This window comes from Ostrinia furnacalis, unplaced genomic scaffold (genome assembly GCF_004193835.3).
Source record: "Ostrinia furnacalis isolate ACB-3 unplaced genomic scaffold, ASM419383v2 OfSCF0965, whole genome shotgun sequence".
Taxonomy (NCBI): domain Eukaryota; kingdom Metazoa; phylum Arthropoda; class Insecta; order Lepidoptera; family Crambidae; genus Ostrinia; species Ostrinia furnacalis.
In genome coordinates this window covers 1-72,089 of record NW_021131204.1, presented here as the reverse complement: position 1 = coordinate 72,089, position 72,089 = coordinate 1, and the positions used below count along the sequence as shown (strand labels likewise).

The following is a 72,089-nucleotide window of genomic DNA, read 5'->3' as shown; positions in this document are numbered from 1 at the left end:
CCATTTTTTTGTAGCTGACTGTAGTACAGCACTGCTGATGTTTATGTTGTCTTTGCTCTAGTATTATATTGACAGAAAATTTTCATATCCTTTATTGTGTTTGATTCATACAAACATTATAATACAAGCGGCCGCCCGCGACTTCGTACGCGTGGACCTTGTTTTACCCCCGTTAGATATCGTGTTGATAGATGGCGACGTCCAGACATCCAAACTTTCGCCTTTATAATATAGTAGGATATGTTAATCTGGGTTATAAACAATAATACTGTAAAGTTTCTACAAAATCCTTTCAGTAGTTTTTGCGTGAAAGAGTAACAAACATCCAGACATCCAAACTTTCGCCTTTATAATATTAGTAGGATCTGCAGTTGTTTGGCTTGTATATGATGCGTATCGGATAATGACGACATTTCAAAACTCTACCTCACATTCCCAGCACATAAACAGTGAAAATTAAACAGATAGAGAACCATAACATGCAATACCAAAATAACTCTTTTTACATAACATCCGTGGCACATAAATGACTCCAATCACACAGAAAAGTGTTTCTTAAACCTTTGCTTTAAGGTTTAAATCGTTTAAACGACGACTCTACATGTGCAGGAAACTACAAAATGGCTAAGGGAAACCGAATGGGCCAATATTTGCATAGAATCTGTTTGCTAGAGCTATGTGTTAACTGTTGTTTTAAACTATCGTTTTTGGCGTGTGGGTGTAAGTTTAAAGTAAAGCTCATATTATATTTTACACTTTGGAAATTATAGTGTGTGCTTTACCGTATCTTCAGCCATTGCGTAGGTGTGGGACATTATGACCCGCCATAGGCGTCTGACAAGGCTCAATCAGACCAACTTAACCCTTACAGGCCTTGGTTAAATAGAGCCCACATCAATTTGAACTTGCTGTGAAGATACGGTTGAAAACCAGTGACTATTTGAGCCTGGTTAAGGGTTAAAATCTTCTGTAGCACGAAATAATTTTCTGTTATGTTTTGATCACACTCCATGACTAGAAACATGGAAATATATTACTACGCAATTATAAAGTGTACTGTCACTTTTGTACCTAATTACCCCGATTGATCTCTAAGGAAAAATTGCGATAAAATCTTTATTTTGATTCTCTTTCGTTTTAAAATTTAACATGAACTCACAGCCATAAAAATCTATAAAACCAATATTTACTTGATGTGTTGTTGGCACCAGCTAAATCTCGAATATTTATAGCTCCATAAACAAAATACGCAATCTGTTACCAATAAACTTTCACAGACTGCTTTAAACTTAAATTCAAATTGGAACTTGTAAAATACTGGCTCTCAATTTCTCAATTTTCTTATAAGCGTTTCTAAATCTTCTATTTTGCTGATCCTTTTTAAGAAATTGCATTTTCCTATCAAAATAGATCCACCAATTTGCACTCAGTCACTTCGTAGCATTTTCTTCGAAAAAAGTAACATTTATAATGGAACCAGCATTCACAAAAGACAAACAGTTCGTTTGTATCTTGACTTGTCGTATGAAACGAAGCTTGTTGCTAGCTATGTTCATCAGGGATAATTTTGGATTCTAATGGTGAAAGAATTTTTCAAATCGGTCCAGTAGTTTCGTAGCAAATTCACTTCAAACAAACAATCAAATCTTTCCTATTTATAATAATTTAGTGTAGAGTAGACAATACAGGGTGTTGATTTCAATCCTCGCCATATTTATTTAGGTGATCTATAATGACTTAAAAAAACGCATTATCCACCAAAAAAAAAATTACAAACGAAAGTGGAATTTTTAGCAAATATTTTCCGTGCGAAATCAACTGTACTGTGGCTCGCAAAACTGCAATAAGTAGTTTACACTGCGGCACCATCAAGCTGCGCGGCGCGGATCGCTCGCTTATCATGTCGGATAGCCTACTGAGGGAAGCCACGTAAAGTAGGCAGTGTAAATTGGTATTTTTCTTTGCTAATTAAAGTTAAAGTTCGTTTTAAATTTGTTTCGAAGTCAATTTTTTTGGGAAGCTACTTAATCAACTCCCTAAATATTGAAATCCGCACCCTGTATATCCACCTTCCCCGATCTTAAAACAAAGCGGCCTATTTCGCCACCTATTTCTTCATCAAATCAATCCATTGTTCTGCGCAAACGCTTCGTTACGATACCGGCGCGCGCGCACTGAGGCAGGACGGCCCTGACTGGCGAAACTGTTGGCCCATCCGATAATATCGTGACGACTGTACTTAATACTCGATTGAGGTTGCTTTGTTTGAAAAAATATCTAGTATGGATTCAAATAAGATAATGTCCCGTCAAAACCTTAGTATGGGAAAATTAAAGTAAGATGGTGCACATCTTACTTTAACTTTGACAAACGTCAAAAATCTGTCATACTCCATACAAAAAACACCGGCTATCGTTAAAGTTACGGTTAAAGTTAGGTGGTGCAACTCAGCCATAAATATTTTTTTTACAAATCAGACTCCTGGTAATGGAACCAACCTGAAAAAAGTTTATGTGGTCTGATTGGTAGGACCTAGCCAATAGGACCACATGGCCACAGGGATCATAACCAAGCTAAATAAAATAAATGCTCATTTTATAAAAAAAACTTATATTGTCATTTAAGTAATATGGAAATGTCATTTTAAACCAGTGTTCGTCCCGGGTTTAAGTTTTGTGTAATGGGCTCAGCTTTTATTTTGCCACAGTAAATAGCTGGATTTAGATTTCTTTCGTGGTTCACCTGAAAATCGCAGATTAATGAGTTTAACTAAAAACTCCCTTTGACATTTTTCCTATAATGGACCTCACGCCAATAGCTGTGTAGGTACAAGTTTTTAATTAGTTTAAAGCTGTAATAAAATATGTAACGTTATTTAATGAAGTATTTATAATTTGACTTTGATTAGGATACATACGATATATGGTACTTCTACTTACCTAGGTAATACAGGTACTCATTGAGTAATTAATTAATTGATCCCTTGTAAAGCAACAGGATATTAGGATTTCGTAATTTATATCAGTTATTATTATTTCTGTTTATGTTTTTTATTGCAGTCCATTTGGACTGACTTAATAAGTCTAAGTAATTAATAAAAAGTCGACAAAAATGCATAATTTCATGTCTCTTGTTACCTCATGCATAGGTCATAATAAGACCATTTCCACTAAAATTACTAGTTACATAAACACATAATCAAAACAATCAAATTTCACATAGCCATCAGACGAACTGATAACAATCTTCAGATCTTAGTCCGGGCTTTTAACCAAACGACTGAAAATAATAAAACTGGAACAATTAGATGTAATTACGAAGATTCGCTCTCAAGCGAAAGCGAGAGCCATGTGTGGTACAGACAGCACATTAGCACCTTATGTCAAATACATACGTGCTATTTTGCTCCAAAATTATGTAGTCTGATGAGCGGTTGACTGTACTAAATGCAGTCTCCTTTCGTAACGCATTCAAAATCGTTCCCATGCCTGTGAGGAGCCGCCGCCGTTAACGCTAAGTGTACATTGATGGTCTTAAAAATCGTAATTTATTTATTTAAGTAGGTACAGATAAGACATACACAATCAAATGGCTAGAAACATTGAAAACTATAGTAATTATTAATTCTGTACGAATAATATCCAGTGTAGCTAAATTTTAAGAACTACGACAGAGCTATGTAGGTACTTGCTTTTGCTCCCACCGGATTCACCCACGTAAAATTAGTTCATCATTACGAAACTAATACCAAACAACAAAATATAAGTTTTTCTAAGATTATTCAATAAAATTAAATGGGAAATACTATTACTAATGCAATGACTTAAAATATTTTGTTATACATTTTTCTTCTTATTTTTAAACAAACTTTTTTACTTGTTGTTATAAAAAAACTTGTGCTGTGTTTTTTGTAATATATCGTGCATTTTTCATACAAGTAATATTCTCCACAGCACACATAATTACATAAACCTTTCATTTATCAGTACAATTCCAATATGCATTTTAAAATCCTCGAAAAAACCCTGGTCACGCAATTCATTACTATTCCTTACCGAACAAATTGCCTAACGAATTAAAACCCTACAGTGTGCGCCACTCTCAACTTCACTTCACACGCAGAATAGTGATGTGCTGAAAGTGAAATGTGAGAAAGTGTAAGTGTAAAGTGTTACGCAGTGATGTGACTTGGCTTCTGAGGCAAGCATCATGGGACTTCACAAGCGGGGAAGTGAGTATTAGTATAGTTAAGATAGATCCATGGTATAGCTAAGATTAGGGTACCTATCTAAAAAACTTTATTTACTAACACTTGTTAGTGATTGTTTGAAAATTGTCCTTTGTTCTTTTTTTTTGTAAATTATGATTTTAAGTATTTTTATTGATTTTAAGCAGTCGACACATTTCCCAGTTATTTGATATTTTACTTTATAGTAAAGGAAATAATTTAAGATTAATATTTCGGGAATTTTCTTTGGCATGAAAAAATATAATATCTGTGCGTATAGTGAACGCTGTATTCTCTAGATATTTAATGTCATCTTTTGCTTTCATGGAAAGACATCCATCTTGCCATTTAAAGTTTCTTGTTTCTTGTTTCTACAGCTAAAAACATGAGTAAGCTGTAAATATAAACAGAATTCGTTTGATCATAGCGAAATTGCTTCAATTGTGCTCATGAATGCGGCAATTTGCTGGAACAACCGCTCATGACCTTATCACGTACAGTCGGCTACAAAAGGCATAAGGCATAAGGACAAACACAAAATACACTCGGAATTTTTATTAAAAAGCTGAAGAAATATTTATTTGGTTGAACGTGACAAACTGAGGGACTTACTGGTTCGATTTTTTTTGTGTAGGATAGTCAATTTATCGAGGAAGGCTAACACCACGTTACGACTAATAGGAACGGAGTATTAAAAAAAATTTCTAAAATACGGGAAATATTACATAGGTACCTCAAACGATTTTCACGCTAATGAATCTTTGTAAGCTTTTTCTCGCGTCTCACTGTACCTACTCAGATATGATTTGTTGTAATGTATTTTTCCAACTCACTGTACCTACTCAAATATTATGATTTGTTACCGTACATTTAGAGGATTTCGTTGGTAATAATCACTTAGTAAGATCGGGCATGTTTTAAGGGCAAAATGCTGAAAAATAATCAATTATAAAGTTTAAACATGCATTTTTCTATTGGGTTGGTCACCCAACGTCTGTCTCGATGGGTTTTGACTTGAATCAAGGTCCTATGTCCCCTAGATGGAGCAGAGGGTGTTCACAACAGTCCTCCATCGCGTTTGGTCTCGCTCCAAGTCTTGCCGATTTTCTTCACCTCGTTTGGTTTTGACAAACAAAATCTTGTATTCAATTGTGTAATCATGACTATCAAACATGGTCATTATTAGTAAATACAGTCAAACATTTGAGCCGCAATTACTTCAGAATGACACGGTCATCGCTCGTCATTCCCTCATTAAGTCATCGTCTCGTAATGACGTGAAAGTTAAGTATAATTTAAACAGAGTATGTTTTGGTTGGTCATCGCGACAAATACCTTAAACTTTAAAGTGTCACTTGAAAGTATGACCAAGAAATGTGGAGATTATGAGGTATTAATGTTCAAGGTAGGTACATTCGTTCGTTTCAGCCGAATGACGTCCATCATCATCATCATCATCATCATCATCATCATTTCAGCCATAGGACGTCCACTGCTGAAGGCCTATGTTCAGCAGTGGACGTCCTATGGCTGAACCNGCTGAACGTCACTGCTGAACATAGGCCCCCCCTAATGCTTTCCACGTTGATCGATTGGTAGCGGTCTGCGTCCAGCGCTTCCCTGCTACCTTTACGATGTCGTCGGTCCACCTTGTAGGTGGACGTCCCACGCTGCGTTTTCCGGTACGCGGCCTCCATTCTAGATCTTTGCTGCCCATCGGCCATCAGTTCTGCGTACTATGTGCCCTGCCCATTGCCACTTCAGCTTGCTAATCCGTCGGGCTGACTGACGTCCACTGCTGGACAAAGGGTCCCCCAAGGACCTCCACTACGACCGGTTCTGAGCTGCCCGCATCCAGGCACTTCTCGCGACCTTGTTTACCTTTAATGATTAAATCGGTGTTACATTAGTGGATAATTATTCTGGATTAGGAGTTCCTGGGTTGTGATCCCAGATGGTACACAAATTGAAAAATGGCCTTGAATTTGTTCAAATTAAAATTCGAGTTCCAATTTGATTAATAGGTAGGACATAGTAAGCTGTAAACAACCTGATTAGCATAAATTAAAAACTATTTTCGTTGCGGGGACAGTTAGTAGTCTTCTGAGAGTATTCTTCCTTTAGTAATTTGTTTTTTATTGGCTGTAGACCAGTTGGAAGTGACTTTTACGTTTTTAGTACGTAGGTTTTTTAAATGTAAAAGTTGGAACAAAAAGGGCTGTACAATTTAGCGATCTACATCATTAACAAAGAAACTTACTTAAACGACACTTGTCAAATGCAAAATTAATTAAAGGTGACAACAACATGCATTCGAGACTAAAGCAACAGCAATAGAAATTAAAGAACTGACATAAATGTGGTGAAATCAAGTCTAGGTAACCTCCAAGGGTTTTTCCGAGCCGAATTTCCAACAGGTGGAAAAAAATAGCAAATTCGAGTACTTTAACAAATTGTGGCACGCATTGTGTTAGATTAGATCATTAGACAATACAGCAACATAATGGGAATCCTTTCGGCATTTGTAACGAAATTAGGCAAGTTCCATTAAGTCTGGGTCCGACGTAGAGGACGGGCGACCGAGTCTGAAGGTCGCGCGCAATCGATATACGATGCGGGTATGTCTGTCTTAGGTGAGACTAGCTCTACCTTCGAACTCCTATGTTCTTCTGATTAATTTCGTTGCAGGTCCAATGACAGTTTAACTTTCCCGGACAAACTTGACCTTCACTGCTCGGGTTTTTATTGGCGGTCAAGTTGTAGATCCTGGCTACACAGGAGTTGCAGCGGTGGGAACGAGAGTTGGGATAGTCCCGTAGCTCTATCTGCGACTTTACGCGAGTTATCTTCGTTCGTTTCAACCAAAAGCGTCAAACACTGGTTAATAATTATTAACAAGCCCTTGTCCAGTGATATGATAATTAAAGTTTGTTTTTGTTTTAAAGAGTATTAGTTAGTACCTATTGCTCGATTTTGAAACACAATGTGAGATTCTAAGTGGTTTATCATTCTTCAATAGTTCTAGCAAACATTTTAACCATTAAGTTCTTTGAATAACTGACATGTGCCTAGTCTCAGACATTTATTAACCGTTTTGTTGCAACAAGGCAATTCCCACGAGGCTTGTCTACTCGATACTAGGTGTTTTATTGACATACTAGCACATTATGACACTATTATGGTGCATTTACTACGTTTTGTGGAGCAACGTTTGCTAAGTCGCGTATTTGTCATTAAATTTAGTGTTTCTTGCTTTTGCAATCGGGTCATATTCTTACCTACGCCTGTATCAAACGCACAGCGTTGAATAGAGCTCTGTGATTGGTTCATGTGTCACCCTGTGCGTCCACGCGCACTGTGAGACCTCATAGTAATGTTTGTTAATACGGGCGCTTGATAGTTTCGATGACTCTTTTATAATGCGAACAGCTAGGGACTGGAATTCGTTGCCTGCTGCTGTCTTTCCCGAAAACTATAATCCGGGCCTCTTCAAGGCGAGAGTGAATAGGCACTTACAGGGCAGATATATGTACCATCCTAGACTGCATCCCACTTAACATCAGGTGCGATTGTGGTCAAATACCTGCCTTGTTATGCATAAAAAAATAAAAAGTTTCTACTTCAGGAATAAGTCTTTCACGGGGACATTGAGGGTGTTTCTATTGTTATTGCTACACAGTTAATTTCTTCTAAGTGTCTTACTTTCACTTCATCTTCTGCTTCACTTAGTATTAAAAAGAGATCTACCTACATTTTTACGAATTGCTAGGGTATATCCTAGTTAAATGTAATAACAGAGTCGGATTATTCGCATGACTCATGAGTTAGGTTTTTTTCATGACAAATCATACCCCTCGTAAATTATATGAAGCACAAAGAAGACTAATTTAATACGCAGATCACGATGTTATTATGTGATACGGATGACTCAGCGATACAGTTACTATAGGTACTGAAGATGTTGTTATCTAATAGAATAGGCTTGTTACTGTTATTGGGCTTTTCACATTTATACTATCGACTACCCTCGACAGGACCTTTTGGCTGATAGCCTGGGACTACAAAGACGTTGAATTAACGTCATATTGAGAGCAAGTGATTTTCACGCTAATTTAAGTGCCAGTGTCTTTATATTAATGTGGGGACTTTCACAGTTTACAAAAACAGAGGCTGACAAAGGTGACTGAGTTTCTTCCGCCATTTCTTCTGAGCACCAGCCTGTATATTGTCCCGAAGTGGTGGTAGGGCAAGCTATATTTGGGACGTGTATAAGTGCCCTGGAAAGGGCCTATGTACTGAATAAACTATTTCATTTCATTGTAATTATTAACCAATCAGCTTAGATCACTGGTTCCCAAACTTATTTAAGACGCTCCCCCTTTCGACCATACAAAAAATTGTGCACCCGCCCTCCTCCAGTCAAGATTATTTATTGCTATTGGTCGTATCTCGAGCAGTATGGAATGCATTCTCTCAGCGGTCGCAGGTTTTTTATACAGATGGCCCGCGCCCCCCTTTAAAGGTCTTTGCGACTCTCCTGGGGGGCGCAACCCCTAGTTTGGGAACCAATGGCTTAGAAGAACGAAGTATAGAAGTAATATATTATTTTCATTATCTATATTTCTGCAGCCCTTAATTTCAGCTAAAGCTTTCACAGCTCTACATTTACCATAACTGAAGCGAAACAAAGTTTTCCCCTCATAATATCACCACGTGTAATGATTAAAAGTTACAAAACATGGATCCCAAACGACATACCTCCAGTCCCTTCAAAATAGGGCAACACCCATTTGCCGTAACCCCATAACCATGTAGTTCGGAACTCAATAGCTCCAGCTCCGAACTATCAATTATGTGCGTGCGTTATGTTGGCACTACGACCGGAAGTGGGCCCGGCGCCATTACCGTTACGTTTTGTGTACTGCGTGTGGACATACCTTTATAATTTGCGGCAAGCCACGAGATATGGCGGACACAAGAAAATTAATAATGAATTTTCTTTTCATTTCAGTCGGATGTGGTTTTTGTGTAGGACTGCTTAACTGTTTCTGCTGCTTTTTTGCTGCTACACTCGCTTTGCTGGATGGGTTGAAGCGTGCAAACTTAATGTTCACATTTTTATCCTTAATTCGTCTCATACGACATCCTTGAGAAGAGTGAGATGGTTGATGGTTATACCTTAGTCACTTCTCACAACTCTCAAAGGAGTGAGACCTAAGAGTGCCTCCACATAACCATAGTCTACTACACCAAACCCAAATGGTCAACACACTTAAGCGTTCCAATTCCAACACTAGTAATACAAACTCTTGCCACTGTTCTTGCTCTACCACGAGTCCCTATTCTGCTTTACTTAAACCATACGGTGAAGAAACAAGCATTCCTATTTCAAATATAATTAATGGAAATTCCTTTGATCCAGCTTACCACGAGAAAGCTTCATAAACTCTCTCATCACTTCTAAATGTAACAAAGTCAATCGCTTGTACCACAGTTGTGATGCAGCAGATTGTTATGGGCCCCATAAACGCTCCTAGCCCAATACCGGCGAGTGGGCCTTAATGCCCATTACACCGTGTAATATCGATGGCAACCAATACGGTGTTTTTCGAAAATGGGAGGGTTGGCAGATAGTGTAATGCGGGTTATGGAACTAATATCAATTTGTGAGCGAACTGAAAGCCAGTTCAATTAAGTTTCTTTCATCCGTCAAGATATATTAATAAAATAATCATAACTATCTCAATAGTTAACTACTAAGCTTTTGAATTAGTGAAGCTTAATACATATTTACAACTAGTTGACCCGGCGAACTTTGTTCCGCCTTAATGGCAATAAATAAGCGTACTTTTTTTTTAATTCGAACGGGATAAAAAGTATCCTATGTCCTTCTCCTGGCTCTAAACTACCTCCCTGATAATTTTCAGCTAAATCGGTTCAGCCGTTCTTGAGTTATAAGTGGAGTAACTAACACGACTTTCTTTTATACAGTGTGAGTCACGTTAAAGTGTACATATGAAAATAGATGTGGTTTTTATTACTTTGTATTATTCTCTATCGTATTATCTTTGTAAAACCAAAAATCGCATGTCTCTATCCCTACTACAACATTTGCTATGATCGTTTGAACAAAGGCCTGCCACAACATTTTTCTCCGCTACAGTTAGAGACAATTTTAATTTTAACTAAAATGCTTATTTTACTTTGAAATCTTTTGTTTTTATTTGAAATCTAACTTGTCTTTATCAAAATAACAAATCTAGAGCCATTTTCAGTTTCGTCGATTCGAAGCGTTGAATGGCGCGCCCGGAGAGGCTTAGTTCAAACGATCATAGCAATTGTTGTGATAGGGATAGAGACATGCGATTTTTAGTTTTACAAAGATAATACGATAGAGAATAATACAAAGTAATAAAAACCACCAGTTATAGGGGCATTTTTTAGAGAAATTTATCAAATAACCAAAAAAACACGAATTTTTAAGCAGATTTTTTTCAAAAATTATCATTTTTTATTATTTGTTGGCCTTTTTTGTGTATTTTATGTATTTTTTTAGTATTGCCTGTTATTTAGCATTATTATTGTTTTTATTTTATCAGGATATACCGCTTAGTTTAAAAGTTATTACGTTTTCTTTACAATAAGTAATTGGAAGAAAAAAATTTCTATAAAAAATTTAAAAAAAATCTCAAAAAAATTTTGAACTCTTTTTTGTCGATAAAAATAGGTCTAGTTTCATCTATTTTCATATGTACACTTTAACGTGACTCACACTGTATATAGACGACGACATACAGTAAGGCTGAGTTGCACCACCTTATTTTAACCGGGACAATAACAATAACCGGTGCTTTTTATATGGAATTTGACAGATTTTTGACGTTTGTCAAAGTTAAAATAAGATGGTGCAACTCAGCCTAAATAAATACTCTTTATCCATACTCTACATTCATTGACACAATTTGTCCCCTTCGGTATTCGAACCTGCAGCTGCTGCTAGCGTTTCAGTCCAATAACCACCAGGCGAGACGGCCATCATCAGATAGCGTCAAAAGCCAAAATAAACACAAAATAATGCAAATATCAGAATTTTAAAAATGAAATGAAAAAATATATTCATACTTACCTAACTAGGAAGCTTTTTTAAGGAAAAATAAGACTTGCAGGATTTTCAGTTACATAGGTACTAGTTATTGTATGAAGAATAAAAAATATGTTTAAAAAAAATCGTAACAGTCATAGTTACGTAAAATACAGTGGAGGCGAAGTCAAACCATATCTAATTAAGTCAAAAAATCCTTAAATATTGTTCCCACATTAACAAATTACCAACTTGGCCCCATAACGAACTGCTAGCGATAAGATCTTCAGCAAAACAATCAATGTGCCGAATCTCGGCCATTATGTGGAGCGACCACAACAACCTTGACACGAAATTCGTTACAGACCGTTTAGCTCAGAAATATTTGTTCTTTGTGTTATTGTCTGAGACACGTGAGGTACGTGTTTCATTGAGGATTTGAGACTAGTAATTGCCTGCGGCATCGCTCATTTTTGTGTATAGTTTGTGACGTACCCAAAGTGACCAAAAAGTTGGCAACACAACCTTATTCCATTTTAAAAAACGTGTTGCGAACTTTTTGGGTACTCTAGGTGTCACGAATTATTTGACGCAGACTGTCTCTACTTTGGTCTCTACACTGCCAATCAGATTGCTGCCAATCTTATTTGCCATCTTGTCTCTACATTGTAAGAGTGAAACTCGTTTATCAAATGTCCAGGCAAAGATCTCTAGGATTTCAGGATTTCATGGATCAAAGGTACAATCACAAGAGGTACATTATAAATTATAACATTTTTTCTTATCTACGGTGTAAGTTTCCATTGCATTGCCACTCCACTACCACTGAAAGGTTGAGCAAATAAAAGCATTGTACTACGCTCTTGAGCTTCTTGATGAACCTACGATCCCTAGACGCACTCAAGCTCAATGGACCAACGATCCTAAGAAGATGACTGGGCAATGGTTGGATAAAAAGAAGGTGATCATGCTTTTTAGCGATTGACGTCCAATGGATTGCAATTTGCTGAAATGACGAAGATGACCTGGTTTGAAAAACCCCCGTTAAGGGTAGAGAAAATATATCAAGCAAGTCCAATTCAGATTGATAGCAGACACCTCGTATAATCAAATTAAAGAGTAGATATAATTTGACGTACTACGTATAATAAATGAGCGGGGCTTCGGTCGAGGCGACGCACGAAGCCACTGAAGTGACTTAGGCCGGCTGTAGTATTTGTATCCACGGGTTATAAAGAGTATTACTTTTGCGTATGAATCACTTAATGTCTTTTTTTATGAATTTGTACTCCAGCTAACCTGATGCTTGGGCTTAGGAGCGTTTCAGCACAATAGTCCGGTCGATGGGGATGGAGTTGACCTCTTGGAATCGCAGAGCGAGGTCATTGATCAGTGGTGTAGGTAAAGATGAAATTTTAGAGGTGTAAGTTTGTGTTGAGGCCAAATTAATGATCTCTAGTTTGATTTCTGGTGGTTCGAAGAGAGCGGGAAGCATCTGAAAAGTCGGTATTTTGGTTAGCTATCTTATCATCTAAGAAAAACACGATAACATTTCTCTTCCACTTCCTTTACATAGCAACGAGCATATTTAGGACTCCTTATCGCGTTACGTTCAAATTCCTTAAGGATTTGCCACACTGCCTGCATTTGACCTAACCGTAGACAACCGTAGATAACAGAACTAACCGCTGAGCCACCTCCAATTGCTTCCATAAACTATGTATGTCAATCAAATAACAACATTATTGCTAGCTAAGTTGTAGAACGAATTCAGTGTGCCAAATCCTTAATCCAGTCCATGTTCCTAACTCGTAAGCCTTAGTCAATGTCTTACTTAAATTAACCATTGTTTTCTTTATTTCCAGAGAATGGTCTTCTCTCGTACGAGAATCCGAACTACCACTTGGACCCGTCGAGACTCGAATCTGCGATCTACAGCGACCTCTACGACATGCACGACGACAAGAACATGCCAGACGACTACGACGCCTACTTGGACAATAGGAGGTCAGTTTAACTCTTCCTTTTGCTCTATCTACATTACGGAGTATAGGTGTACCAGAATCTCATGGCAAATAGGGAAAATAAACTTTGTTGAGAGCAATACTGGGGAAATTGGAATAAACGATCTTAATACTGTTTATTTTTTTACTTTTATGACTTTAATATTAATGAACATGAAGTACGAATATACATTTTAGGTAGGTATGTGTATGAAGAATGTTGTACATCGGGAATGTGTCTTGAAAAATAAATAAATCGTATTATTAATTTAAGTAACTAATTTTATTAGGCATCATACTTTTAACTTATCACTTCATTCAGAACTAGAAAACGATTCTAAGAATTCCACTTGCAATTTCTTGTTCTTCAATAGATGATCAAAATAAAGAGATAAAATCTTTTTTTGACCATTTCCCTGCACCAATTTGTGAGATATACATGAAAANCTCCGCCCAGCCCGCGGCGGCCAGTCTGCCCGCGGCCGCCCCCGGCGAAACACGTGCGCGCGCAAAATAATTAACAAAAGAGTGCCCTCGTTGATACGTGTTCCAAATCCAAATCAGTGACATTTGTTTTTTTAATCCAGTGCTCGGACCGTTTTATTTTCCACCGGTATCGATCTGTTGCGTGATCGCCAGTTTATTGGGTTATTCTTGGATTTTTGTAAACATTTTTAGTGTAAGTTGAGATTATTCGGAATTGTATCGATTTTTCATTGGCCGGTGCTAACGATTTCAGTTAACACGCAATCAAAGGTCGCTGGGTACGGTTAAATAATTATTTGTTTGGTATTGGATAACGTTCTCGTTAATACTGATCGGCTGACCGCTATAACACGGCAGAATATGATTTGCCTTCGCTTTAGTTTCAGTCGGTAAAATATGTGTATTATTTTTACACAACATCCTGAAATGTTTCCGTCGAATCTAACAGAAATGAAAATATTTAGGATATTTTAGGAAATATTTTTTGTCCATTTTTACTCACCTACTTACTTGGACTCGAATCCTACTGGAGATTATTTCGTACTTAATAATTGGCCAAATTAAGCTGAAATTAGCTAGTAATAAAATAGGCACTTGTGTTGAATGATTATTTTAATTGTTTAATAATTTACTTGCAAGATAATTTGAATTTCAGTTCAGAAATTCTGCAACTCTACATATTGCAACTGAGTATGTAATGCATGTTATTGATTTGAATATAATTACATGCAATATGTATGCGATATTATAACAGTGTCAGCATGTAATTTTTTGTCAGTTTTAAATACATTATTTTCGTGGTAGAGCTTGCGTAAAAAGAAAATATTTGTTGGAGATTAATAATTTTCTTTGCGTTTCCAACTACAAAGATAAAAAAACTTTTTTAAAAAACAAGCTTTAGCCTGAAATGCAGTTGTACTTAAACGAAAAAAATAATTGTATGCTAGGTTCAAAGAATTTCGAAAGCTTGTATCGCGCATGGAATTAATTCCTCTTTTTTTCTGTTTGCGCTACAAGCTTCCGAAATTCTTTGAACCTAGCATACAATTATTTTTTTCGTTTAAGTACAACTGCATTTCAGGCTAAAGCTTGTTTTTTAAAAAAGTTTTTTTTATTATAATTTTATTTTACACTTTTTAGTTAACTATCTCAATCTCTGGGCCCTGGTCATCATTTAGCACAAAAGTGCTCGGGAAGTGGAATCCAACGAACCCAAACTCGATAAGTTTCCGCCGTTTCATTTAGGAGTTCCCATGGCCACCTCCTGACTCCATCATCAGACCAGCTCAATGGTACCATAATATTGCATTGTCATCGTACTTACATAAGTATACCAAATTTCAGCGCAATCGGTTGAGGAGAAGTGGCCTTAAATTCAGTTGCAAGATTTGTCCCACACATACTAACAAGTGAAGTCAATATAAAGCTTGTAAAAATTAAACAACAAAGTATTGAAAAAATAATTACCATCTTAAATACCCAGGATTATGTCAAAATTAAATGCAATTTACCGACCACTGCCATCCGTTTACAGTAAAGCTGTACTAAACAAGCCTTACAACGTTCCGCATTTTATGAGTGTCCTGTCAAGTTCCGATTAATTGGGGTTAAGCTGGCTCAACCAGGATTAAAGCCGCCGGGAACGGGACCGTAATAAAATAAACATAACAAATTGTTATGTAACTATTGGATAACTTATCTAACAGATGGTTGTGGTGCCGGGCCTTTGTTTAACTAGAAAATTATAAAAAACTTGAAAAAATTGAAGGCAGTTCGATTTTTTCAAGTTATTTATAATTTTCAAATTAGTTCGAAATGTGACTCTTAACGCTAAAAAAAATTAAATAACTTTTTTTTAAGTTGTGTTGCTTGAAATGTCATTGATTTAATTTATGCAAAATTCTTGTATCGTATCGGATGCTAACGTGTCTATTTGGCATTTAATAATTTAATTTAATCGTAAAGTAACGTCATTTTTTAGTTTATCATATTTTGTCGTATGAAAAATATAATATAGATCGGCTGACACGAAAATTAGCAGTTTAAAAACTAAATAAAAACTGCATTGTCGTGTAATTTTTTTACAAAGTAGGTAAATGAGTCTTTAAAAAGTCTAGTCGTATTTTAACGAACAATCGCGTGTATAATTAGTTTTATTTCGAGGTAGCCAGTGTAATTTGATTTGCTACAAAATCACAACAAACACTAACTTTGATCAAGTAATTTCGTTTGATAGTCAGTAGTTACTAAAGTAAATAAAATTAATGAAATCCATAACGAGTCCACAGTGTTAATGGATAGTTATTTTAAAAACAACTGCTTACACCTATGTCTGCATTCCCTTAATAACGATCTATCGAAATATAAGTAAGAAGTAGACTTTACTCCAATAACATGTAAGTAATTGATCATTTAGTTAGATCCTTAAGAGTCGGTAGTCTTTTTTACAAGTTCGTTTACTTGGACATAATAAAATCCCTAAAGTCAGGCAAAAATGCTATCATGCAAGCAGAATGCTTCGATATATTGATGGGGGCAACGCACCAAAAGGATCGGGGGCAATACCCAGCCTTGCCCCCTTGTTTGGGCCCAATTTGGGGCCATCCATCATCCCCCCTCCTTTTAACCCCCTTTGTTGAGTAAGACGCAATGATAAGCATGTTTTGGTAATGGTTTATGTAGAAAAAAGGTTTCAGGACGTATTTTGTAGAGACTCAATTATGAGTCTTCTCTTAATAATAGATTCACTTGTAATTGATATCAATATTGAATTTCAATTGATGCTTTAATTTAGCAAGAGTGATAGCCTAACGACAAACCTATTGCAGCGACTTAAAGGGTGAAATTAATATTATATTCATCAATACCAGTATGAATATTTGAAGAAACCATTTAAACACTCATTTATAGCTCTGTGAATTTTACCGAATCATGTACAAGACTTTGAAATCTCATCATCATCATCATCAATATTTTGGTCTCTACTTTTGGAGCACGCCCTCACTTCTTCTTCTTATCGTGTCGACAACAAACCTACACAGTGTCAGCCCAAAACCCTGCTATATGAGTGGCGTTGTCAGTAGCATTAATGAAATCTTCCTGTGTGCAGTTGTTTACTAATTTACTAAAAACAAATGGAACATTTGCCCTCCTCTCTCCACCCTTGTCAGACAGCCTGAGGAGGCCTTTTCTCATATTTATCCCGTATCTCATATACTCAATTTGTATACTTAGGAAAATAGAAAATACAATATCACCCCACTTTAGGTATATGATACATATAATTTTGGCACAATCCGGCACGAGCGGGGCAATATGTGTCCACAAACGCCCATGGTGCGGGCAACGACCTACAATAACATAATATGTTGGTACACTCGGCCTCAATCAAATATGCTGACACGGAAAACGTAAATCAAACGTTACGAGCAACTTTTGATTTACATTTCTATGGGTGTTGAGTTTTAATAGATTGATTAATTGAGTTTTTTTACTTGTTAATTAATATTTATTATAGGATTTATAAATGCTGCTTGATTTGTGTCTAAGTATAAAAAATAGTTTATGTTTAAAAACATTATTTTTACAAATCCTTCTGAAAGATTAGCTATGTGGCCCTCATAATATCGAAAGAGTGAATTCAATAATCGAACTGTAATAATTTAATAATTTTAAATGTAAGTAAACACATTTTACATAGGTAGGTACATTACATTTCACACACACACTGGGTTGTTAAATTTAATTTAACTTCACCATAATTAGAAACCATTAGAAATAAAAAAAAATCGTGAAATTATGTACTTTGAGATGTGTAATATATTATCAACTGTCTGTATTCATCATCATCATCATCATCATCATCATTTCAGCCACAGGACGTCCACTGCTGAACATAGGCCTCCCCCAATGCTTTCCATGTTGATCGATTGGTAGCGGCCTGCGTCCAGCGCTCTGTATGTCTGTATTCACCTATTGGGAAAACACTGGCTACTGAAATACAGTTTACACTAGTTTAGTTCAATATAAAGTGTTACAGTGTATTACATCAATAAAGATATTCTTATTCATATTAAACTTTGCTCCATTTTTTTGTAGCTGACTGTAGTACAGCACTGCTGATGTTTATGTTGTCTTTGCTCTAGTATTATATTGACAGACAATTTTCATATCCTTTATTGTGTTTGATTCATACAAACATATGCTTCTATATGATGAGTATCGGACAATGACGACATTTCAAAACTCTACCTCACATTCCCAACACATAAACAGCGAAAATTAAACAGATAGAGAACCATAACATGCAATACCAAAATAACTCTTTTTACATAACATCCGTGGCACATAAACGACTCCAATCACAAAGAAAAGTGTTTCTTAAACCTTTGCTTTAAGATTTAAATCTAAACGATTTAAATCTTAAAGCAAAGGTTTAAGAACTGTGACTCTACATGTGCAGGAAACTACAAAATGGCTAAGGGAAACCGAATGGGCCAATATTTTCATAGAGTCTGTTTGCTAGAGCTATGTGTTAACTGTTGTTTTAAACTATCGTTTTTGGCATATAGGTGTAAGTTTAAAGTAAAGGTCTTATATTTTACACTTTGGAAATTGTAGTGTGTGCTTTACCGTATCTTTAGCCATTGCGTAGGTGTGGGACATTATGACCCGCCATAGGCGTCTGACAAGGCTCAATCAGACCAACTTAACCCTTACAGGCCTTGGTTAAATAGAGCCCACATCAATTTGAACTTGCTGTGAAGATACGGTTGAAAACCAGTGACTATTTGAGCCTGGTTAAGGGTTAAAATCTTCTGTAGCACGAAATAATTTTCTGTTATGTTTTGATCACACTCCATGACTAGACAGATGGAAAGATATTATTACTACGCGATTATAAAGTGTACTGTCACTTTTGTACCTAATTACCCCGATTGATCTCTAAGGAAAAATTGTGATAAAATCTTTATTTTGATTCTCTTTCGTTTTAAAATTTAACATGAACTCACAGCGATAAAAATCTATAAAATCAATATTTACTTGATGTGTTGTTGGCACCAGCTAAATCTCGAATATTTATAGCTCCATAAACAAAATACGCAATCTGTTACCAATAAACTTTCACAGACTGCTTTAAACTTAAATTCAAATTAGAACTTGTAAAATACTGGCTCTCAATTTCTCAATTTTCTTATAAGCGTTTCTAAATCTTCTATTTTGCTGATCCTTTTTAAGAAATTGCATTTTTCTATCAAAATAGATCCACCAATTTGCACTCAGTCACTTCGTAGCATTTTTTTCGAAAAAAGTAACATTTATAATGGAACCTGCATTCACAAAAGACAAACAGTTCGTTTGTCTCTTGACTTGTCGTATAAACGAAGCTTGTTGCTAGCTATGTTCATCAGGGATAATTTTGGATTCTAATGGTGAAAGAATTTTTCAAATCGGTCCAGTAGTTTCGTAGCGGATTACTAATGTTTGGCCAAAAAACGTTTCCCAAATTATCACATCGCAAACAACGTTTCGCAAATTTTTATTTGGCAAATTCTCATTTGGCAAAACAACTTATTGCAAACTTTTAATTCGCAAATGTCGTTTTTGGCATATTATTGTTTAGCAAATTATTGTTTGGCAAACTATGTTTTGCCAAATGTTTCATTTGGCAAAAATATTTCACGATAAACTATTTACAAAATAATTTGATTGGTGCATAGAATGGATACAAATTAGCTTGTGGTTATTATTTTATTTAGTGGGTAGTTAATATAAAATTTGTTCTTAATTAATTTTCTTATTTCATTCTCTTTATCGAAATTTCCAAATGATTCATTCACAATAGAGGTGATTCTAGCGCTCGGCGGCCGCTGCCGCGGCACGCTTCGCTCGCCTTCGCGCATTAAGGGTCACTGTTCTAACCTAACCTAACCTACTATTTTCTGCAATAGATACCTACTTTTTGCAACCATACTATTTTCTGAAATCTCTTTGTTTTACATAAAATTCTTGTGAAAACCATGATCATGTACCTTATGCTTTGATTTGTGGGTAACGGTGGGTAAGTATGTGAAGTGTCAATTTGACCAAACAAATTATTTGGGATATAATATTTGGCAAAATAAAACATTTGCTATATAAACATTTGCCAAGTAAAATTTTACCAAATGATAATTTGACCAAATGAATTAGTTGCGAAAAGAACAGTTGCTAAAAGTTCATTTGGGAAATGAAACTTTGGCAATAAGTTGTTTGCGAAGTGAAATTTGGCGAAAAGTAATTTGGCCAAACGGAAGGATACCGTTTCGTAGCATATTCACTTCAAACAAACAATCAAATCTTTCCTATTTATAATATTAGTGTATAGTAGACAATACAGGGTGTTGATTTCAATCCTCGCCATATTTATTTAGGTGATTTATTAGGTATGACTTAAATAAACGCATTATCAACCAAAAAAAAAAATTACAAACGAAAGTGGAATTTTGAACAAATATTTTCCGTGCGAAATCAACTGTACTGTGGCTCGCAAAACTGCAATAGTTTACACTGCGGCACCATCAAGCTGCGCGGATCGCTCGCTTATCATGTCGGATAGCCTACTGAAGGAAGCCACGTAAAGTAGGTAGTGTAAATAGGTATTTTTCTTTGCTAATTAAAGTTCGTTTTAAATTTTTATCGAAGTCAATTTTTTTACTCAACTCCCTAAATATGGCGATTATGGATATCAGCACCCTGTATATCCACCTTCCCCGATCTTAAAACAAAGCGGCATATTTCGCCACGTATTTCTTCATCAAATCAATCCATTGTTCTGCGCAAACGCTTCGTTACGATACCGGCGCGCGCGCACTGATGCAGGACGGCCCTGACTGGCGAAACTGTTGGCCCATCCGATAATATCGTGACGACTGTACTTAATACTCGATTGAGGTTGCAAAAAAAATATATTTAGGGACGACTAAGGCATTCAAAGAACTCATTGCGCGATTTTCTACCGCGCCCGCAGCGGTTGCGGTCCCGCAGCTTCTGTAGAATGCAGATACCTACTTATGTAACACAACTCACGACGCGGTTTTCGCCCGCAGCGGGCGCGGTTGTATGCGGGTCCCGTTCGGCGGTTTTCGCCCGCGCGAAAACCACCCGATCGGCGGGCGACCATTTTGTACCAGTGACTTAGCGCCTTGAGTTCTTAGAATAACCGCACAAATAACCGTTCCCGTGAGTTTTGAAATAATACCGCAATTCCACAACCGCTGCGGGCGCGGGTGAAAATCGCGCCGTGAGTTCTTAGCCTAAAGATTCCATGAAACCGCTAAGGTACAAATAAGGGTTCGTTCCCACTGCAATCAAGTTTAATACTTCAAGGCGAAACAAGGAACAAGTCCTAATACTTCAAGGCGTTTTTTCCTAATCAAAAACTAAGCCATTTTTATGTGAATCTTACGTTAGATAAATAACGGACATCAGATTATATGTTTCGTAGTAGGCATTAGGCACTTACAAAATACCAAACCAGTGAATTTAATTGAAAAACTCCCTTCGCCTTATTGCCTATAATGGATCTCATACCAATAGCTGTGTACGTACAAGCTTTCAACTAGTTCAAAGCTGTAAGTAAAAGATGTAACGTAATTTAACGAAGAATTAATAATAATTTGACTTTGATTAAGGACCTACATAATACAGGTACTCATTGAGTAATTAATTAATTATTATTGATCCCTTGTAAAGCAAGAGGATAATAATATTAAGATTTCGTTATATCAGTTTTAAGGAGTTAGATGTAAAATATAATTAATTACCTACTTATGTATTTTTATTATTTCTGTTTTTTTAATTCTGTCCAATTAATTAGATAAGTAATTAATAAAAAACGAAAAAAAATGCATAATTATAATTTCATGTCTCTTGTTACCTCATGAATAGAAATGTATGGTTATAAGACCATTGCCACTAAAATTACTAGTTTCATAAACACATATTCAAAACAATCAAATTTCACATAGCCATCAGACGAACTGATAACAATCTTCAGATCTTAGTCCGGGCTTTTAACCAAATGACTGAAAATAATAAAACTGGAACAATTAGATGTAATTACGAAGATTCGCTCTCAAGCGAAAGCGAGAGCCATGTGTGGTACAGACAGCACATTAGCACCTTATGTCAACTATATACGTGCTATTTTGCAACATAAATGTGTAGTCTGATGTGCGGTTGACTGTACTAAATGCAGTCTCCTTTCGTAACGCATTCAAAATCGTTCCCATGCCTGTGAGGAGCCGCCGCCGTTAACGCTAAGTGTACATTGATGGTCTTAAAAATAGTAATTTACCTATTTATTTAAGTAGGTACAGATAAGACATACACAATCAAATGGCAAGAAACATTGAAACCTATAGTAATTAGTAATTCTGTACAAATACTTAATATCCAGTGTAGTTATTGTAAGAACGACAGAACGAAGTACTGGCTTTTACTCCCGGATTCGCCCGTGTGAAATCGGTTAATTACAAAACTAATAGCAAATAACAAAATCTAAGTTTTTCTGACTAAGATTATCCTACGATATTATGGCTTAAATAACGAAAAGAAAAATAAGTAAATAGGAAATATTATGAGCTCAATGAGTTAAAAATATTTTGTCGTAAATTTTTCTTCTTATTTTTTAAACAAATTTTTTTTCTTGTCGTTATAAAAAAAACTTGTGCTGTGTTCTTTGTAATATATCGTCCATTTTTAATACGAGTAATATTCTCCACAGCACACAGAATTACATAAACCTTACCCATTTATCAGTACAATTCCAATATGCATTTTAAAATCCTCGAAAAAACCCTGGTCACGCAATTCATTACTATTCCTTACTGAACAAATTGCCTAACGAATTAAAACCCTACAGTGTGCGCCACTCTCAACCTCACTTCACACGCAGAATAGTGATGTGCTGAAAGTGAAATGTGAGAAAGTGTAAGTGTAAAGTGTTACGCAGTGATGTGACTTGGCTTCTGAGGCAAGCATCATGGGACTTCACAAGCGGGGAAGTGAGTATTAGTATAGTTAAGATAGATCCATGGTATAGCTAAGATAAGGGTACCTATCTAAAAAACTTTATTTACTAACACTTGTTAGTGATTGTTTGAAAATTGTTCTTTGTCCTTTGTTTTTTTTTAATTGTGATTATAAGTATTTTTATTGATTTTAAGCAGTCGACACATTTTCCAGTTATTTGATATTTTGCTTTTGTATTAAAGGAAATACATTAATATTTCGGGAATTTTCTTTGGCATGAAAAAATATAATATCTGTGCAAACTGTGCATATAGTGAACGCTGTATTCCCTAGATATTTAAGANAAAAAGTATGTCCCCCCCCCTCTATTTTTATAACTACGGGGGATAAAATTCTAAAAAAAATAGAGGTGATGCCTGCTAATTAACTCTTTCAACGATTTTTGGTTTGATCAAAGTATCTCTTATAGTTTTTGAGATAGGTTGATTTAACTGTTGCTGCTACGGAACCCTTTGTGCGCGAGCCCGACTCGCACTTGGCCGGTTTTTTAAATGTAAAAGTACAATTTGGCGAACTGCATAATTAACATTGTATGTCATTGCATTAACAAAGAAACTTACATTAACGACACTTATCTTGTTAGATGCAAACTTAATTAAAGGTGACAACAACATGCATTCGAGACTAAAGAAACAGTAATAGAAATTAAAGAACTGACATAAATGTGGTGAAATCAAGTCTAGGTAACCTCCAAGGGTTTTTCCGAGCCAAATTTCCAACAGGTGGAAAAAAATAGCAAATTCGAGTACTTTAACAAATTGTGGCACGCATTGTGTTAGATTAGATCATTAGACAATACAGCACCATAATGGGAATCCTTTCGGCATTTGTAACGAAATTAGGCAAGTTCCATTAAGTCTGGGTCCGACGTAGAGGACGGGCGACCGAGTCTGAAGGTCGCGCGCAATCGATATACGATGCGGGTATGTCTGTCTTAGGTGAGACTAGCTCTACCTTCGAACTCCTATGTTCTTCAGATTAATTTCGTTGCGGGTCCAATGACAGTTTAACTTTCCCCCGGGACAAACTTGACCTTCACTGGTTGGGTTTTATTGGCGGTCAAGCTGTAGATCCTGGCAACACAGGAGTTGCGGCGGTGGGAACGAGAGTTGGGATAGTCCCGTAGCTCTATCTGCGACTTTACGCGAGTTATCTTCGTTCGTTTCAACCAAATTATTACAAGCCCTTGTCCAGTGATATGATAATTAAAGTTTGTTTTTGTTTTAAAGAGTATTTAGTACCTATTGCTCGATTTTGAAACACAATGTGAGATTCTAAGTGGTTTATCATTCTTCAATAGTTCTAGCAAACATTTTAACCATTAAGTTCTTTGAATAACTGACATGTGCCTAGTCTCAGACATTTATTAACCGTTTTGTTGCAACAAGGCAATTCCCACGAGGCTTGTCTACTCGATACGAGGTGTTTTATTGACATACTAGCACATTATGACACTATTATGGTGCATTTACTACGTTTTGTGGAGCAACGTTTGCTAAGTCGCGTATTTGTCATTAAATTTAGTGTTTCTTGCTTTTGCAATCGGGTCATATTCTAACCTACGCCCGTATTCACAAACGATGCTTGCTTAAGTGAAGCAGCAAATCGAACGCACGGCGTTGAATAGAGCTCTATGATTGGTTCATGTGTCACCCTGTGCGTCCACGCGCACTGTGAGACCTCATAGTAATGTTTGTAAATACGGGCGCTTGATAGTTTCGATGACTCTTTTATAATGCGAACATCTAGGGACTGGAATTCGTTGCCTGCTGCTGTCTTTCCCGATAACTATAATCGAATAGGCACTTACAGGGCAGATATGTACCATCCTAGACTGCATCCCACTTAACATCAGGTGCGATTGTGGTCAAATACCTGCCTTGTTTTGCATAAAAAAAAAGTTTCTACTTCAGGAATAAGTCTTTCACGGGAACATTGAGGGTGGTTCTATTGTTATTGCTACACGGTTAATTTCTTCTAAGTAAGACTCATCTTCTGCTTCACTTAGTATTAAAAAGAGATCTACCTACATTGTATAATGCGATTTTTTATAAAGCATTTAAAGCAGCAGCAGAATATTGGCATGACTCAGAGACATGAGTTAGGTTTTTTCATAACAAATCATACCCCTTGTGAATTATATTATATTAAGAAGCACAAAGGAGACTAATTTAATACGCAGATCACGATGGTATTGTGTGATACGGATGACTCATCGATACAGTTACTAAACATGTTGTTATCTTCTAATAGAATAGACTCGTTACTCTTATTGGGCTTTTCACATTTATAATATCGACTACCCTCAACAGAAGCTTTTGGCTGACAGCTTGGGACTACAAAGACGTTGAATTAACGTCATAATAATAATAATAAATCTTTGGACAATTTCACACAGCGCCAGCTAGCCCCAAAGTAAGCAACTTAATGCTTGTGTTATGGGTGCTAGCTTAACGGATATACTACTTATGTACTTTTTTTTTTAATACATAAATATTATACATAGTCACACCCAGACCCGTCACAGAAAATAAAATTCATCATTTAAATTTCTGCCCGGCCGGGAATCGAACCCGGGACCTCTCGGCATAAAAGTCCGTTCTGAACCACTACACCAAACGGCCATCATATTGAGAGCAAGTGTTTTTCACGCTAATTTAAGTGCCAGTGTCTTTATATTAATGTGGGGACTTTCACAGTTTACAAAAACAGAGGCTGACAAAGGTGACTGAGTTTCTTCCGCCACTTCTTCTGAGCACCAGCCCGTATGTTGTCCCGTGGTGGTAGGGCAAGCTATATTTGGGACGTGTTTAAGTGCCCTGGAAAGGGCCTATGTACTTTAATTTATGGCTAATTTATTAACCAATCAGTTTAGATGAACGAAGTACAGAAATAATATATTATTTTTATGAAGGATGACTCTTTCTGCAGCCCTTAATTTCAGCTAAAGCTCCAACAGCTCTACATTTACCATAACTGAAGCGTACAAAGTTTTGCCCTCATAATATCACGACGTGTAATGATTAAAAGTTACAAACCATGGATCCCAAACGACATACCTTCAGTCCCTTCAAAATAGGGCAACACCCATTTGCTGTAACCCCATAACCATGTAGTTCGGAACTCAATAGCGCCAGCTCCGAACTATCAATTATGTGCGTGCGTTATGTTGGCACTACGACCGGAAGTGGGCCCGGCGCCATTACCGTTACATTTTGTGTACTGCGTGTGGACATACCTTTATAATTTGCGGCAAGCCACGAGATATGGCGGATATCGGAGATTTTGGTCAAAATTGATAAGATAATATGTTTAATGGATGTTTTTTTGGTAGGCCTGGTGGATTAGTGCTGACAGGATAGGTATTTCTGCCTAGAGCTGCTTGTAATTAGTAACTGCTGTTTTCAAGATCAAGGTGTAATACATTATGAGTGATGACTCATAATGTGGAGGATGGAGGATGACTCTATCTTATCAGACTTCGAGCCATTCTTACCTCTTCATCATCGGGACAAAAGTCTTCACTGTAGGTGCACGACCTTAATCTCCAAATCCCCAAAAGTAAATAGAGGAATTATCCGACAGATGACCCAAATCTAAACTCGACATCTTTAATTAATTTGGGCTACACAAGTCTCTGAGAAGGCCTGTTTGTTGTTCACATCATAATTATTCCTTTTCAATGGAAGTAGTTACTCTGCTTCGCCATAAGCGTTCGTATTCCTACTGCTAATACGAATTCCTTTGAAAAAGCTTACCACGAGAAAGCTTCATAAAGTCGCTCATCTCTTACAAAATGTAACAAAGTCAATCGCTTGTACCACAGTTGTGATGCAGCTGATTGTTATGGGCCACATAAACGCTCCTAGCCCAATACCGGCGAGTGGACCTTAATGCCCATTACACCGTGTAATATCGATGGCAACCAATACGGTGTTTTTCGAAAATGGGAGGGTTGGTAGATAGTGTAATGCGGGTTATGGAACTAATACCAATTTTTGAGCGAACTGAAAGCCAGTCCAATTAACTTTTTTTCATCAAACAAGATAGATTAATAAAATAATCATAACCTTCTCAATAGTTAACTACTAAGCTTTTGAATTAGTGAAGCTTATACATATTCACAACGACGACATACAGTAAGGCTGAGTTGCACCACCTTATTTTAACCGTGACAATAACATTAACCGGTGCTTTTTGTATGGAATTTGACAGATTTTTGACGTTTGTCAAAGTTAAAATAAGATGGTGCAACTCAGCCTAAATAAACACTCTATATCCATACTCTACATTCATTGACACAATTTGTCCCCTTCGGTATTCGAACCCGCAGCTGCTGCTAGCGTTACAGTCCAATAACCACCAGGCGAGACGGCCATCATCAGATAGCGTCAAAAGCCAAAATAAACACAAAATAATGCAAATTAACATCAGGTGCGATTGTGGTCAAATACCTGCCTTGTAATGCATAAAAAAAAATACCGGAATTTTCAAAATATTACGATGAAAAAAATATATTTTAAAACTAGGGAGGTTTTTAAAGGAAATATAAGATTTGTACCTACTTCTTATTGTATGAAGAATAAAAAATGCATAAGAAATAATTGTAATAAGTACTCGTACGTAAAATACAGTGAAGGCGAAGTCAAACCATATCTAATTAAGTCAAAAAATCCTTAAATATTGTTCCCACATTAACAAATTACCAACTTGGCCCCATAACGAACTGCTAGCGATAAGATCTTCAGCAAAACAATCAATGTGCCGAATCTTGGCCATTATGTGGAGCGACCACAAAAACCTTGACACGAAATTCGTTACAGACCGTTTAGCTCCGTAATATTTGTTCTTTGTGTTATTGTCTGAGACACGTGAGGTACGTGTTTCATTGAGGATTTGAGACTAGTAATTGCCTGCGGCATCGCTCATTTTTGTGTATAGTTTGTGACACCCAAAGTGACCAAAAACTTGACAACAAAACCTTATTCCATTGTAAAAGACGTGTTGCGAACTTTTTGGCTACTTTGGGTGACACGAACTATTTGACGTGGACTGTCTCTACACTGCCAACTATAATATTTTTTTTATGTGTTTGTCATCTTGTCTTGTCTCTACATTGTAAGATTGAAACTCGTTTACTGAGCTCGTTTACCAAATGTCTAGGCAATCAAGATCTCCGGGATTTTATGGATCAAAGGTAGGTACAATCACAGGATCTAAATAACTGTTTAAAACAATTTTTTTTTCTCATCTTTGGTGTAAATTTGCAACTATAAGTACAACCGATGAAAGGTAGAGCAAATAAATTCTTCATTTTGTCAAACGTATGTAGTTTAAAAGATGCTCATAAACTCGATAGACAAAAAGCAGGTAATCATGCTTTTTGCTTTTTGGCAATTTAGGTCCAATGGATTGCAATTTGCTAAAATGACGAAGATGAACCCCCGTTTAGCGTAGAGAAAATATATCGAGCAAGTCCAATTCAGATTGATAGCAGACACCTTGTATAATCAAATTAAAGAGTAAGTAGATATAATTTCACGTACTACGTATAATAAATGAGCGGGGCTTCGGTCGAGGCGACGCACGAAGCCACAGAAGTGACTTAGGCCGGCTGTAGTATTTGTATCCACGGGTTATAAAGAGTATTACTTTTACGTATGAATCACTTAATGTTTTTTTTAATTAATTTGTACTCCAGCTAACCTGATACTTGGGCTTAGGAGCGTTTCAGCACAATAGTCCGGTCGATGGGGATGGAACTAGTGACCTCTTGGAATCACAGAGCGAGGTCATTGATCAGTGGTGGTAAAGATGAAATTTTAAAGGTGTAAGTTTGTGTTGAGGCCAAATGTTTTGGAGTTTGATTCCTGGTGGTTCTAAGAGAGCGGGAAGCATCTGAAAAGTCGGTATTCTGGTTACCTATCTTATCATCTAAGAAAAGCACCATAAAATTTATCTTCCACTTCCTTTACATAGCAACGAGCACATTCAGGACTCCTTATCGCGTTACGTTCAAATTCCTTAAGGATTTGCCACACTGCCTGCATTTGACCTAACCGTAGACAACCGTAGACGACAGAACTAACCGCTGAGCCACCTCCAATTGCTTCCATAAACTATGTATGTCAATCAAATAAAAACATTATTGCTAGCTAAGTTGTAGAACGAATTCAGCGTGCCAAATCCTTAATCCAGTCCATGTTCCTTAACTCGTAAGCCTTAGTCAATGTCTTACTTAAATTAACCATGTTTTCTTTATTTCCAGAGAATGGTCTTCTCTCGTACGAGAATCCGAACTACCACTTGGACCCGTCGAGACTCGAATCTGCGATCTACAGCGACCTCTACGACATGCACGACGACAAGAACATGCCAGACGACTACGACGCCTACTTGGACAATAGGAGGTCAGTTTAACTCTTCCTTTTGCTCTATCTACATTACGGAGTAGCAGTAAATGCTAGTTTTACGGCAGCGATCAGCGCTCCGTCGACAGTCTTTCAAAGCTTTGCTGTAAGTGTACACCATTTTTTTATGTGGAAAACCCATCAAACCCTAAGCTGTCGCACATGGCAACATTATGCACTAAAGTTGTAGTCTCAGTTAAACTAAACTCATCGTCTAATGAAAATGAGACCGATAAAAGGGTGTTTGGTGTTGTATTAAACTAGAGCAAATATAAGTTTGGCTAACCTATTCTGCGTCTGTGGCTACGTGGCTTCTAAACGAGTAGACAGATTTTAGCTATACCTATAATACATACATATATGAATTGCATATGTGGCTGTGGTTTTCTGAATAAAGAAAAATAAATGAAAATCTCTTTATTAGAGGCTTTTGACGAGAAGTGTTTTAAAACATTATTGGTAAGTGTTTTATTTTAAGAAAATGCACCAAAATAGATGAAAAGTTGTGCCTTGAATTTATTAAATTATGGCATCAACTACCTACTTCTTTTAAGCTCGTTTAGTTACATAGAAGTTTTTGGCTAACATCTCTATCGTTGGGGAAATTAGCGCATACCAGCGTGTCATAATTATATTCTTTACGCTTGTCTAACTACCTAGAAGTCCTATCTATCTATCATCTCTACCAAGAGTTCAAAAAGCACAGTCAGCATAGCGGTTACGTCACGGGCACATGGCGGGTGCATCGACCCGCGCTCTGCGCAGGCACTGCATCGATCGGTGCATCGCTTCCGTAGGGCCACACCGTCGGCGGTGCGCTGCAGTGATGCGTTGAATGAGTGGAGAGGACTGATGCAGCGATGGGTTTGAGTTCTGATAGGGTCAATTTAAGATCTATTGAATGCATTTTCTGAAGAGGACTGGGAGATTTTGGGTTAGAGTTCTGATAGGGTCAATTTAGAGCACGGAATTGAGAATGGAAATGAGTCGAAGCAGTAAGAGGGTGTTCTGTAGTAATGTTACTTCAATGATTCTATCTACCGTCAAAATTATTAAAGCGCTGTGTGAGTCAATATTTTACCTAAAGTTTCCGTAGTTCTACAGTCAGAGCAGTCTAGCAAGTGAAAGGTCGAGGGTTGAATTTTCAACGGAGGCAATCGGTTTTTCATGTTTGAAAATATTAATAAATAAATAAATTAATAAATATTTCTTTTTTGTTTGGTCTTTCTAAATAGTTCTTGAGAGGTCCAATACTCTCAGAAAATACCAAACATTGCCGCAAAATGGCATTAAAATTCCTAACCATTAAATAAATCACGTAACAAAACTAGAGATGAAACGGATATCCGGCAACTATCCGGTAGGCCGGATATCCGGCCTAAATTTACTATCCGGCCGGATACCGGATAGTAGCTCACTATCCGGCCGGATACCGGATATTAAAAAACTACGAAAATTTCCTATAATAAAATGAAACACATTAATCTTTGAGTTAAATATCAATAAAATGGCTTAATAATAATGACGGTTTTTATCTAAAGTCCAAAAAGTTACAAAAAAGCCATATTAAGGCCTTTCAAAAAACCAATTTCCTTTCTGCGCTATTCACTCTAATGACGAATACATAAATAGTAAATATATTTTAATGTCGAAATATTGCCAAATAAAATAGGCGATCTTTTTTTCACTGATGGTCTGATGACATACAGGATGACTTTGAAATCCTTGGCATCCTTTTAATATAAGACTACTCATGATACATAGTACATTCCCCAAATATGAGACAAATCCAATGAGATTATTTGTAATTATTTTAACTNACTGATGCAGCAATGGGTTTGAGTTCTGATAGGGTCAATTTATTGAATGCATTTTCTGAAGAGGACTGGGAGATTTTGAGTTAGAGTTCTGATAGGGTCAATTTAGAGCACGGAATTGAGAATGGGAATGAGTCAAAGCAGTAAGATAGTGTTCTGTAGTAATGTTACTTCAATGGCTCTACCATCAAAATTATTAAAGGGTTGTGCGAGCCAATATTTTGCCTAAAGTGTCAGTAGTTCTTCAGTCAGAGCAGTCTAGCAAGTGAAAGGTCAAGGGTTTAAATTTCAACGGAGACAATCGGTTTTTCATGTTTGAAAATATTCCTTTCGTCTTTGGTCTTGCTAAATAGTTCTTGAGAGGCCCAATACTCTCTGAAAATACCAAAGGGCCGCAAAATGGCATTGGAATTCCTAAATAAATTAAATAAATCACGTAACAAAACCCTACTGCTCTAATATCCTAGAACTAAAAGACCCGATGTATTTACCTTACCATAAATGACCTAGACATCGCCTCTAAAATAAAGCAACTAATCCAACCTTTCCTCAATAACACAAAACACATCCAAAGAGGATTAGCCGCGTGTTTAGTGGCCACGTAACTTCCGGAGCGTAAGCGAGCGGCGTCGGACGTGCGGGATGATAATAACGCTGCAGTGTGTAGTGAAAGTCATGAAAGGTAGCGATTTTACTATTTAAAAGCGTCACTATCCACGGTTGCACAAAATAAAAATAAGCTGCAAGATGGCGTACACCAACCCCCTTATAGCTACACCCTAGTTGAACTCTGGCTTAAATTGACATTTAGTTTGGAAACGTCGTATGCTAAGCCGTCGTTGTCAGTGATGCTAATGAATAAGCGGCAAGCGCAGCGTGGGATTGTCACCCACAAGGTGGACAGATGACCCCATAAAGGTAGCAGGAAGACGCTAAATTTTGGATGCAGGCCGCTGTCAACCGGCCTATCTTTATATCATTGGAGGATGTTTATATTTAATGCATTATTGTAGATGTCACCGTAAAATTGGGAATTCCGTCAGATTATAATCTGACGTAGTTAAATTACAATCTAACCTAACCTAACCCACTGTTAGTTTACAATCTAACGCGTTATATTATAAACTGACAGAGTTCACAATTTCACGTTGACAGAGACACCACGATGCTTCTCGTAAAGCTAAATTAGTTACNTAAAAGTTAAAAAACTGGGCCTAAATTGTTTAGTTTAATCATTAATCAGTTAACTTTTTTACGTAGGTCGGGTTTTTTTTATAAAATCTAATATTTTCGAAGCATGGATTATCTCATTTACATTGCAAATATGCATTTTGGAAAATCTCACGTGATATTAGGGGGTGAGGGGAAAATCTCACATGAGACATCTCACCATGGGGGGCGGAGGGGTTAAAAAATAGTAAACTAATTGAATTTTCACTATTCCATCACATAGGTACTCACGATGGCAACCGAAATCGCCCGAATTGATCTGCTCCTTAGACGAGTGGCAAAATCTGACATTCTATTCGAACGAATTCGATTTTCGAAAAGTGTGACTTGTCTAGTCTACTAGACCCACTGATCGAAGCACCTGTGCGGCGCTAAACTCGTTACGACATGCAACATGACAATGGGACAACTATCCGGCCGCCGGATATCCGGCTATCCGGCCTAGCAGCTCGCCGGATATCCGGTATCCGGTATCCGGCCAAACAACTATCCGTTTCATCTCTAAACAAAACCCTACTGCTCTAATATCCTAGCCTAGAACTAAAAGACCCGATGTATTTACTTTACCATAAATAACCTCGACATCGCCTCTAAAATAAAGCAACTAATCCAACCTTTCCTCAATAACAAAACACATCCAAAGAGGATTAGCCGCATGTTTAGTGGCCACGTAACTTCCGGAGCGTAAGCGAGCGGCGTCGGACGTGCGGGATGATAATAACGCTGCAGTGTGTAGTGAAAGTCATGAAAGGTAGCGATTTTACTATTTAAAAGCGTCACTATCCACGGTTGCACAAAATAAAAATAAGCTGCAAGATGGCGTACACCAACCCCCTTATAGCTACACCCTAGTTGAACTCTGGCTTAAATTGACATTTAGTTTGGAAACGTCATTTTAATCCAGAGTTCATCCTAGGTGTAACTTTTTATTAATGGGGGCAAGCGTATTATCACAATGACAATATGCGTCTATAAGTATGCTAAGCCGTCGTTGTCAGTGATGCTAATGAATAGGCGGCAAGCGCAGCATGGGACGACCACCCACAAGGTGTACAGATGACTAATAAAAGTAGCAGGAAAGCGCTGGATTCTGGATGCAGGCCGCTGTCAACCAGCCTATCTTTATATCATTGGAGGATGTTTATATTTAATGCATTATTGTAGACACCACGATGCTTCTCGTAAAGCTCTAATAGTTACTTAAGAAGCTCTAAGACTTTCCAATGGTAACTTTTTCTTCTTACAATGTCGATGGTAGAAAGATTCCCAATGGGATGATGCAAATGTAAATGAAGATAAAAGTTTGATATCTACACTCGCGAGCAAAAGTATGGAATCACTTACATGAAGTTGTTTCCACGCTATCTTGTGTAGTAACGAATTTGTTAGTAACAAAAAAAGTAGCACCATTTTAAAGATTAAACTTTTAACTTTAAATTGATACCAAATTCATTTAAATCACACCGGTATTTAAAAAGATATCCCGGCTGATGTAAAGAAGTAAGAAAAAAGAGATGTACCAACTGTTTGATACGTCGCGAGTTGCGGCCTATTTACCCCCTATAAAAGCACGTGTTTTCGGATTTTTGCGTTCACACGTTGATCCATACACATCTCGGCTTCTTTTGATACTTTACCTGGGATTCTACACCTACAGATGTAGCACAAATCGTTGCACTGTTGCAAGAAGGGCTCAGCCAGCGGACTGTCGCACGTCAGCTCCACATAAGCCAGTCCTGGGTTTCGAAAGTTTTAAGACGCTTTTGGGAGACTGGTGGCTTTATCCCGAGACCAAGTTCTCAACAGCACCGGTGCACATCGCAGAGGGATGACCGTTTTTTCATGTCAACCTCTCTATGAAATCGTCATTTGACTGGTATCGACGTCCAGCAAGAGCTCAGAAATGTTCGTAGGATAGCTGTTAGCGAGTGGACAGTTCGTCTAAGATATGAGCAATAAAATTTGACTCCAAATATAATTAAGAATCAAACGAACTTACCTGTGATGTTTGATATCTAATTATACGAGTGTCTTGACCGAAGATGATTACAGTCCCACCTCACCCGAGAATAATTACCCTTAACCGATCGAAAAAATTTGCTCTAAAATAATGACAAGAAATATGGCGGACCGCGGAATGTACTACGGTGCTGAGGAGTCAAAACACGTACTTTATTATATTTAAAACTTATATTTTTAAATAAATATTCTCTAAAAGTGTGATAAGGACGGCATCATCCCAGGTACTGCTGCATGTAAAACGTAATCATCTTCGGTCAAGACACTCGTATAATTAGATATCAAACATCACAGGTAAGTTCGTTTGATTCTTAATTAATGTTGAAAATCTCAAGATTTTAGTCCAAAGTTATTAGGCTTCGAATTTGCAGAACAAAATCATTTCTATTATAAGTATTTAAATTCAATTAGAAGTTAATAATTCAGTTTGAATTACTGTGATATCTTTTATCTTTGTATTCGAGTTAAATGTTAAGTCTGATGTTTCAGCTTGTGAATAAATCTATTTGTTTATTCATGTCTTTGTTTTCCATTAAATTGTAATGAATTTCTAATTCGTTTATATTCTTCGTCTGGAATAAGTCTCTACTCTCTAGTGAATAAGTAAAGAATTAAGATTTATTTAGTATTTGCCTTTTTATGAAAAGAAAGAAAGCTACTTCTTCGTCATTTTGTAACCTTATTATCATAGTATCCAGTTTGAGAATTAAGTTCAGTTTAATGTTTCGCGAAGTTTCTTGTAACAAGGACGGATCAACTTTTAGTTCTTCTTCCGTCCTTGTCCCCTTTCTTTTTGGGTTCGCTTTACGGTCCTATATTATAATTTTCCCATTTGGGTCGCCATTGGGTCTTTACAATGTTATCTACTCAGAATCTACATTTTATTTTGAATTCGAGTTTTTAAAAATACTGACATTAGGCGATGGGATGGCTAGGTCTACGTCGTAATAAAAATGAGATGGAACTGCTTGTTTGATCTAATTTATGAATCAGCATGTTTTAATAACAATAATTGCGAATACGTTGATGAATAAGGCATCTTCCTTTCGTAAAGCGGTTGGTTCGAGAACCGACGCCATACGTTGTGCTGCAAAAGTAAAACAAAATTGATAAGTGTTANAATGTTCAGAACTTGGTCTCGGGATAAAGCCACCGGCATCCCGAAAGCGTCTTAAAACTTTTGAAACCCAGGACTGGCTTATGTGGAGCTGACGTGCGACACCCCGCTGGCTGAGCCCTTCTTGCAATAGTGCAACGATTTATGCTGCTTCTGAAGGTGTAGAATCTCAGATAAAGTGTCAAAAGAAGCGGAGATGTGTATGGATCAACGTGTGAAAGCAAAAATCCGAAAACACTTGCTTTTATGGGGGGTTAATAGGCCGCAACTCGCGACGTATCAAACAGTTGATACATGCCTTTTTCCTTACTTTTTCACATCAGCCGGGATATCTTTTTAAATACTGGTGTGATTTAAATGAATTTGGTATCAATTTAAAGTTAAAAGTTTAATCTTTAAAATTGTGCTACTTTTTTTGTTACTAACAAATTGGTTAGTACAGAAGATCGCGTGGAAACAACTTCATGTAAGTGATTCCATACTTTTGCTCGCAAGTGTAGGTATTTGGATTAGGAATGAAATCAACTGCAATCTCAACTCAACCTAATCAAAATAGTACTTGAGTATGTACGTACAATTGCGCAAAATTCTTAGCATATTACTTACTCTCCTATTTTCGTACATTCCCATACGAGTCCTCTTTTAATTTGCACCAAAAGTAATAACAGAGCACGTTTGTCTGAACTCGAAAAATAGTCGATCATTTAGCGGCGCACGTCAGTCCGCCGGGTCGCTCTGGATTCGTATTATTTGCTGCTGTTTCGAAAATACTGCCTTATGTACTAGAAAAACAATAATATCTGCTATTTGTTAGTAAATATGGTCCTTTCCTCTTGAAAGTATTTTGAAAAACTGAAGATTTTAATCCATAGTTATTAGGCTTCGAATTTACAGAAAAAAAAAAAAACTATTGTTCTGAAGTTAATAATTCAGTTTGAATTACTGTGATTTCTTTTATCTTTGTATTCGAGTTAATTGTAAAGTCTAGATGTTTCAGCTTGTGAATAAATCTATTTGTTTTTCATGTCTTTGTTTTCTAATTCGTTTTATTCTTCGTCTGGAATAAGTCTCTACTCTCTAGTGAATAAGTAAAGAACTTAAGATTTATTTAGTATTTGCCTTTTTATGGAAAGAAAGAAAGCTACTTCTTCGTCATTTTGTAACCTTATTATCATAGTTTCCAGTTTGAGAATTAAGTTCAGTTTAATGTTTCGCGAAGTTTCTTGTAACAAGGACGGATCAACTTTTAGTTCTTCTTCCGTCCTTGTCCCCTTTCTTTTAGGGTTCTCTTCACGGCCCTTTTCTATAATTTTCCCATTGGGGTCGCCATTGGGTATTTATACAATGTTATCTACTCAGAATCTATACTATTTTGCAGTCAAAGTTTTTAAAAATACTGACTTAAGCGATGGGATGGCTGAAAGAAAGTAGATCTTTGTATGCAAAAAAGAGGTGGAACAACTTTTTGATCTAATTTATTAATCAGCATGTTTTATAAATAAAAATTGCGAATCCTTTGATAAATATAAGCATCTTCCCTTCCTCCGAGAACCGACGCCATCGTTGCGCTACAAAAGTAAATCAAAATTGATACGTGTTAGAGTCATTGATTTGAAACTTTCAAATAAAATCTTGCCAATAAATAGCTTAGTAACAAATATGATCCCACAGGAGCGAAGTGTAATAACCTGTATTAATCCAATCCCGATCCCGGAGATTGCGATCCCGGAGCGACTCCATTTGGGGGAATTGCGAGATTGCACCGGGATAGATTGCATTTCTTCCTCAATGCATTTTCTATCCTATTGCTCTGTTTTTACGGTTCGCTGTGGATTGCACAGTTAGATACTCCAGGATAGATTGCTTTTATAAACTGATGCGTTCTAAAAGCAATGTCAACGGGTTAAGGACGCTTTTGTAGCGACACGTTGGATAATCATTTGTTATTTTGTGAAGTGCGTCGCTTGCTCCTGCATTTGGTAAAGTTTGTATTATGAAATGCTTTTGGGTGAATTGTCTAAAGTTCCGAGGTAGTTCATTGTGGGAAGATTAGTGGTTTTGTTTGCGCTACGGGGTTAAACCAAAAACACTGTAAAACTACTTCACGTAGTTACCACTTTGTTTTTTATTCTTTGCTGTTTTAGAGGGAATCTTTGCGTTTCTGAAAGTTTTATGAATTAGTCGTTTTATGAACCAATCGGGATTACCGTCTCTTACCGCATTGACGGTCGGTCGACCGAATTTCCCTTTATTGTTAAGTTTTCATTGTATTATGCCTACCGCTAATCGATTTCCATTCATTGTTTAATGGGCTTTTACTATCGGGAAAACAGGCGTCGTGGTTGACTGTTTTAATGGAAATCCGTTCTAGGTTCATTTGTCATCGTCAGGTCATTCAGTCTCTACAGGACAGGAGCATGACCCTCTTTAATACTAGAGGCAAATGAAGGGTTTTTAATTTACCAGGAGCAAATGAAGGACGTGCTCTACTCAGCTATAGCTTATAAGGCGTTTCTTCTCAGCACCTGCCATTATGTTTGTCTCGAAGCGCTGGTAGGGCCCAAAAGATAAGGAGACATGTAAGGTGCCCCATAAGGGCTACCTTTTTTATTTACTATATTTTGACGTTCATAAGTGCCACCAGTGCAGTGGTCTAAATTGAATAAAATATTTTTGATTTTGATTTTACACTTTCCGCGCTTGCTAGACGAATTAAGGAGCTTCATTTGTATTTCAATAATAATATTTATTCTGTATTAGTCCACTGTTGTACTGCCTCTCCAAGACACTTAGAAAATGTTGGAATGGAATGAAGTGGTAAAAATTACGTAACTAAGGCGGGAATCGAACCCACGACCTTTCGCTCGCTTTTAGTTTTTTGTATTGTCACAAAGTAAGAAAACAAAACGTTATGTAACGTTTTGTTTTCCTTAAAAACGTTGGTCCGTTGCGTCTGGCATTAGAATTTAAAATGCGCATTAAAATGCGCCGGCGCGCGGTCAGATGCATGCAAAGTGCATCACTAGCATTGTTACCCGGATCTGCATAGCGAGAGACAAGAGCTTTTCAATAAATATGATAATTCTATGTGTCCAATGAGGGTTTTCGCGTATGATAAATCCGCCAGATGGCAATACGTAGACGCGAGGTCCAAATGCTGCATTATTGGTTATTTTTGACATGACATTGACAGATATGTCAAAATCCACCAATCACGCAGCAGTTAGACCCCACATCCACGTCCCGCCATCTAGCGGATCTTTCATACGCGAAAACCCTCATTGTCTCATTGAACGATCATAANTAAGGACGCTTTTGTAGCGACACGTTGGATAATCATTTGTTATTTTGTGAAGTGCGTAGCTTGCTCCTGCATTTGGTAAAGTTTGTATTATGAAATGCTTTCGGGTGAATTGTCTAAAGTTTCGAGGTAGTTCATTGCAGGAAGATTAGTGGTTTTGTTTGCGCTGGGGGGTTAAACCAAAAACACCGTAAAACTACTTCATGTAGTTACCACTTTGATTTTTTAACTTTTTTTTTTGTTTTATTATTTGAGGAAATTTTTGCGTTTCTGAAAGTTTTATGAATTAGTCGTTTTATGAACCAATCGGGATTACCGTCTCTTACCGCATTGACGGTCGGTCGACCGAATTTCCCTTTATTGTTAAGTTTTCTTTGTATTATGCCGACCGCTAATCGATTTCCATTCATTGTTTAATGGGCTTTTACTATCGGGAAAACAGGCGTCGTGGTTGACTGTTTTAATGGAAATCCGTTCTAGGTTCATTTGTCATCGTCAGGTCATTCAGACTCTACAGGAGCATGACCCTCTTTAATATTAGAGGCAAATGAAGAGTTTTTAATTTACCAGGGGCAAATCAAGGATGTGGTCTACACTACACTTGCTACGCTTGGCAGACGAGTTGGGGAGGTTAATTTGTATTAAATAATATTTATTCCGTATCAATCCACTGTTGTACTGCCTCTCTAAGGCACTTTTAGAAAATGTTGGAATGGAATGAAAAATTCGAACTGCATAAGGCGGGAATCGAACCCACGACCTTTAAGTTCACTCGCTTTAAGTTTTTTGTATTGTCACAAAGTGATAAAACAACACGGAAAGTTTACATAACATTTTGTTTTCCCTAAAAACGTTGGTCCGGTGCGTCTGGCATTAGAATTTAAAATGCGCATTAAAATGCGCCGGCGCGCGGTCAGATGCATGCAGAGTGCATCATTGGCATTGTTACCCGGATCTGCATCCACGAGCTATTTGAGCTTGAGAAACAAGAGCTTTTAATAAAAATATGATAATTCTATGTGTCCAATAAGGGTTTTCGCGTATGAAAAATCCGCCAGATGGCAATACGTAGACGCGAGGTCCAAATGTTGCATGGTTGGTTATTTTTGACATGACATTGACAGATATGTCAAATTCCACCAATCACGCAGCAGTCAGACCCCACATCCACGTCCCGCCATCTAGCGGATCTTTCATACGCGAAAACCCTCATTGTCTGTGAACGATCATAGGCCACTGGATATAGTGGTCAATCATTTACAATAATGATAGATCGAATTTAGATTATTCGTAGATTTGAATCAACCTATTATAAAGTCAATATCGAATAGTTTGTGAATCGTGCCACCCAAAATAGCCAAAAAGTTCGCAACACGTCTTTGTTACATTGGAATAAGGTTGTCAACATTTTGGCCACTTTGGGTGTCAAGAACTATTTGATGCTGACTGTACTATAATAAGTAGCTCATTGTAGTCTACGGTCAAAAAGGTCGTTACCTTCCAACCAAGTGTAGTTCAGTTTATTATTTAACCACTTTTTATGGGTAGTAGAGCTAAATTTAACTGACCCCTGTTGAGGCCTGGTTAACCTTAGATGTGTGGTTGCAGGCTTGTTTCATATTTAACTTTCGAGGAACATAAAACTAGGGCGAGTGTTACATAGCACGCGTGTGGTAGGGGTGCCTATTCGTTTCATCAGTCGTTGACATTTGAAGTGAAAGCACTTTTTTAAAAACCGCTCTTGAGAGCCTTCATCATTTCAGCCATAGGACGTCCACTGCTGAACATAAGCCTCCCCTAATGCTTTCCACGTTGATTGATTAGTAGCGGCCTGCGTCCAGCGCTTCCCTGCTACCTTTACGATGTCCACGTCCCAAGCTGCGTTTTCCGGTACGCGGCCTCCATTCCAGAACCTTGCTGCCCCATCGGCCTTGAGATCCTACTTACAGAAAATAAATGAATTTTATGAGGTTTTTGAGTAACTTTTGTTGATTCGCTGTTTGAAAACATGACTGTCTCAACACACTGATGTAATTAATGTAGTTTGGTAATAATGATAAATATTTTTCGTGCTTAGGCTTGTACAAGAAAAACTTAACGACTGCTTAAAAAGGAATTCTAAATCGTATACTAGAAGTTATGAAATATTGTAGACATTCATGGAGATGGTTTTCTACCTAGAAGTAGGTCGAAATAGTAAATAGTAATATATTGTCTACTTTTTGAGAAAACAGTCTTCATATTAGGATCGATCCTAAAGAAATTTTGGCTAACTGTGTTTGCCCTGGCGTTTTTCTTTTCCAAATTTTTATAACCATCTTATTACTCTTTCCATTTTTAAATTACAATTAAAGTACTTTATCAAAACTGACAACCCTGTCTCCCGCCACCTGCTCGCGCTCCAAGAAACTTTATAGTTTCATTACATTGGCTTCCCATTCCATCAAGCCTTAAACGTCGACTCTACTCCCTAGACTTAAGACTCAAATTACAACAACAAGCAACAGCTGTAAAAGTGGTCAAAGTAACAATTTGTTACAGTGTAGGGGAGCGTTCCGGGAAGCGGATTTATTAGGATTAAAATGTATACAGTGAATAAGGAAGATTGAAAGGTCTACAACATAGTAACGCAGAATATAGCCTAGAATTGTGTTGTAAGAAACTCAAGTCTTGGCTGGTTTTAGTGTCACGCAGACCGTCAGTGCGGATCGCTCCACACAGCCGATCTGTATACAGGGTGTTAAGTAAATAGGTATATGAGCCGACACTAGCCCATGTTAACATGGTCATATAAATGGTATGGTGAAGTCAGAAAATTGATAACTAGTAACTACATTTTAATTATTTTAATTTTCATACAAGTCGGATTTTATAAAAAATATTTTGTATGAAAATTTAAAAAAAATAAATGCTGATATCAAATTTCTGACTTCACCATACCATTTATATGCCCATGTTAACATGGGCTAGTGTCGGCTCATATACCCATTTACCTAACACCCTGTATAAACTTCTAGGGAGCGTTTTAGAGTAATGCGGTCCGCAGGAACCGTTCGCTCCCTAGCAGTTCATACAGATTCCGCGTGACACTAAAACCAGCCTTACGCTCGTATTCACAAACTTTACTATGAGGCATGAGGTCTCACAGTGCGCGTGGACGCACAGAGTGACACACGAACCAATAACAGAGCTCTATTCAACGCTGTTCGTTCAATTTGCTTCATGCTTGCATTATCGTTTGTGAATACGGGCGTTATTTGATAGAACTTGAGCTATTTTTAAAGTCTCCAGTCTTATAAATAAAACTTAGAGCTCAAGTCCTTTAGAATTTTGAATCTTTTGTAAAAGACTCGAGTCCTAGCAAAAAGAACTCTGAGTCTTTTTAAAAGAACTCATGACTGTGTCCTATAAATCCATAAATCAGTAAATACATATGGAGGACAATATAATATCACTCAGTACCAACTCAAGACTCTGTCTAGCTCAAATAACTTAAAAGACTCGAAAGGACTCGGACTCATGTGACTAACGAGTCCTAGTCTTGAAAATAGACTCAAGTCTTTGTCAATTCTCTCAGTCAAGAATGAAGACTAAAAGACTCGAGTTTCTTTAGTTTCGAGACTTAAACCTCTATTTTAATCGAGTCACGGTGTGGGACAGCTTAATAAACCATTTCTTTTGCGAAGGGTAATAAAACTCTACAAAGCCTTCGTAAGACCACGTCACAAACTTGGTCCTATTACGCACAGGGCCGGACTTCGGGCTAGCTTAAGTCTTCGATCATAATTATTAGTATTCTATATTATAATTTGGGTCGATGGAGCAGCAAGGTTCTGGAGTGGATGTGGATGGAGCCACGTACCGGAAAGCGCAGCGTAGTAGACGTCCAACCACAAGGTGAACCGACGATCTTATAAATCTAGCGGGAAGGTGCTGGATACAGTCCGCTATCTACCGGCCATTGTGGAAATCATTGGGGGAGACCTATGTTCAGCAGTGGACGTCCTATGGCTGAAATGATGATTAAGATGATGATGATTATAATTGTATGTACCTACTAGATGTTGAAGTGAAGTGAGGAAATAGGTGGATCCCTAAATTCAAACTTTACTTTATCATCCGTTCGGAAAGAAGTCGATTCTTAGTTTCAAACTTCTATTTTTTCTGTTCAATTTCGTTGCGGGTGAGAGTTGAACATTCTCCTGGGGCAAATTTGGCCTTCACAAGTTGGGTTTTATTTATGATCAAGCTGTAAATCCTCGTTACACAGGATTTTTTGCAATGGGAAAGTGGGAATAGTCCCGTTAGCTTTGTTTAAATATTATTATTTTTTAATAGTTTTTTGTCCTTCGCCTTGTGTAAAAATTGTAATGAAATTAAAGTTTTTGATAAAACACAAGTGATTGAGTTTCTTCCACCATTCCTTTTTATCACCAGCCCATATATTTTTCTGAAGACAAGGTGGTAGAGCAAGCTATATGTATTTGAGACGTGTATTATAAGTGCCCTGAAAAGGAGCTACACACTAACAAAGAAAAGTTTTTAGTAATTAATGATAAATGTCTGCCAAAAATTACGTAGGTACAAAACTCGTGGTTTATCAAGGACACAAGTTCAGCCCTGTCTACTAATCATAAAAGGGCTTCAGCTAATTTAAGGGGTCGGCGGGATCGAGTGATAACTGTTCAAAGTCCGAAGTTCGAGTTTGGGACGAGCTGCGAGCAATATTCGGAGTTTTAGCACTCTCCGCGAACAAAATGGAAATTAAATTAAGAGTTCTTGCCAAAGAGTTATCCCGCGGAGCTTTTTAGAAGAAAATCTTGTAATTTCTTTCGTAATAAGTGTTTATTACTCGTAGCTTGGTCTGAAATGGCATAAATAAAATATTTGTAAGAGCTCCTACTAATAGTTATACCGTTCTTTTAATAAATAAATAAATAATATAAAACAGTCGCTTTCCGCTGTCTGTCCCTATGTTATGTATGCTTAGATCTTTAAAACTACACAACGGATTTTGATGCGGTTTTTTAACCGACTTCATAAAAGGAGGAGGTTATATGTTCGACTGTATGTATCTTATTTTTTTCTATGTATGTTCATAATAGATAGAGTGATTCAAGCGGAAACCGGGGTGGGTCGCTAGTTAATTAATAAAGAGAGAAAAATAATAAATTTTTTGAACTAGGTATGGGTGTATAGTTGAATTAGCTAGGTTAAAGATCAGAAACTTACCCTAGAGGTGCATATAAGTACGATGTAATATGAGAACCAAAAGAACCCACTCACATATCCTTGGAAAATATAACTTTCGTTATGAGAGAAAATCCAGGAAAATACAATAACAAGAACAACATAACGCCTCTGAGAAAGACTTAAACAATTTTCCACAGAAACCTTTCTAGAATTATTAGATTCGCGTTGCCTTAAACAAACCAAGAATGAAAACAGAAGTACCGAGACCTGCTTTCCGTTTTCCAAGTGCCATTTCAAAAACAAAGAGATTCTGCAGAAAATTCGCTGGAAAATGCTGTAAAAGAACCTTTTGTTCCTCCATTTTACCATTTGCTAGCAAGCAAGACGGCAAAGCGTGTGGCTCAAACTGCTTAGAAGACAGCGGAATTACGTAGCTAGTTATTCTTTTGTAGCTCTTTCGATGCTAAAAATGTAGCAAGGAGTTATCCTTGTACTGTACTCTGTAAAAAGTAGTCACTCACTATAGTATCATTTGAGAGTGATGACATATGGAACAGAAAGTACACACAGTCATTGTGATATGGAGAGCGCTATGCTTCTATAATAAGAAAATTCGCGTGTCACAATGTTTATAACAAAACTCCTCCGGTCTCCGGTCTAAGGATATTTCATAGCCATATTTCAGAAACAAAAAGTTCTTATTTGTTTGGTACCAAATCGGCATTTTTCAGCTGTTATTCCCAGAAGTGCTCGTAGATTAAAGTTCTTGTTGTTATGTGTTTTTTGTAACTAGGAAGGTCACCGCTGGCTTTGTAAGCTTATCTTTAGAACAAAGCTTCTATCAGTGGGTGCAGAGAGCTCTCAACCTCAGTTTCAGTCAAATTTGATGTAGTCTTGTATATTTTTTAAAAACATACGAGTAAAAAAATCAAATTATAAAATGACTTGTGAGCTTTCGCAACTCTTTTTCAGTAAAAAAAAAATCTACCTTATCTGTGTTAAATACTCTGAAAAAATACTTAGAATACAATCTCAGTACAATCTTAATTCTTCTACTGGCCACTCATGATAAAATTTTAAGCGAGTTAAAATTAAAATGTGCTCGATTGTCATATGTTTTTTCGACAATCGAATCATGCACATTTTATTCCTAAATAAACACACCTAGAACTAATTTATTGCAAAGTATGTACGTATGTAGTACTTTTTAAGTAAATTTTTATAAGATTTAAGGTTACAAGTGTGATTTTTTATAAAATGTATTTTTCTTTGTTTCAGAGTTGAAGATGAACCCACATCGCCAGTGACAAAAACAAAGTGAGTATTCAGTTAATTACTTTGCACAATATTTTTATGTCTGTGGATAATAACGCTACACTGAACGAGTTAACAGCAGCTTTTAAAGGTTATAAAAATGAACAAAAAGGATTGGTAAGCTCAGTTCAGTTACAATAAAATAGATTTCGTCGAGGTATGAAAGCAGGTACTAAACATGAATTCTTTTCATTTTTCGAGAATAATATTTATTTCACATGCAGGTGGAAATGACATCATAAATATCGCGTAGTTTACTTTCATTTAACTTTCGTTATGTAGAAACAAGTAGGTAGGTATACGTTGTTTAGATAATAAATGAGGCCAACTAAGCTTTCTCTACCCCTATCGAATTGTTTAATATTTAACTAGCTATTGCCTGCAGTATCGCGCCCGCGTGGATTTTCAAAAACTTTTTATTTATTAAGCATGTAAGTTATTGTCCTTCGAAGTACTGTAGCTTTCTGCTGGTTAAACAATTTTAAAAATTGGTTTTTAAAGTCCAAAATATTTTTTTTTTATTTGTATAGACTTTTAAAATACAAATCGTCAAATCGTTTTGCTCTTACGGAGCCTGTCTCATTTTTTTGGCCCTGCCAGCGCTTTGAGACTAACATTTGGCAACAAAAAAACTTACAAACTGAACTCTGATAAAGTGGTAAGTGTGGCCATAGCATAACCTTAATGCTCATAATATTTACACAGCCGTGCTTATCGTTATTACAAAACGCTTAATTGTCTGGTTTTTGTCGCGAAATCCGGTCGCGATGATTAACTAACGTAATTTGCAGTTAATTGGTCTTACTATTGTCATTCTCACTCCGTTTGTAATAGTCGAGGTGAACGTGTGTGTCTTGTGGAGCTTATTGGAACGGGATAGAGTCGAGAATAGAGTGATGCGGCGCCGGGGGGAAAGAATATGCTGCCGGTTAGTGTGTTTTTGGTTCTGTGTGGTAGAGAATGTGCTAAACACTATGGTTTTTATGTTTTCTTGGTGATGTTATGACATGTATGTGGTGTAGTGTAGTGTATTGTTGGTGCCTAATATGTCTGGTATGGAAAAAGGTTTAATTTATAAACAATAATGGTGAAGTGAGTCATGATCAGTCTGCTACGAGTATGACTATCAAATCTTGTGGAAGTGTCATCTTGGATAACATAAGTGTATACCTACTTATGCGCGTATAAAGTGTATGCTTTGAGAAGTATTCCGTATTATTAAGAAAAAAATATTGGGAGTGGAAGTTATTTTGAAAGAACCTGCATTTTACGTAAGTTTCGGGACTTGGATATGGAACGTTTTGATCTAGGCTCTACATACCCAATCTCATAAGCCATAACAGAAAATTAGAGTAATCGAGTAATTGCTGTAATTTACTATCTCTGAATAATAGTAATTAGGATGTTCCTTTGAAAAGAGATCGTTAGGATACTTATGCCCATCCCTAATTTTTAAGTGACCCCTTTGAAAACAAAATTCCTGTTATGTGTTACCATAGGGGTCACTTAAAAATTAGGGATTAATGGTGGAAACGGGCATTATACTAGCAGAATTCGACTTCTTCGACCATAGAGCGACATGTAAACAGCTACTTTCGCTTTTGTAATATTAGTTATATATTATTATTGATCGATGATATGATTCCCCAAACAAAGACATGATTAATCTATTACACGTCTATTTATTTACAAGCAAACGTTATGTATTGTACGTTAGCTCAATACATGACATTGTGTGATTCATAGACTCTGACGCATTGTCTGTACAGCCTTTGTCTGATTTTATTATCCACAAAAAACACCTGTGTTATGTACAATCAAGTTAATAATGTTGTTTTGACTGATATTTCAGGTTCTAGAGTATTCGTAAGAATATTATTAACGCACTGAATTGTTAATAAATGGAGGTAGGATTAGTTTTTTTTGGTAATAATCTTTTTGTTTCGTATTTGTATTCAGGGTTCCATAATTTCGTTCGTCGTTTGTTTAAGTCTGATACTAATGGTTATTTGTATTAGTTTTAGGTTATTTGCAGCAATGGCTACTAGAGTTTACAGGATAAACAAGTAGACGGCTAATTTATAAAATAAACTGGGTATTGAGTAATCGTTCCATAGAATATGAAATGTGGATGGTTTAAAGGTGATAAATTGCCTACGTTTGCAATTAGGCCTTTAAAAAGTTAATCTCAGTATAATTTTAACTCTATCAATGTTTCTTTGTACCTACATTGTGACGGAAAACATACGAACTCTACACTGCGATTGGCTCGATTCACAATTTAATCTGATTTTTTACTATGAGATCTCTATCTTCAATAGGTACATCTTTATGTACTTTATTCACATCGCTGTGATGCGCCTTGATACATAAAGGTACCAATTTGTCACGGTCTGAGTCATCTAATGAGATACACTTTTAACTATAAAATTGCTAATTGTTTTTTGACGAGACTGTTTTGAACTTTATTTGAATGAATGACAAAACCAAATCGTTGCTCTCAATTTTGAGCTAACATTATGAATCATAGTCTTCGATTGAAGACTAGTATACAGTCAACGATAAATTTTAATAGTTTGTGTGGTGGTCAATCCACTACTTCTTCTTCTTGTCGTGTCGACAACAAAAACCTACACAGTTTCAGCTCAAAATTCCGCCACAAGAGTGACGTTTTCAGTAGCCTTCATTAAATCTTCGTGCGTGTAGTTGTTTGGGCACGCAGGGCACGACATCATGTCATGTGCTTCGTCGACTGGGGAACACAACCACACTTGCAAGTTTGAGTTTGAGCCATCCAAGAATCTCCACTTGAACAGATTGTCCTTACTACGACTAGGTACTTAATTCACTTTTAACAAAAGCATAGGTATTATAGACATATAGGTATTGTATTATATTTCTAGATAAGCAAGCAAGTAGCTTACCTACCAAAATACGGATAATAGGGATTTTAAAACGGCATCTCATTTATTTAGTAATCTTAGGGAAGGTGGTCGTACCATATTTTACCATCTTAATACTCATGTCTAATTAATTCTATATTCACTATTCCACATCATAGTCTAGTATTTCCGAGTATTATTCATGGTTTACAAAGGTCACCGCCAAGTCCTTGGCATTAATGGGACGGGTGCATTACGACCGATCGGCAGTCACGCTACCACAGTGGATCTTGGCACGCGACACATAGAAATAGGAATCATTTGCTAAATTAATAAGATGTTAAACCACATTCAAAATTTATTGTTTTCCACAACCAAAACTTAAAAGTTACAATTAAAACTTAAGTAAATACAGGAAACAAAGGGTCATGATGACCCATAAGTTTAAGCTCAAGCTGCCTCGAGAACAATTCCCGGGTTGCGCTGTTTTTCAACCTTACCCAGCTCTTTTAATATTAGTCGCATTATGTGTAAATAAAATAAAGCATATAGGTATGCCTAACCGCAGGTATTAAAAAAGGTTGCAAATAATCTTTCGAGAAGGATCAAAATAAAGAACGACGAGTTGCAAGGCCAAAAGTGATTCATTTAACGATTCAGCCAATAAAAGGGGAGTGCCACAAATAACGTATTACGGATTAATTATGCCTAAGGCTCAAACCACAAAATTATGATCAAATGACGCAACTCTATTACTTATTATGTGTAATCAACACAGACTGCTTTGGCGCCTTCGTACGAGGATAGGGCCGTCCCCAAATGTAACCTCCAAAAGGCACAGAAGGAGAAGGAAATCTGCTTCTTAATTATTTTTGTGGCTAACTACAACTAGTTAGCTATTATGGGTCACTTCATTCCAAATACTAAACACAAAGATCACCATTACTAAGCTATCGTCATTTGTCAACAGTGAGAAAACCGGGTTCATCACGCCCCAACAGAATGGCGGCGAAGAATCCCCCCCTCCTGAAAAGGAGCGGGCGGATCAAGAGGACACAGAGAAGAGCCACGCGGGGCCCGTGCCCCACTGCGCGGGGCCCAATGACGACCTCTACGCGATCCCCGTCAAGCTGCGCCCCAAGAAGGAGCCCCAGCTGCCCCCGGGGTGGGAGAAACATGAGGGTAAGCCGTTTAGACTTTTATTAGAAGTTAGATATTTCAAGCGCATCGGGACACTTGCGCGAAAAGCCATTTGCGCCCATGGACACTTGCGCGAAAAGACACTAGTGCGAACCGACGTTTGCGCGAAAATACATGAGCGCGAAAAACACTAGCGCGAAGGACATTTGCGCGAAAACAGTTTTCGTTTAACGTTTAGTAAGTGGTTACGCCGCTCACCGCTAGATGACGCTAGCTCTTTGAGTGACGATTTTCTGCACCGCGGTGTCCAGATATTTTTCAAATGTCCTACGCGCTAGTGTCTTTCGCGCTCATGTCTTTTCGCGCAAACGTCCGTTCGCGCTCACGTCTTTTCGCGCAAGTTTCCATGCGCGCAAATGGCTTTTCGCGCTAGTGTCTTTCGCGCAAGTATACCGGAACCCATGGCAAGAACAAATCTGTAGGTATCACTTTGGCAACACTAGGCTCTAAAATGCATCGATACTGTATCATGATGACGCGAGTCTACTGCGAGCTCGCTTTGAGACTCTCATCGATGGAATGCTGCTGAATGCAATGATTCAGAAGATCGTAATGGGTATTTTAGGTACACTACGTGTTTTCACCTCTGATTGATGGGTAGGTATAGACGTCAACAAGCCTGTTCAATAAACTAATGTACACACGACAGCACATCAGGCTACCCATTTTTGTTGCAAACTCGCCCATATTACAACTGCACAAGAACCCGCAGTGGTTACGTTGACGTGCCGTCATCTGTACCTACCTGAGACCACGATCAGTTGGAAGAACTGAAATGGTATTTTAATAATATTCTGTTATGTACTACCTATCTTTGATGCGATATTAACGCGGATTATCTAAGCTAGAGCCTGATCTTCATAGTTTTTCAAAGTAATAAATTTTGTGGTGAGCTAAGGTGGTAAGAAAAACTTTTTCAAAATATTAAAATGACATTGTTGACATACAAAATGTATTGACAAATCCTATTTCTTCCAGACAACGACGGCCCCTACTACTGGCACATAAAGAGCGGGACTATCCAGCGAGAGATCCCCAAAATGCCGCCGGTCGAAGCCCGGGAGTCGCGGATCTCCATGGTGCGCGACTGCTCCAACTTGTCCGAGGTGAACAAGTATGAAGGAGTCATGACTGGTTCCGTCACCAGGAGTACCACTAGTGGGGCGCTGGACCATGACGCTCAGGAGGCTGAGAGGAAGAGGAAAGAGGAGATGTCTTACAAGTGAGTAAACGGGTTATGATGACGTATCTGTTCTGTTCTGTGTGACGTTAGGTGATGTACCAGAATATGTACTTACTTACCTACCTAGTTGTTTATAAAATAAATGGCATCCCCATTATTTCAACCATATTGAAACGATGACACTTAATAAACAGTGNGGTAATCTTAAAGTTTTGCCTCGCATTAAATTCAATGAAATAACTGTTAAAAAACGGGAATCTGTTTGCTATCTCGGACTAATTTTAGAGAAAAACTTTAGTTTTGTCGAGCACATTAAACAGATCGGTGAAAAAGCTAAAAAGAACTTTTATGCCTTAAGTCACATTTCAACCTCGACGTGGGGTCTAACGTTTAAAATCCTCCGAGTAATATATTCGGCCACTTATTTAAGCTCCATTTGCTATGGTGCACCAGTTTGGGCTGACAGAGCTACTATAGGAGCCGCTCGACGGAAACTACTCCAAAGTCAACGCCTTGCATTGATTTTTCTTTGCAAAGCTTACAGAACTGTGAGCACGGAGGCTCTGCCAGTCCTGGCTGGTGTACTGCCGGTCGACTTAGAGGTACAAAAGCGTGCGGCTATGTACTTCGCATCAAGGGAAAATATAACCTCCGATTTCTTAAATAGCCGCGATCGTTCTAAAATAAGTCGATTATTTGATTCCCGAGAAGTCGTTGAAGAAGATTTACTTAATGAATGGCAAAAAAGATGGGATACGTCAGTCAAAGGACGTCACTTATATAAATTCTTCCCGAATGTACGCGAACGTCTAACTAGGCGATGGTTAGAAATCGACCATTGCTCGTCGCAGTTCCTCACGGGACATGGCAACTTTAAACATAAACTTCACGAATTCAAACTAGTTCCGTCTCCTTTTTGCGAGTGTTCCACTGATGATGTCAGTTATGAGCAGTCTGCCCATCATATCTTGTGGGAGTGTGATCTTTGGAAACATGAACGTGATATAATGCTTAATTCAATACAACATACATCTGTTTCCGCAATTTATTACACCGATCTTGTCGCGACAAGGAAAAATTTCCGTGCTTTTAAGCGATTTTGTGAAAAATATTATTGGCAGGTGGGAATAGTCCCGTTTCCTAAAACATCTAGCTTGAAACCCGCTAGAAATGTGACAAAAATATACGCAAAACATGGCACTTATGCCCGTTTTCACCATCAATCCCAAATTTTTAAGTGACCCCTATGGGTAACACATAACAGTTAACACGTAACATTCAACTCTCTCCAGACGCCGCAGTTTCCCGGCCCGTCCGGAGCCGGATAACGGGCGCGCCGTCCGGTTCTTCGTCCGGTCGCTGGGCTGGGTGGAGATATCCGAGTCTGATCTCACGCCGGAGCGGTCCAGCCGCGCCGTCAACAAGTGCATCGTGGACCTCAGTCTGGGTCGCAACGACCTGCTTGATCAAGTCGGCCGTTGGGGAGATGTAAGTCCTACGTTTTAATCTTTAAATGACAGCATTATTAAGCTAAGCAAGCGTCCACATGTCGGTATCGTACGCATCGGACGTATCGCACGCAACGGATCGTAGTATTATTTATATGGAAAGTCATATAAGTGCGTCCACCTGTCCGCATCGTACGCATCGCACATACGATACGATGTGTTTCGTACGATGCGTCCGTTGCGTACGATACCGACAAGTGGACGCTTAGCTTTAGACAGATAAATTAAATGCAATACCCATCACGATAATTCTAATTCTTTATTAGTACGAGTACCTATGTGGGTCCTTTTCAGGGTGTTCTAAACCTTGCCCTTCCACCACCACAATACTAAAGAAGTATAGAATAGTAAACAAGGAAAAACAATGACTAATCTCATTACTCAATTCTGACTGTCATATAAAATTAATCGTGATTTGAATATGCTGACCAGATTCATTATTTTTGTGACCTCTTTTATGTGATCTATCACGTAAGAGATCCATGGACTATTCTACTTAACTTAACATTAAAACACTATAGTGCATTAAAAAGAAACAATCGGAATGTTTCCCCACCAGCGTATGCCTATCAAGTGACTGGAATAAAAGAGTCAAAAGCATTCCACAAATAACAGACAAATCCATTCCAGGGCAAAGACCTGTTTATGGACCTGGACGACGGCGCCCTGAAGCTGATCGACCCTGAGAGCCTGACCACGCTGCACACGCAGCCCATACACACCATCCGTGTTTGGGGAGTCGGCAGGGATAACGGACGGTGAGTTACAATAGGAAAACTGAGGAATTTGAGCAAACAGGGGTATAAAAGGTAACCTGAGAGCTTACATTAAACTTCGTCCGTCACTAGTGAGCGTGTCAAAAAAATCCATGAAGATTTTAGTTCTTGAAAGCCTCCGCAGGTCGCTATACAATCCGTCATACATTTAAATGTGATTTTTTCACGCAGTCACTAGTGTAGACCTTTGTAAACTCACACTACGCCCCCTGTACTATTGTGCAGTTTAAAATGGGTTAATTCTATATGGGTCTGACGCAGAATGTGCATTTCGCAAAATGAGCACTTCAAAAAATGCGAACTTTTCCATACAAATGTAAAGGCTGAAGAGTTAGTTTGTATAATATTAGTATGGAAAAGTGCGAATTTTGCGAAGTGCACATTCTGCGTCAGACCCTTCCATGTTTCTCCTTAAAAGATTCCTAATAATGGGGAAGTTTCATTATCTATTGCGTCAGAATGGACCACGGACAGTGACTTACATGCTAGGGAAACTTCAGGGGGCAATTTTCGTTGCCTTTTTCCCATGGATATCAAAAAGAGAAAGTGGAATAATCCATTTTAGTCACACAATGGAGTAGATTACCTTTTTTACCCTAGAAAAAGGACTCGAGGTTTCGTGAACGTCAGAATGGCGGGTGTATGGTNATAGTAGTTCCAAGTGCTCTCCTGTATAGGTCTACCAGAATCTCATGGCAAACAAAAATATTGGAAAAGTGTGGCTTTCATAAGGAAATTTCAAAAACAAATTACGAGATTTGTCAACCACTGCAGAAATTTTGTGAATCTTCATGATTATTTGTTATTTTAATGAAAATACAAAAAAAAAACTCAAGCGAGTTATATTGTTTTCAATGTGTATTGTAAAATATGGCGTAATTTAAACTCAATCTTTGATTTTAAAGCACGTCGTTGAGTTGACAGGTAAGTCGGACTGAAATGTTAAGATTACATTTAGTTTATTACCCGACTGCGTCAGAAAGAGGGTTATGTTTATTTTTAAGTATTTTTCTTTCTTAATAGCTGCTTTATTGAGGTTTACCTACAGGTGAATCTCACAAATTGTCGCAAAGGAATGGTCAAAATGTTGTAACCATGTAAAGAAACTTGATAAGATTTCATCAAGCAAAATCATTATTAATCATCAAGCAAGATTGAATAATAAAATTGAAATGCTGGAAGAGCAATTTATAATAAATACCTCTTTCTCTTGATTATCTGTTGAAGAATAAGAAATAATAAATAAATAATATCCTTGGACATTTTAGACTGCGCTTCTAGTCCCAAACTAAGCAAAGCTTGTACTATAGGTACTAGACAACGGATATAATCATATTAAATGCTTTTCTTTTTAAATCATACATATACATAGAAAACACCCAGTCCAATACAAACAAAATACAACGTGTCCCAAAATTCAAGGATAAGCCGGCGCCGCAGGGTGGACATAGTCATGACTAGTTTAGGAAAAATAAGAAAAAAAATCTATCTCAATTATTTTTTAAGTTACACAATAAATTATGAAATTCGTCGAAAATTGACACCCCTTATGATATTTTACATTACCACGACTACAATTTTTCAAATACTTCTGTTTTTTTGTTTATATCGGCAACTTAAGTAGTGCTGCTGTCCACCCTAATTCTTAAAACCCCCAGAATCCTTGCAGTTTTTACACAAAAGTTAATCAAAATATGATATTTCCTTAAAATTATGAACGATTTTTACGTTCACTGCACTTTGACTCGTCGTTTTGTAAAAAAACAGTATGAACACTACTGCGGCAAGTTTTTTATAAAGTTGACGCAACTATCCAAGATTCCAAAATGGTATAATACTCTAAGAAAACTTGTCGCAAAAAAGATATGCGTACCATTTTTACAAGCACTTCGCTTGTTACGAGATACGGCGAGATACGGCGAGATACAGCGAGATAATGAGTTCGGAGTTTTCGCGCACACACACTGATCACTGTTACTTCGGATGCGGTTACCGAGGATTTCTTTAAATCCCACCGCTGCCACCAAATGTTGTACGAGGTCTCGAGATTGGAGTTTTAAAAAACAGTTTGTTACGTATTTAAAGTTTATTCACTTTTTAAACATTAATTTTAAAGACAACCCGTTGCAGCAAGCTCTCAAACCGAACTAAACTTTACAGTGGGGTCTCTGGCGCTCCCATAGTTTAGAAACGCTGACTCGGCGCGACAGCGGCGGGTCAGCCTTATTCTATACAAAGACCGGGTATAACAGTTCGTTCGTTTCAGCCAAATGACGTCCACTGCTGGACAAAGGCCTCCTCCAATATGGATGTAATTGAAGGGAACGTTCCTGAGTGACGCTGATCGCTCGGCGCCGACGCTTCATACATTTCGGCTGTCAGCGCTGACGGTCAGCGTGCGTCAGCGTGACTCTAAAACCAGCCTTGCTGATTTGATATGTTGTACCCAAGATCTACCTTGTCCCTGTAAATAGCACATGTTTGTGTAAGATGAATTCAGTACTTAATATCCCGGTACTCAAGAGGAACATCTAGCGATACCAGCGTAAATGCGAATAGAAAATCGTGATGGAACGTGACATTCAAGATATTTCATTTTTTTCTGTCTGTAAGATTTTGTAAGTAATTTTTCACCAATAGGCTTCAGTATTCATTCTGAACAGCTGAAGGAGTGTCGGTATACCTAAAATGATTGAATACACGTGTGCTAATAAATAGACTTAGGTGACGTTTCATCCAAGGATGAATAAAATTGTCTCCTTTTCATATTGTTAGGTGTCCAAGCCAAAGGGGAAAGGGGCAGGTAATGGAATTAGTAAGTCCTCCTATGTTCTTCTGATTAATTTCGTTGCGGGTCCAATGACAGTTTAACTTTCCCCCGGGACAAACTTGACCTTCATTGGTTGGGTTTTTGTGGCGGTCAAGCTGTAGATCCTGGCTACACAGGAGTTGCAGTGGTGGGAATGAGAGGTGGGAATAGTCCCGTAATGGAATTAGTAAGAAATGTACGTGATTTCCTAATGTCAAAAAGGCAAGTAAGATTGCTAGATACCTTGCAAGCAGCCTCAATAGTCTTGCACAGCGCGCCGGAAGAGGGCTCGGCGTGGAAGGCGTGAGCGACAAAGAGATCCTGCGCGGTGTGCACGATGAACGCACAGCGCCGCACGTCGCGCCCGATGCCCAGGAACGACAAGTAGCGCACGCGGCACTCCACTAGTGGGCTGCTCTCCTGTGGACGTGATGGTGGGAAATTAGTCTTTGAAAACACATACGTCCTTACTGGCTTCAAAAGTGTTTTGAGGCTAATCACAGTTGGGGAAGATATAGGGAACCTATCGCTAGGTCAATGCATGGAATTGACCATGTAAAATCTGCAGCAGGAAACAGTCTTCGAATAGGGAGAGAATGTGAGGAGCTGCCGCCTCTACCACTGGCGTGGATATCTCGACGTGACCAAGACTGCCAAGAAATTTAAAATTACCAAGTGCAAAACGACACGAAGAAGGTAGCCGTAAGTACCTAATAGGTCCTCCTGACTAGGCGTTGTGGCGCCAGGCGGATGGCGCGCGCAGTGTTCAGGCGCTCGAGCGCGTCGCTGAGCTCTGCCAAGAGTGAATGGGGACAGCTTCTGATGCCTGATGCCAACCTATAAGTGTTCTCGTCACTCGGGGGTCCTTCTCATAGACTGTATCATAGCAACATCCACGGGACTTCAGGCGGACGGCGCGCGCTTGTCAGACTGGATCTCGAGCGCGTCGTTGAGCTCTTGATGCCTAAAGCGTCCGCTTCTTCTAATTTTCTCCAGGTCCAGCAGTCAGCACCGACTTGTACACTTGCAAGAATTCCTCAGTAATGGTGATCATAGACGGCGCCACGGCCACAGCCACAGGGCGCCAGGCAGACGGCGCGCACGCAGCGGCCAGGCGCTCGAGAGCGTCGTTGAGCACGTCCATGCCAGATGGAAGGAGCATCTGATGCCTACAGGGTCTACTCCTGAATTTCTCCAGGTCTAGTCTCCACTCCTCTTTTTCTTCCCCATGTCCGTACAGGGACACCTATAAGAGTGTTGTAAGATCACTTACCCCCTCCTCAGTGATGGTGATCATCGACGGCGCCACGGCCACAGCCACAGGGCGCTAGGCTGACGGCGCACGCGCGGCGGCCAGACGCTTGAGCGCTTGACTAGCTCTGATGCCTACAGCGTCCGCTCCTTCTGAATTTCTCCAGGTCTAGTCTCCACTCCTCTTCTTCTTCCCCATGTCCGTACAGGGAGACCTATATACCTATAAGAGTGTTGTAAGATCACTTACCCCCTCCTCAGTGATGGTGATCATAGACGGCGCTACGGCCACAGCCACAGGGCGCCAAGCGGACGGCGCGCGTGCGGCAGCCAGACGCTCGAGCGCGTCGTTTAGCACGTCCATGCCGGTCGCACGCGGCACCTCCGCGCTGCCCAGGTGTGTGCTATACACGTGTGAGAATATTCTCGTGTCACTCACCCCCTCAGTAACGGTGATCACAGAAGACGCCCCAGCAACAGTGACAGGTTGTCAGGCGGACGGCGCGCGTGCAGCATCTAGGTACTTGAGCGCGTCCATGCTAAATAGAAGGAGCATCTGATGCCTACAGCCTCTACTCCTCCTGAATTTCTTCAAGTCTAGGAGTCAGCACCGAACTATGAGAGTTCACTCACCCCCTCCTCAGTGATGGTGATCATAGAAGGCGCCACAGCAACAGCTACAGGGCGCCATGCAGACGACGCGCGCTTGTCAGCCAGGCTCTCGAGCACGTCGATGAGCACTGATGCTTACAGCGTTTCCTTCTTCTAAATTTCTCCAGGTCCAGCAATCAGCATCAATCTATACATGTGTGAAAGTATTCTCTTGTCACTCACCCCCTCCTCAGTAATGATGATCATAGACGGCGCCACGGCCACAGCTACAGTGCGCCAGGCGGACGGCGCCCAGGCGCTCGAGCGCGTTGACTAGCTCTGTTGCCTACAGCGTCCGCTTTTTCAGAATTTCTCCAGGTTCAGCAGTCAGCACTGACTTGTACACTTGCAAGAATTTTCCCACTCACCCCCTCCTCAGTAATGGTAATCATAGAAGGCGCCACGGCCACAGCCACAGGGCGCCAAGCTGACGGCGCGCGTGCTGCGGCCAAGCGCTCGAGCGCGTCATTTAGCACGTCCATGCCGGTCGCACGCGGCACCTCCGCGCTGCCTAAGTAACGCGCGCGCACTGTCTTGCGTGGTTCTTCCATTGGTGTGGGGAATGACGCGCCTGGAAAAACAGGTAGGATTATAATGGATAAGCAAAAAAGACATTAGCTTTGTAGTTCCGACAGAGTAGAATATGACCACCCCTACTCTTTACGTGGATGTAGCCAGAGGCAGGAGGAATAAACAAACGTCAGGCCCCCCCATCCGCTCAGCGTGCTGAAGAATCGGCCAAATCGAATCGGCGTAGTGTGCGCACTCCCATACATGGCCATACTGATCAACTGCCCGACTAAACTATCGGCCGACGAAAAATCAACGGTGTGCGCCTACTCTTATAGTCTGGTCCGCGAGCACGTAGAATCTTGTCCAATGACCTCAAGCTACCCACCCTTATCGCTCGCGCGTAACTATGTTGCTGTCGCGTTCGCACACTCACTGCGGGGGCCCGTCACACAGTGGCGACAGCAATATAATTACGCGCGAGCGATAAGGATGGGTAGCTTGGGGTCATTGGACAAAATTCTACGTGCTCACAGGCCGGGCTTTAGATAGTTAGGATAAACTCTTCTTACCTGCCAAGGACCTGGGGCGCCTCGCAACAGGCAAGTTAGTGGGCCTTCATCTTCTAAGCCGGTTCCTGGCAGGAGTTGGATGCAAAAGCCGTGACAGGGTAAAAAAACCTAATAAGACAAGCCTATGTTCTATGTCCGGTTGTGGACTGCTGCAAAATGTATGGCGGATGACGATTTTAGACGATTTTACCTGCTAAAGGCATGGGGCGCCTCGCTGCCGGCAAATCCGTTGGCCTGGGCGGAGGCTGCAGCGAGCGCTCGATCATGATCCGCTTGCATATGTCCCGGAGCGCGTTGGCGATGACAGACAGTTACGGTAAACTCTCCTACGCGCTAAAGGTCTAGGGCGCCTTGCTGCAGGCAAATCGGTAAGCCTTCATGTTTCAAGCTGGTCACTGGCAGGAGCTGGATACGACTTGCCGAAGACAGGGTAAAAAGGCCTATCGTGTATGGGAAGCCTATGTTCTATGGATTTTAGTATTACCTGCCAAGAGCCTGGGGCGCCTCGCAGCAGGCAAATCCGTGGGCCTAGGCGGAGGCTGCAGCGAACGCTCGATCATGATCCGCTTGCATATGTCCCGGAGCGCGTTGGCGATGCTACGCGCGGGCTCAAATAGTTCATATCTAGAGACAGTTAAGATAGACTCCTACTATACCTGCTAAACGCCTGGGGTCGCCTCGCAACAGGCAAGTCAGTGGGCCTTCATCTTCCAAGCCCGTTCCTGGCAGGAGTTGGATGCAAGAGCCGTGACAGAGTAAAAAAACCTAATAAGACAAGCCTATGTTCTATGTCTGACGGACTGCTGCAAAATTTATGGAGGATGTGGATTTTAGACGATTTTACCTGCTAAAGGCCTAGGGCGCCTCGCTGCAGGCAAATCCGTGGGCCTTGGTGGCGGCTGCAGTGAGCACTCGATCATGATCCGCTTGCATATACCTAATATCTCGCAGCTTGTTGGCGACACTACACGTGGGCTCAAATAATTCAGATCTAGAGTCTAGACAGTTAAGATAGACTCCTACTTTACCTGCTAAAGGCCTGGGGCGCCTCGCAACAGGTAAGTCAGTGGGCCTTCATCTTCCAAGCTGCTTCCTGGCAGGAGTTGGATGCAAGAGCCGTAAAAGGGGAAAAAACCTAATAAGACGTATGGCGGATGATGATTTTAGACGATTTTACCTGCTAAAGGCCTAGGGCGCCTCGCTGCCGGCAAATCCGTGGGCCTGGGTGGAGGCTGCAGCGAACGCTCGATCATGATCCGCTTGCATATGTCCCGGAGCGCGTTGGCAATGCTACGCGCAGGCGCCTCGCAACGAAACACGTGACACATGTGCTTGCGCGTCGCGCGGTCGCGGGCCACGTACGCGAAGTCCCTGCGGATAAGGGACTGGGTCAAGTCCTGGCTAAGGCTGGAAGTCTAGATCAGAAAGGACTGAATGGAGGAAGGCTGTGGATAGTGGATACCTTTCTTTTGAAACCAACCAGATTTCTGTCTAATTAATTATTTTATAAGAATCAAAATGCGCCAAAAAGTTTCGTGTCATGATAGACGTTAAAAACAGTCCCTATGGAATGTGGACGAGAGGTTGGATCAAATCTAGGGCGAAAAAAACAGTCCCTATGGAATGCATACGAGAGGTTGGATCAACTCTTGGGCGAAGGCTGGTCATTCAAACAATTCATTACGGATTTTTTTTCCAGAATGGAACACCTCTTGGCTTCAGTCCGAAAGTGGAAGGAACTGAACATGGAAAAAGGGAAGCACTGAAACTTAAAGTTGGTTAACAAGAATTAACAATATGGGTTAAGAAGAAAGATAATTTAAGAAGTTAACGATTTGACTAAATGATAATCATTCGGTAATGATGAAACAAATTCAATGATTCAAATGACTCGTGCTGGAATGCCGAAGAAAGGAGGTGTTAAGATGAATTTGACCTTTCATCATGTGATTCTATCAAAACTAATGGAATGTTCACTCACACAACAGAAAATTTGTAAAATGCCAAAGCGTGATTTACAGCAAAGCGGTATTTAAAATTTAAATTTAAAGCTTTTTTTGTAACGCAAAAAAATTTAGACGTCAGTTTATGACGTCAATAAAAAATAAATTCGCAATGGCATTTTAATACATAATCTAAAATGATCAAATTATAGACAAATGCGTCGGTGTAAATGATCAAGCTGTTTTTATTTCACTCTAAAACTAAATTACTGTGAATGAGAAGCATTTTTAATTAGTTTTCTATTTTTTTCGCTGTGTCTATAATTTCTCCATACCTTTCACTGTTCCGAGATCGCACATAGAAGGGAAAGAAAAGCAATTCTTTAGTTAGTAGTATCTTTGTAACAACTTTGATGGATTAGTACATAAATTAAGTATGGTTTGTGTCTTACTACTACGCAAAGAGAAAAACAAAGTTATAGGGAAAATTAATAATAAACCATTACCAACAGTAGATATAGGCCTTAGACTAACAACTAACCTTTTTGTAATTTAATCAAATAGAAGTTCAGTCTTACACATTTTTCTTGTAAAAGAAGTTGTTAATGAAGATGGAATAGGTGCTATTTCATCTTCATAAGATACATGCTAGTGTTGACGATGACGGCACATAGTCATACGTAGATCCGTACATTGTTGTCTCCAGCATCGAAGTCTCGAGTCCTTTTTGAAGGGTAAAAAAGGTAATCTACTCCATTGTGTCCCATATCCATGGGAAAAAGGCAACGAAAATTGCCCCTGAAGTTTCCCTATGTAACTCCCTTAGTCCCTTCTGACGCAATAGAAAACGAAACTTCTCCATTATTAGGGATCTTTTAAGGAGGAAAATGGAATAACCCATTTTGAACTGCACAATACACTTAGTACTAAACTCAAAAACTCAATATGTACATTAATTTCTTTTAAAACTATTAAGATCGTCGTTCTGTCTGACACCACATTGTATAACTGCCTAAATTGTAAGACCTAATGTGAAATGCTAATGTGGTTATACAATAAACGATTGAGTATTGAGTACAGGTTACCTTTTATACCCCTGAATTTTCTCCGATTTTTCAAGGTTTCCCTATTGTAACTCACCGTCCGTTATCCCTGCCGACTCCCCACACACGAATGGTGTGTATGGGTTGCGTGTGCAGCGTGGTCAGGCTTTCAGGGTCGATCAGCTTCAAGGCGCCGTCGTCCAGGTCCATGAACAGGTCTTTGCCCTGGAATGGATTTGTCTGTTATTTGTGGAATACCTTTGAACTTATATTCCAGTCATTTGGCAGGCATATGCTGGTGGGGAAACATTCCGATTGTTTCTTTTTAATGCACTATAGTGTTTTAATGTTAAGTAGAATTAAGTCCATTGATCTCTTACGTGATAGATCACATAAAAGAGGTCACAAAAATAATGACTGGATCTGATCAGCATATTATTCAAATCACGATTACTTAATTTTATATGACAGTCAGAATTAAGAAATGGAATTAGTCATTCATTGCCCCATCAGGCTCTCAAGTGAGGTGATGATTGTCTGAGTATTACTTGTGTCTATTATTTTATATTATGATAGTGATAGAGAAAGGTCTAGAACGCCCTCGTATTGCGTTTGATTTCTCTGTCTTCTAAGGCTAACTTTCTCTCTGTTACTTAAAGCTACTCGTATATGGATAGGACTTACATCTCCCCAACGGCCGACTTGATCAAGCAGGTCGTTGCGACCCAGACTGAGGTCCACGATGCACTTGTTGACGGCGCGGCTGGACCGCTCCGGCGTGAGATCAGACTCGGATATCTCCACCCAGCCCAGCGACCGGACGAAGAACCGGACGGCGCGCCCGTTGTCCGGCTCCGGACGGGCTGGGAAACTGCGGCGTCTGGAGAGAGTTGAATGTTACGTGTTAACTGTTATGTGTTACCCATAGGGGTCACTTAAAAATTAGGGATTGATGGTGAAAATGGGCATAAGTGCCACGTTTTGCGTATATTTTTGTCACATTTCTAGCGGGTTTCAAGCTAGATGTTTTAGGAAAGTAAGGGATGTTTCCAATGACACTAAAATTATATCCTGGAAACTTTCAGGCCAGGTCTAACCATAAAAACAATTTGCAAATCAGTCCTTGTCCTTGTACTAGAGCTTTTACAGATTCATCCGTGATCATGGAAGCAGAAACCTTACCAAAACAGTCAATAGTACTGCCTACTCACAGTGGCCTTTACATCATCATCCTAACACGTCACTGTTTATTAAGTGTCATCGTTTCAATATGGTTGAAATAATGGGGATGCCATTTATTTTATAAACAACTAGGTAGGTAAGTAAGTACATATTCTGGTACATCACCTAACGTCACACAGTAGAACAAAACAGATAGGTACTTAATAACCCGTTTACTCACTTGTAAGACATCTCCTCTTTCCTCTTCCTTTCAGCCTCCTGAGCGTCATGGTCCAGCGCCCCACTAGTAGTACTCCTGGTGACGGAACCCGTCATGACTCCTTCATACTTGTTCACTTCAGACAAGTTGGAGCAGTCGCGCACCATGGAGATCCGGGACTCCCGGGCCTCGACCGGCGGCATTTTGGGGATCTCCCGCTGGATTGTCCCGCTCTTTATGTGCCAGTAGTAGGGACCGTCGTTGTCTGGAAGAATTAGGATTTGTCAATGCATTTTGGATGTCAACAATGTTATTTTAAAATTTTGAAAAACCTTAGCTTACCACAAAATTGTATGTAATCTTATTTTTTCTTTAATTAAATCTATGTTTAGATCAGGCTAGTAGAGCCTACCTAGAGGTAATCCGCGTTAATATCATCAAAAATGCAAAACAATTATTAAAATACCATTTCAATTCTTCCAACTGGTGGTCTCAGGTACATCAGTTTATTGAACAGGCTTATTGACATCTATACCTACCCATCAATCAGAGGTGAAAACACGATGACTGTGTACCTAAAATACCCATTACGATCTACTGAATCATTGCATTCAGCATTCCATCGACGAGAATCTCAAAGCGAGCTCGCAGCAGACTCGCGTCATGATGCAGTATCAGTGCATTTTATAGAGCCAAAAGTGTTGCCAAAATGATACCTCCAGATTTGTTCTTGCCATGTAAATAGCTACTTCTATAGTCTGGTCGCCGAGCACGTAGAATTTTGTCCAATGACCCCAAGCTACCCATCCTTATCGTAATTATGTTGCTGTTGCGCTCGCACACTCACTGACTAAATTCTACGTGCTTTAATAAAAGTCTAAACGGCTTACCCTCATGTTTCTCCCACCCCGGGGGCAGCTGGGGCTCCTTCTTGGGGCGCAGCTTGACGGGGATCGCGTAGAGGTCGTCATTGGGCCCCGCGCAGTGAGGAACGGGCCCCGCGTGGCTCTTCTCTGTGTCCTCTTGATCCGCCCGCTCCTTCTCAGGAGGGGGGGATTCTTCGCCGCCATTCTGTTGGGGCGTGATGAACCCGGTTTTCTCACTGTTGACAAATGACAATAGCTTATATTACATAAATGGTGATTTGTGTTTAGTATTTGAAACGAAGTGACCCATAATATTTGACTAGTTAGCTACAAAAATATTTAAGAAGCAAATTTCCTTCTCCGGCACAGAAGCCTTTTGGAGATTTCATTTGGGGACGGCCTTATTTATTTTTATTTTTTACTTTGTGTTTAGGCGATTATCACACTGCGCCGCGCTCCGCCGCGGTACGCGGGACGACAGATTTAATCATTGTATGCAAGTACCTCAGTTTGTATAGAAAACACGCGCGGCACAACACACTGACAACGCGTCCGCGCGCGGGATTTTTTTATATGAAATCACGCGGACCGCAGCGGAGCGCGGCGCAGTGTGATAACCGCCTTAGTATTTGAAACGAAGTGACCCATCATAATAGCTAACTAGTTAGCTAGAAAAATAATTAAGAAGCAGATTTTCTTTTCCTTCTGTGCCTTTTGGAGATTTCATTTAGATCATAGGACAACCCTATCCTCGTTCGAAGGCGCCAAAGCAGTCTGTGTTGATTACACATAATAATAGAGTTGCGTCATTTGATCATAATTTTGTGGTTTTAGCCTTAGGCATAATTAATCTGGTATATCAAACCGTAATATGATATTTCTGGCACTCCCCTTTTATTGACTGAATCGTTAAGAGCCATTTCACAAAAATATTCCGCGCGAATTTAGGTAAAAGCTGTCAACGCAACGTCAAAAGAGTAAAAAGAACGCTGAAATGGACAAAAAAATCTTGAGCCGTGACCGTATTAAGACTTGATTTAAGTTATTAATTTTAAGGTAGAATGAGGAATTCAAACTTGATTAATTAATTTAAATTTTTAATAGAGTTTATTAAGTCTTTTATATTTCGATTCATAATGAAACACGAATAGGTATAATATGTAAAATATATATTAAGTACAAAATAAAATACTTTTATTGCAGTTTATGCTGTGTTTTTAAACCAAAAACCACGATCAAAATGTGACGTTAATCTTCAAATTTGCCAAATTATTTTTAGATTTTACTCAATAATGGTAATGAAATTCAAGAATCTATTTCATTAATGGACTACAAGAATATATGTCCGATGATTACTATATATTTTTAAGCTTATTATATGAGCATAAATAATAGATACAGGACTTTGAAAATGAGTCTGCGGCAATTTTTTCGTAAAATGGTTGTGGGAGATGGGGCACTGTGAATTAAGCAAAAGAGTTTTAGTAAATCCGTTTCATTAATGGTCAACAACAAGGATTGACCTATCTTTCGCAGTTATTAAATAATCTCTGGGTGTTGCTTAAGATAGTAATTCATGCTTCCAAAATCTTAGAAATTCGCACGAAAATGTAAAATGGCTCTTAAATGAATCACTTTTGGCCTTGCAACTCGTCGATCTTTATTTTGATCCTTCTCGAAAGTATCATGAAGATTATTTGCAACCTTTTTTATTACCTGCGGTTAGGCATACTTACCTGTCTGCTTTATTTACACATTAGCTTTCCGCCCGCGGCTTCGCCCGCGTGAAATTTTGTCTGTCACAGAAAAACTTTATCGCACACGTCTCTGTTTCAAAAACTAGGATAACAACTATCCTAAGTCCTTTCCCGGGACTATCTCTATGCCAAATACCATAAAAATCGGTGCAATGGTTTAGGCATGAAAACCACACAGACAGAGTTACTTTCTCATTTATAATATTAGTAGGGATATGCGACTAATATTAGAGAGCTGGGTAAGGTTGAAAAACAGCGCAGCCCCGAGCTTGCTCTCGAGGCAGCTTGAGCTGAACTGCATGGCCCTTTGTTTCCTGTATTTAAATTTTGGTTGTGGGAAACAATAAAATATTTTTATGTATTTATTTATAATATGACTGCCTTATACCACATGTTATTAATTTAGCAAATTAATCCTATTTCTGTGTCGCGTGCCAAGATCCCCTGCACTGTGGTAGCGTGACTGCCGATCGGGTCGTAATGCACCCGTCCCATTAATGCCAAGGACTTGGCGGTGACCTTTGTAAACCATGAGTAATAGTCGGAAATGCTAGACTATGATGTGGAATAGTGAAATACACCGTGTTACTTTGCATTCTTGCCATATTCACAGATATAAAAGTAGGGAACAATACCTATTATTTAAGATAAACAAGAGACTCCCATAAAGAAAGTACACTAAGATTTTAGTAAATTTGGTTTTTCAGTACAAATTGGAATAAACCAATTTTGTCTCGCACATTCTACAGGTGCAAGTGGAATAAACCTAGTGGGCGTGGCCTAGTTCTTAATAATCTGTCGATTTATGGCTCTGGGTACCAGCCTTTTTATCCAGTCATAATAATTATTTTAAAATACTCTTCAGTTGATTTCAGATTTCCCTTTCTACTTTACGGGCTTAGGACCGTCAAAAATACGTAATAATTATTAGGGTTTTAATTAATTTATAACATTGTACCCTATTTTTACAAATTAATAAATTAAGTATGAAATGAAATCACCTTATTCACAATTAATTATTTATTAAAAAGTTCCTACTTACAAAGTTTACATACTGCGAAGCAAGTGTTCAAAGTGGCCTTCGTTCTGATCATCTGATCAAGGCACAGTCTAGCACTGCGAAGCGTAGGTTTTTCGCTTTAGTTTTCGCAACACATAAACGTTTTGTCTCATAGTTTCACTAAAACAATCCTTTCGTGTAACGCGTTTAACACTGTTTATCTCTTCTGCGCATACCAGTCGTTTCAAGTCACTCCAAAAATCCATTGGTGTCAGGTCCGAGGATCGTGGTGGCCAAGCTACTGGACCCCTCGTCCAATCCACTGTTCACCAAACGTATTATTCGCACACTTGACGTCCATAATGTGGGGGAGCACCATCCTGCTGGTAGTAGAGCATTTGGTGTAACGCTAAGGGTACGTCATCAAGCATTTCGTCTAAGACGTCTTGCAGACACTCCAAGCACCATTTTGATTAAATTATTCGTTGTTTGAATACGCTTCAGACATTTTTGTATTATTTATAACGTGATTTGTGATTGATGGATTTCTCAGTTTTTTACAAGTGTCAAAAAGACATTTTAAAGACAATAGATTGCAATAGATATTTAAAAATACAATAAAAAGTAAAAAAGTCTCCATCGCCATCGCCAACAAGTGATGTGCATGCGTTACGATAATTAGTGGTGTGTTTAACAGATTGTCGATAAAATAAAATAATCAAGATTAAAAAAAAAATTTTTCGGGCAATATTTTTTTACGGATTTGTGTTCAGTATCAGTAATATCGTAACCTCTGTAAATATGGCAAGAATGCAAAGTAACACCCTGTATAATTAATTAGACATGAGTATTAAGATGGTAAAACTATGGTACGACCACCTTCCCTAAGATTACTAAATAAATGAGATGCCGTTTTAAAATCCCTATTATCCGTATTTTGGTAGGTAAGCTACTTGCTTGCTTATCTAGAAATATAATACAATACCTATTTGTCTATAATACCTATGCTTTTGTTAGAAGTGAATTAAGTACCTAGTCGTAGTAAGGACAATCTGTTCAAGTGGGGATTCTTGGATGGCTAAAACTTGGGAGTGCAAGTGTGGTTGTGTTCCCCAGTCGACGAAGCATTTATGATGTCGTGCCCTGCGTGCCCGAACAACTGCACGCACGAATGAAGGCTACTGAAAACGTCACTCTTGTGGCGGAGTTTTGGGCTGACACTGTGTAGGTTTTTGTTGTCCACACGACAAGAAGAAGAAGTAGTAGATTGACCACCATACGAACTATTAAAATTTGACGTTGACTGTATACAAGTCATCAATCGAATACTATGATTCATAATGTTAGCTCAAAATTGAGAGCAACGATGTGGTTTTGTCATTCATTCAAATAAAGTTCAAAACAGTCTCGTCAAAAAACAATTAGCAATTTTATAGTTAAAAGTGTATCTCATTAGATGACTCAGACCGTGACAAATTGGTAACTTTATGTATCAAGGCGCATCACAACGATGTGAATAAAGTACATAAAGATGTACCTACCTATTGAAGATAGAGATCTCATAGTAAAAAATCAGATTAAATTGTGAATCGAGCCATTCGCAATGTTGAGTTAGTATGTTTTCCGTCACAATGTAGGTACAAAGAAACATTGATAGAGTTAAAATTATACTGAGAATAATAACTTTTTAAAGGCCTAATTGCAATCGTAGGCAATTTATCACCTTTAAACCATCCACATTTTGATATTCTAGGGAACAATTACTCAATTCCCTGTTTATTTTATATTAGCCTTCCGCCCGCGGCTTCGCCCGCGTGGATTTTTTTCTGTCACAGAAAAACTTAACTTATCGCGCGCGTCCCTGTTTAAAAAACCGGGATAAAAACTATCCTATGTCCTTTCCCGGGACTCAAACTATCTCTATGCCAAATTTCATCAAAATCGGTTCAGTTGTTTAGGCGTGAAAGCGAGACAGACAGACAGAGTTACTTTCGCATTTATAATATTAGCATAGATAAATTATCCGTCTAGTTGTTTAACCTGTAAATTCCAGTAACCATTGTTGCAAATAACCTAAAACTAATACAAATAACCATTAGTATCCGACTTAAATTAACGACGAACGGAGCAATGGAACCCTAAACACAAATACGAGATAAAAAGATTAAACCAAACAAAAACTAAACCTACCTCCATTTAATAACAATTCAGTGCGTTAATAATATTCTTAGAATGCTCAAGAACCTGAATATCAGTCAAAACAACATTATTAACTTGATTCTACATAACACAGGTGTTTTTTGTGGATAATAAAATCGCAAACAAAGGCTATACAGACAATGCGTCAGAGTCTATGAATCACACAATGTCATGTATTGAGCTAACGTACAATACATAACGTTTGCTTGTAAATAGACGTATAATAGATTAATCATGTCTTTGTTTGGGGAATCATATCATCGCTCAGTAATAATCCATAACTAATATTACAAAAGCTCAAGACCGAACGCGATGGAGGACTGTTGTGGACGCCCTCTGCCCCATCTAGGGGACATAGGACGTTATTATTAAGTAAATATTACAAAAGCGAAAGTTGCTCTGTTTACAGATATGTCGCTCTATCGTCGAAGAAGTCGAATTCCGCAAGTATAAGTATCCTAACGATCTCTTTTCAAAAGAACATCCTAATTACTATTTTCAAAGATAGTAAATTACAGCAATCACCCTAATTTTCTGTTATGGCGTATGAGATTGGGTATGTAGAGCCTAGATCAAAACGTTCCATATCCAAGTCCCGAAACTTCCGTAAAATGCAGGTTCTTTCAAAATAACTTCCACTCCCAATATTTTTTTCTTAATAATACGGAATACTTCTCAAAGCATACGCTTTATACGCGCATAAGTAGGTATACATTTATGTTACCCAAGATGACACTTCCACAAGATTTGATGGTCATACTCGTAGCAGTAAGCAGACTGATGACTCACTTCACCATTATTGTTTATTCAAACCTTTTACCATACCAGACATATTAGGCACCAACAATACACTACACTACACGACATACATGTCATAACATCACCAAGAAAATATAAAAACCATTTAGCTAGCACATTCTCAACCACACAGAATCGGGACTATTCCCGCCTCTCGTTCCCACCACTGCAACTCCTGTGTAGCCAGGATCTACAGCTTGACCGCCTGAAAAACCCAACCAATGAAGGTCAAGTTTGTCCCGGGGGAAAGTTAAACTGTCATTGGACCCGCAACGAAATTAATCAGAAGAACATAGGAGGAGTTCGAAATTAAGGTTCGACTTCAACCACACAGAACCAAAAAACACTAACCGGCACCAAATTCTTTCCCTCCGGCGCCGCATCACTCTATTTTCAACTCTATCCCGTTCCAATAAGCTCCACAAGACACACACGTTCACCTCGACTACTACAATCGGAGTGAGAATGACAGTAGTAAGACCAATTAACTGCAAATTACGTTAGTTAATCATCGCGACCGGATTTCGCGACAAAAACCAGACAATTAAGCGTTTTGTAATAACGATAAGCACGGCTGTGTAAATATTATGAGCATTAAGGTTATGCTATGGCCACATTTACCACTTTATCAGAGTTCAGTTTGTAAGTTTTTTTGTTGCCAAATGTTAGTCTCAAAGCGCTGGCAGGGCCAAAAAAATGAGACAGGCTCCGTAAGAGCAAAACGATTTGACGATTTGTATTTTAAAAATTGTTTGACCAGCAGAAAGCTACAGTACTTCGAAGGACAATAACTTACATGCTTAATAAATAAAAAGTTTTTGAAAATCCACGCGGGCGCGGAACTGCAGGCAATAGCTAGTTAAATATAAAACAATTCTATGTATAGGGGTAGAGAAAGCTTAGTTCATAGTTGGCCTCATTTCTTATCTAAACAACGTATACCTACTTGTTTCTACATAATGAAAGTTAAATGAAAGTAAACTACGCGATATGATATCATTTCCACCTGCATGTGAAATAAATGTTATTCTCGAAAAATTAAAAGAATTCATGTTTAATTTAAGTACCTGCTTTCATACCTCGACGAAATCAATTTTATTGTAACTGAACTGAACTTATCAATCCTTTTGTTTATTTTTATAACCTTTAAAAGTTGTGTAGCGTTTTTATCTACACACATAAAATATTGTGCAAAGTAATTAACTGAATACTCACTTTGTTTTTGTCACTGGCGATGTGGGTTCATCTTCAACTCTGTAACAAAGAAAAATATTTTTTACAAAAAATGACACGTGTATGTGCCTCACCTATAAAAGTTTATTATTATGTTTAAATTACATCCCTTGCAATAATTTCATTAATGAACTTAATTTCAAGAGATTTTAACTAAAACAATAACGTCATGATTCGTTTGACGAAAAACATAAGACAATCGAGTACTTTTTTAAATTTTTACTCTTTTAAACTTATGAGTGGCCAGTACATACGAAGGAGTTTATAAATATTTGTATCTTTCATTGCAATGACAGTTATTTCTTGCTATGAAAAAGAGGTTTGAAACTTTTCCAGACAGGCTAGAGTTTTGATTAGTTTACTCGTATAATACTTGTGTGTTTAAAAAAATCCAGACTATATCAAATTGGACTGAAACTGAGGTTGAGAGCTCTCTGCACCCACTGATAGAAGCTTTTTTCTAAAGTTAGGCTTACAAAGCCAGCGGTGACCTTCCTAAAGTTACATAAATACACATAACAACAAGAACTTCAATCTACGAGCACTTCTGGGAATAACAGCTGAAAAATGCCGATTTGGTACCAAACAAATAAGAACTTTTTGTTTCTGAAATATGGCTATGAAATATCCTCAGACCGGAGACCGGAGGAGTTTTGTTATAAACATTGTGACACCCCAATTTTCTTATTATAGAAGCATAGCGCTCTCCATATCACAATGAGTGTGTGTGCTTTCAGTTCCATATGTCATCACTCTCAAATGATACTATAGTGAGTGACTACTTTTTACAGAATACAGTACAAGGATAACTCCTTGCTACATTTTTAGCATCGAAAGAGCTACAAATACTACGAAAGAATAACTAGCTACGTAATTCCGCTGTCTTCTAAGCAGTTTGAGCCACACGCTTTGAACGTCTTGCTTGCTAGCAAATGTAAAATGTCAGAACAATAGGTTCTTTTACAGCATTTTCCAGCGAATTTTCTGCAGAATCTCTTTGTTTTTGAAATGGCACTTGGAAAACGGAAAGCAGGTCTCGGTACTTTTGTTTTCATTCTTGGTTTGTTTAAGGCAACGCGAATCTAATAATTCTAGAAAGGTTTCTGTGGAAAATTGTTTAAGTCTTTCTCAGAGGCGTTATGTTGTGATTGTATTTCCCTGGATTTTCTCTCATAACGAAAGTTATATTTTTCAAGGATATGTGAGTGGGTTCTTTTGGTTAGGGTAAGGCCTTACTTAGGGCAAGTCTCTGA

The 72,089-nt window shown here is 38.5% G+C and overlaps 2 protein-coding genes across 2 annotated transcripts; one reads left to right on the top strand and one right to left on the bottom strand.

Moving 5' to 3' along the window:
- The first annotated feature begins 22,679 nt into the window (after positions 1 to 22,679).
- On the top strand, positions 22,680 to 53,875 carry LOC114350757 (protein Fe65 homolog). The gene is made up of 8 exons (XM_028301670.1): positions 22,680 to 22,845; positions 29,142 to 29,283; positions 45,239 to 45,277; positions 49,127 to 49,338; positions 50,335 to 50,578; positions 51,832 to 52,027; positions 52,678 to 52,805; positions 53,872 to 53,875. Exons 1-8 carry the CDS (start codon positions 22,824 to 22,826, stop codon positions 53,873 to 53,875), a joined length of 987 nt encoding a protein of 328 aa, XP_028157471.1. The 5' UTR covers positions 22,680 to 22,823.
- A 1,349-nt stretch (positions 53,876 to 55,224) lies between these two features.
- Positions 55,225 to 70,857, bottom strand: LOC114350756 (protein Fe65 homolog; the record flags this gene model as incomplete). The annotated part of the gene is made up of 10 exons (XM_028301669.1): positions 55,225 to 55,287; positions 55,876 to 56,052; positions 57,903 to 58,105; positions 59,794 to 59,987; positions 60,895 to 60,900; positions 61,700 to 61,827; positions 62,287 to 62,482; positions 63,005 to 63,248; positions 63,874 to 64,085; positions 70,819 to 70,857. Coding segments are annotated over 10 exons (1,462 nt in total), but the record flags the coding sequence as incomplete, so codon positions are not given.
- Positions 70,858 to 72,089: the final 1,232 nt, after the last annotated feature.

Bases quoted from the DNA above. Each gene is read 5' to 3' on its own strand.
- LOC114350757 (XM_028301670.1), top strand. From the start codon at position 22,824: ATGGGACTTCACAAGCGGGGAA. The intron at 45,278-49,126 runs GTGAGTATTCAG...ATTTGTCAACAG, and splicing joins TCGCCAGTGACAAAAACAAA to TGAGAAAACCGGGTTCATCA. The intron at 52,028-52,677 runs GTAAGTCCTACG...AATCCATTCCAG, and splicing joins AAGTCGGCCGTTGGGGAGAT to GGCAAAGACCTGTTTATGGA.